Source organism: Struthio camelus, chromosome 12 (assembly GCF_040807025.1).
Source record: "Struthio camelus isolate bStrCam1 chromosome 12, bStrCam1.hap1, whole genome shotgun sequence".
Classification (NCBI taxonomy): domain Eukaryota; kingdom Metazoa; phylum Chordata; class Aves; order Struthioniformes; family Struthionidae; genus Struthio; species Struthio camelus.
This window is the reverse complement of record NC_090953.1, coordinates 10,119,344-10,191,258: the sequence shown is the minus strand read 5'-3', so window position 1 is coordinate 10,191,258 and position 71,915 is coordinate 10,119,344. Positions and strand designations below refer to the sequence as shown.

Below are 71,915 nucleotides of genomic sequence, written 5' to 3'. Positions count from 1 at the left end.
TAGGTTGCACTGCATGTATCCCACATGGTCCCATAGCATCCCTTGAGCACAGATGAGAGATGTGGGTGCAGCCCATCAGCCTGCATGTTCTGCCGGACTGTGCTGGCTGAGAAGGTCTAAGAGGTCTTTGCCCCAAAGTAGGTTGAAAACAGCTGTGTGAACTTCTGAATGAATGACACTGACCTTTCCTGGCTAAGCCACTCTAAACAGAAGAAAAATGCTATACTCCTGCTCAAATGTATGGACCCCTTTTGTACATCCAGATTTTAGAAGCATGAATCACTTAAACAGATGCATTCAGGCAGATAAAGCACTGCGCTGTTTTGAAATACTACCTCTAAAAATGTGGTTCAAATGATGCAAATCCAAGGGATGTTATATGGTGTTGAGAAGTCATTAAAACCTTCATTTCGTGAAAAATTTCTTTAACAAATGTTGTTCTGTGCTGGAAATGGGCACACAGTCTGAGCCTGGAAAGAAAATTAGTTTGTTTCTTCCTTAGGAATGGAATAGCCAAGGTTCATTTCAGATACATTCTTCCACTTTTTGGTCTCTAAACTGTTATCCAAGAGTAAAAATGTGTCTTGTTCACCATGTCCAAAGGTTTGAGAGGAGTTTAGCTTTCCTGCTTAAGCTATGACTCGCTGAGCATTGCAGCAGCTAGTGGAATGCTCTCCTAGGCAAAGAAGACGCCTCCCCATCTGCTTTGCACTTCATAGCATTGTTTTTTGAAAAACAAACTTATACGTTTTGCAGCAGTGGAGCTGGAAACCTTATTTTTAGTGAGGTGGCATGCTAAGCAGCCTATGGTAATCCAGGTAAGTGCCTCAGCATCACAACAGCCTCAAAACCTAAGCACAGCACAAATGCACTGAACAACCAGCTCGGTGGAAATTCTCCATAACCTTCCTCAACCCTTACATGCGAGAGTGGAGACAAGCAACTCCTGCCTCATAAAATGTCTAATTTGGCCTTGCACACAGGCCAAAGAGCAGCAGAGTTTTGTATTGCCCAAATGTCACTACCCTGTTCTCACTCCTCCCTGAATGCTGCTATTTCTTACCGATTGACTTGTCCACAGCTCTGTGAGTTGCCTGTGACTCTGCCCCATTGCATCCAGAAGGGAAATTGTGGGTGCACGCTGGTCACTTCTACCACTCTGTGCTGATCATAGTGTACCTGAGTTATATTTCTATTCAGGGAGCAAAAGCCTCACAGCTGAGCATGGCTCCAGCGTTGAGAACATCCTTCAAAGGCTCCTGTGTGGGAGAGGCTGCAGAGTAGCCACCTGTTGTCTAACTATGTTAGTTTTGCAATATCCTTGAAACTTTCCCAAAAGGGCACTGGAAACTAATTTATCCATTTATTTGTTCTCTGATTCTTCTGGAATACAGCATTTTTGACTGTGCCTTTGCATTGGGTAGTTCTGCACGCCTCCCATCAGTCAGCTCTGAACATAAGCTTCTTTTAAGAGTTCTGCCTTTTTAATGCGCATCTTAGAAATGCAAATTTTTGCAAATAGGAAATATTCTCTAATGTTACAGACACAGTTGTGTGTTTGTGTAAATCAGAGAATCTGGCAGCATTACACAGTGATGACATTATTCCAACTCTGAAAACTTGAAAAATCATTGAAATGCTGTCAATCCTGTATATAGTTTATTTTTTTTGTGGACTACTTTTCCTGTCAGCTGCCTGTTACTACCAATTGGTGAGAGAAAGGCCATAGATCAGAAACATGTTCCCAATGTCTAGCTTTTGCATGCCCATTTCAAAGGGAAGCAAGAGACTTCTTTCTTTTTCCCCATTATGCAATGCCAGCTAGGCCTTCAGTTGCTTTAGGATGAGTTTGCTCTGCTAATACTGGGCAAATGTTAGAAATTATACAGCTATCAAGTATCTGATCAATATGACATACTTTGCTACTTCATATTGTTCATATTGTTGCCCAAAGCTATGCTTGATGGGACATATAACTCAGTATTAAAAGGAGAGTGATGTTGCCTGGGTCTTTTATTCATTTAAAAAAAAAAAAACAAACCCTATTTTCTATTGTTACTGTCTATAAAAAAAAATCCTAAACTGCACCTGGTGCTAAACTGCAGCATCACAATGAAAAACTTGATGAGACTGAGACAAGACATTTCTGAGAGTTAGTCCGCTGTGTCCTAGAAGACCTGGGAGCAGAACCTGTGGGTATGGGCAGAACGATGGCAATTCACACCTGTGTCATGAGAGCACAGCAACAGAAAGGCCAAGTTCTTGGCAATGTAAGTTAAATCCAAAATGACCAGCTTCTCTTCTCTGGCCTAACTCCCAGCTTCAAGCCTTGTGAATGCAATAAGGCTGCCTCTTTCTAGCAACGCTGAGAAAAACATGTATCCATCTTTCAAGGAATATTTTTGATGCTGAGGTAAATTTGGGCTGCCTTTTCCAAGAAGACAGTTGAAATGTTCTTATTTTAGTATGTAAAATATGTCTTTAGTAGTAATTATGGGGGTTGCATTTCTTCCAATGTAAACCTTTTTTTCCTCTTATTTAATCCAAATAATCCTTACAGGAATTATTTAAAATATTGCACATAAATGATGTGCGATGCAGAAATGATGTGGGCCAAGTTTTGAGGCATTTGCTTCTGAAGTGAAGCAATTTACTCTGCAAGCCATCCCTCAGAAGCTCTTTGACTGCTGACTGTCCAGTTTGATCAACTGCAACAGATGGTGGCCAGAAGAATGCAGAATTGCCAAAGAATAAAGAGCTAGAGAAAGATGATAACTACCTTGTGAGCTGAGAATTACTTTTCCAATACCAGAGGTGGCAGAGAGGTTAAACTGATAAAAGTACATGGAGAATGCAACGTTTCCTAACGTTATTTCTAAGAGCACGTCCTTCTGCTGTTACATGGCATAGTGCCCTACAACACGAGCTGTATTATTGATTCTTTAGGCTATTCAGTCCTGGTACTAGTACCTAGTCCCTAGTATCTGTAGGGGAAAAGCACATTTTTGGCCTCAATAGTCACTGCTGAGGAGAAGCTATGCAGTCCATCCTGGCAGGAACCTATCATGCCCTCACACACGGTCTAGATCAAATGCAAACTCCACCCTGTAGGCACTCAAATCCACCCTCAAGATCTTTGTGTGAGCTCTGGCACAGACAAGCACTGGAAGAAGTTGGAAAGAAAGCCTGCATCCACACAACTTTTCAGAGCAGGGTAAGCATGCCCCTTTTTCAGCCTGGCCTTGTCTGGTTGGTTCCTGCTTGCCTCATGTCCCATGATGACTTGCAGTGAATGATTGCATCACTCCCGTGATGAAGATTGGCCAAATAAGTCATTCTGGGGGTCCTTTCTCAGAGGATGCCACATTGCCTACTGCAACGTAGTGACATACTAGAGCCAGCAATGTGCAGGCAGGCAGTGCAGGACACCGAGCAAGCTGTGCTATTGCCCGCTCTGGGACCTGTGCCCTAATGTTAACCATCTAAAGTGAGCCCGCTGCTCAGGTACTGCCTTATATAGTTTGTTAAAGAAAACATGCAACTCCAAGAGGGGAATTCATTGATCATGCTTGTGGTGTGATGAACAGCTCTCAGGCAGTGCCTACATCTAGAAAAGGAGCTTTAGAAGATTAATTTACAGCGCATACCTAACACAAACATGAGTCAAGATGAATCTCGCTCTAAAAAAGGCAACCATGTGTGCAAAAATGGCACCACACTTAGCCTCTTCTGGGACTAGATCATGATGGCTCTGGTTCTGCTCTGTAACTAGTACTCTAAGCCTTGCTGCAGTAATTCTTCAGAACCAGTTTGATTCTTCTGAAGTTTCTACCACTTTTTCTGTGCTGCTGTGCCTCTGAAACAGATTGCCAGCTCAAACACTGCTTAGCTCTGCCAAACCCTCACAGTCCAACTGCCCACATCCAATTAATGTGCTATTCTGCAGTAGAGTTTTAAGTGGAGATTATTGACCAAATGCTTTTTACTCTGATCAGTTCCCAGATTGATACATGAGGGAAACCAATATCGATAAGTACTAAAGATCAGCACTGTGCTTTTCTCCATGGGATGTTACTGGCTAAATCTAAGTTGTTGTTATCACGGTCTCTTGAGCTAAGCCTTGCTTCACAGTTTAGCTTGTGAAGAGGGGAAGATGAGAGGAATGTATGATGGAAAAGAAAGACCATGGGTCTTAAACACTTAGGTGAAATGGGCAAAGCAGCTCCAGAAACTCGGTCACTGACCCTCAGTTAAGCCTTGTTGCTCAGGGTAGCAATGACTCATATCCCCTGTGGACAGATGCACAAGCAGCTTAAAAACATCTTCTGCTCATTGCAGCTCTCTGCAGTTCCTCATAGGTCAGGCTTCCGCTGAGATCCCAGATGCGATGGCAGCCTCGTGGCTGAGAGATTGAACCGGCAGTCACCAGAGCTGAAAACATTGACTGCTCCCCTTGGAGCAAGGAGCAATAACTCACCGTGTGGGGGTTGTAAACACCCCCCAGGGAGTGTACCTCGAACACTCACAGATCAGTGGAGAATGCTTGGGGGGAAGGAATGAGGTGTGAGGCCTTGTGGAACATCTTCCCCTCCTCCCTTTTAAACACACTGAGTCCCTTGCTTCAGTCAACTTTATTAATGTCATAATTAATTGCAAGGCATTTTTTTTTCTGGTGTAATGTACTGGTATCCAACACCATCATCACTCCAGATCTGAACTGTTTCCACAGCTAAGAAAAGACTAGGGTCTTATGGCAGTCATGGAAGAGCAGTTCTGAAGGGAATTAATCCACTGCTCTTTCCACAGCCCGTATTGTACAGCTATTCTAAATTTTAAATGAAGGTCTCCTTGGGCTTAGCTCTTAAGACACTGCTATTTTTTGTCTGCAATGAATTGTGAATGAATAATACAACGGTCTGTGGGAAACAGTCATCTGGAGTGGGGTGGACAAGCAGGGCCCCCTGTAAGATTTCAGACAGTCGTGAAATTAAGGAGTATCCTTTATTTATGTTAGCAAGCTTTGCTCAGGCCTGGGCTCCAAGTTTGGTCGTGGTACCATGCTGCTGTGTGACCTTGCATAAGTGATGGTGGGGATCATACAGATGTCTTTCATTAAGTCCCACATATATATCAAGTGTTATTATGTTACCTTCTGAAATCACCCTCCTCCTTGGATTTTGACTTGGCTGTGACTGGTCCTACACTGGCTCCCACCAGCAGAGGATGTGGCTCACACGTGTACTCTGCAGATAGTCACCTGCTGTCTCTACCCAGCAGGTTTCTCTGATCCCACCCTCTGGTCTCGCAAATGGAGTAATGCTGAGCAGAACTAAGAAGTAGGTGGGTGGTATTACCTTTGTGCTGCAGTCATGGGTGTTTTGTGTATTGATTTCTTCCTCTTAATAATTGCAGAATATTATGAAACAAAGTAAGATTTCTAATCTAATGTCTGTATTTCACAAAAGTGTGTTTAGACAGGCAGTTGATAGAAGAGAAATGAGTCCTCCTACCCTGCAAGTTGGAATTTAACAGCATAACTTAAACAATGAAACTTATTCCTCAGTGAAGCATCTGAAAACTGAGCCGTGGAGCTCTGATGTAACATTTAGTTGGGCACAGCATGAGTTACACTTCAAATCAGCAGAATCAGCACATTTTCTTTTGTTTCTCTTGCAAACTCTCATGTCAACAGTCTCAGCAGTGGTTCTTTGGAGGGCATTTATACTGCTGCACAACGCAATACATGGCTATTTATTCTTTTCTGGCTTTGTGAGAGGAAAGCAGAACAGCAGACAAAGGGAGTGGAGTTAACACATCCAAGAGAGCAATAAAAGGAGTGAATATTAAAGCAAGAGAGCTGTGTGACACATCATAACCCTCAAGCCATAGGCTTTTTCCATTGAAATAATGCTGTTGCCTGTGTAGATTCAACCACTGGTAATAACCTGATGCTGATAGCACCCTAATACAACAAATGATCAGGCAAAACCAGTGGTCACTCTGGCTGTCTGTGGTGTAAAATGAAGAACAGATTCCAGACTGGCCTTATGAGCATCGATCTCCTATCATGTTGACGCAGACCTGCCATACACACCCACCGTGAAGCCTCCGAGTTTGAATTCCCATCACATATCCTATCAGGTAGGAGACCCACCCATGCAGTTCATAAATTAGTTTTGTTTGCATAGGTTTGGTTTCCAGCTCTAACTTCCACGAGAACACAGCAGAACTGGGAGCTTCCCCTCCTTGAGATTTGTGTTCTGGGTTTTTCCATGTCCACAAAATACAAACCAGCGTATTGCGTCAGTTGCTGGCCAGTATTCCCAGCTGGACGGTCCTGTCACAGTAGCAGCAGGGATGGTAGGTAGCTAGACTTCAGAGCAGGCTCAGGCCACACTTTGCCATCGGTGTGGGCATTTTCTTTCTTATGCCTGATGAAGATTCAGTGACTGCTGACAAACGGGCAGCGTTGCTACTTCTCCCCATAAGAGCAAGAGAAACAGCTTGCTGGGTCAGACCAGCAGTGCGTCCGGAACAGGAGTGTCTCTGACAGCAGCAATAGGAGATGCAATTTTGGGCACAGGCTATCTCCTCACGTGCCACCCCTATCTGCAATTGTGCTGGGGTACTTCCTTTCTTGTCCCCATTTAGGGACCTGCCATCCCTCACCTTGCCTAATCCTTTTTGAGCCTACTGGTACTGTCTGCCTCCACAGCCTCCTTTGGTAGCAAGTTGCAGAGGGTCGCTACCTGCCACATAAAGAAATACTTTTATCTTTTTCACTGATGTCTTGTACCGGTTTCCTCAAGTGCTTCCTAGATCTCATCGTGTGGGATTTGGTTCTGTTTACTTTACCCACTGGCTCTCTAATTTTGTAAGACTCAGTCATATCCCCCTCCCACCCCACCAGCCCACTCCTCTCCAAATAGAGATGTCCCAGCCTCTCCTCATAATGCAGCTGTTTCATTCCCCTCAGCCGTTTTAGTTACATATTTTTCCCCTGCTAATGGACTCCTTGGACATAGGTGCACAATCATCTAAAAAAAGTTAAGCCCAGTGGCCAGAACACTGCAGTTATTTCAGCCCCAAATCAATATCACTGGCAGGTTATTACCTACCCAGCCACGCAGTGATGTACTAACAACCTACAGCAATGACAAAACTGGCCTGAATGGTTTGTCAATTTAAAGGGAGGTATGCGAAATACTACAGGTTTCCAGTGCTCTACTGACCCCAGAGTGCACATCTCTTCTCCTCAGACCTGTGAGAAGTTCAGATTTACCTGGAATGTGCCATCCTCTGGGTGAAATAAGATCTGGATGAAAGGCAGCTGGCTCAAGATCAACTGAAACAAAACAGACAGCCATTGGTGAGCAGCTGGGACCATACAAAAGTAATGGAAAAAAACCAGTTACCTCACTGTGTGCTCACAGCAGCTCCTCTGTTCAAGAAGATGAAGAGTCTTGGGGTCATGTGAGCCTCATCTGCTAAGGTAACAGCCATAGCCAAAAACAAGTGCTGATTGCTAAGTGAATTTCCACAGGTTGTTCATGCTCCTTTTGTGCTGACTCCCTGCAAATAAGCCACCTTATTTGGTTATTGTAAGGTATTGAATTTGCACTGTCTGTACTGTGGGGTGCATAGCTGTCCTGTCCCCCCTGCCCCTAAAAAGGCACCAGGTTGAGGGGGGAAATAGCCATCTCGCCTCTCTCTACTCCCCTCTACTCATGGAATTGCTCTCCCTCCGACAAGCCACAGTTCAACTCCTTCCCTCATACATAGCAGATGGTCCAGCTGCAGCAGAGAGCTGGAAGACGCGCACGGGTGCCAGGTGTGTGTTGGTGCAGGTTCTGCCCTCCCAGAGCAGGCAGACCGAGACGTCAAGCTGCAGAGTGCTTCTCTAGTTGCTCCTGCGGCAGCCCAGCATGCTCCCCTTTCTTGCTGTCAAGCCAGCAGCCGTTTCTGAGTAAGTAATGACAGACAGGTCTATCTGAGTTAATTCCATCATGAGTCTTAGACTCCTTGGGCAGTCAAAGCACAGAAATGTGGCATGCAACTTCTGTATTTCAGTTTTGCCAAACACAGAAACTGCCCATGCAGAATACAAAATGCAGCGGTTGCAGCAAGCCAGTTGCAAGCAAACCAAGGGTTTGCATATAAGACTTCTCACAGAATTCTCATTAGAAGAGAATTCCATATAACCAAAGCAAGAATTGGTAGATGTAAAAGCTAAATTCAGCAAGACAGCAAATCACCATCAACAGTATATCCTAAGGATATCTTTACCCATCCCGGAAAGCTAAGGGAACATCCAATGAAGACATACACGGATACAAAGATCTGAATGTTTGCTCCCTTGGAGCATCCTATTGTTGGGTTTGGGACTGAAAATAAAGACACTTAGAAGTTGCAGCTGATCCACGTGTAGCACCACAGCTGCTAACACATACATAAGCATATGTCCATCCACAGCATATGGAAAGCATATTTTGTCCAGTTACCTGTGTTCTTTTCAGCTTCTGTTTCCTAACTCAGGTAATTTATATCCTGACGCCTGTTTCTGTGCCCTAGAGCAGCAGCTCTGAGGAGCAGAAGACTTCTTTTCTGTTAAGAAAGAAAATTCTCTTGCCTGTTTCATGGAATCATAGGGCTGGAAAGACTCTCAGTAATCTATCTACCTTGTCTCCTCCCCTTCTCCTATGAAAACTCAACCATGGCTGTCACCCTTCATAAATATTTATTCTGCTTATACTTAAAGACCTCCAGCTGTGGAATCCCTTTGGCCTTCCCAGGAAGCCTTGTTTCTTACCATTAGAAAGTTTTCCCTCCCATTTAGCCTGAATCTTCCTTGCTGTAGTTTAAATCGTTACTTTATCCCGGAGAGAAGAGAAGATTATTCTCTTCCTCTTGGCAGCAACCTTGTAAGTCCTCCATGCTAGGTAGGGGGCTAGTGGACACAACAAGAACCCAGGAATGACAAGGCCCTGAAGTTGTTTCTGCCCATTTTGGCACTCTTCCTCATTGAGGGTAATTAAGTGTAAAGAGGTACTTTTCCCCAGTGCAACAGGCATGTTGTCAACATGTAAAGTAGGCTTTGTGCCATCTGAACAGAAGCATATGCATGTAGGCAGGCAAAGGCCATCTTTGAGCATCAGGCGTGAAACAAGAGTTGAAATCCAGTCAGACACAAACAGTCAGGATATTTCTAATATAATGGTATTACCAGAGATGAGCAGAAATTAAATGTGGGTACAACATCTTATCAAGCTAAGATAATGCCTTTTCTGCCTTCTGAATTATTCATCACTTTCTAATCAGACTTCAGTAAGTTATCAGCAAACAGAAACCAGAGCCAGAGATATGGCATGGGGAGTGGTACCAATATTCCCAGAGCAAGTGTGAAATGCTCATTTCTGGGCCCATCAAAAGGACTGATCCCACCTGACAATGATAAAACCCCCAAACCCTGAGTCACCAGCAGGCAGGAGCTTCTTCCAGACTACCAAAGCGCATGTGCCTAAAGCTATTTACTCAACTTGCTATAGGCTAACAAACGACAGCAAGCCTATAATCCACATTGGTTCAACTTTATTTGAGCTCATCTATAGAAGTGCATCAATGCCAGTATGTCATTGGCTGCCATTCTCAGGAAAAAGATGATATTCTTCCACTATAACCAGGTCCCTCTGTCCTTTCTTGCTCCCAGAAGCAACTGTCAAGAGTAATGCCAAAAGCTGCGTAGAGCTAACAAGAATCAGAGAGGCAGCAGGTGGTTCCAGCTGAGTTCATCACATCTTTTCCCAAAATAATCTGCTGGCCAGCTGTGAGCAGGAGAAACTCAGCTGCTGGAGAATCAGCGTAAGCAGGGGAGATCAGATGTGGAGTCAGACAGAGAGGTTGTCATGGATTATTTATGGTTCTTTGTGGATGGACAACTTGCTTAAGTTAATAACCTTATAATCGGTATTTTCTTGGTGCTTCAAGAGCAACAAAGCACATATGGCCTTACTTATCAGGCTGGCAGGTACTGGATTGCTAGGAAGACAGTGTCCTTGATGCTAAGAAGACTTTCTATCTTATTTTGCAATCTTTGCCAGCATAATCAAGAGGCAGCGCTGGGGATAGAGAGTCCCATCGAGTTTGTCTCTGCCAAAGATTGCTGTGTTACAGAGCCTTGAGGATGTGCCTCTTCACAGGACTTTGTGAGAAGCAAATTGCTAAACTCTTTCCTGTGCTAAGACAGCCGCAGGTTTGTGTCAGACCAGGGCTTTAGAATGTGGAGAGAGATTCTAATGGAGACGTTTTTACATCGTGTCACACGCACAGCGCTTCTTTGTGTCATCCCAGCCTTGTGAGGTGGTCATCCGCTGTGGCATTTTCTATGGCACTCTCTTCACAGTTGGAAGAACCAGGATTCACAGGAGGGACCTTTAGTGTGAATCACTCCTGAAAATAATCCCTATTCTTAAACCGCAGGAGGAGACAAAGGAGATTGCAAGTTTAAAAATCATTCCCAAGGGTCCCAGCCAAAGTATGAAGGCTTCCCAGATTACAGTTTTTAGGTTGGGTGGAGCACCCAGCAATTATCTACGGTGCTGAATATGCTGTTCATATCACATTGCTTCCATACATTAAGTTGGTCTATTCCAACGTAGGTGGGATACTGAGGAGAAGGTACTAGGGCTCCTGATATATTACACAGGCAAAGATAATTGAAAATGATGTTCTCTTCTACAAAACACTGCGGGCCACCTCATCATCCTTCTCTTTCTGCTCCTCCATTATGGGTAAATTGAAAGAGAGTGCGCTGCTTGCCTCCTGCTGCTCTTCCCACTGTTTCTCTTTCATGCTACTGGCAGCAATGCTGAATGTTGATGGATAATCAAAGGGAAGGTGCACATTATGTTTCACGCTATCAGGCAATATCACAGTGGCTGGGAGGCAGGCACTCATCAACACTGCAAAGCTACTCTCAGATAAAACCCAGATAAAGGTCACTAGGAATCACATCCTTTTCCTAAAGGCAATATTTGGACCCGGCTTCCCTTACTTCTGGCTTCTGAATGCTTCAGGGTTTGCATTTAGATCAAGCAGTTCTCATTGCAGACAGCCACTTGAGAAAGCAATCCCCAAAATCACAGGCCAGTAGCCAGGGAGGCAGGATGAGAACATGAGGTTCCACTTGTGACCTTGACAAAAGTTTCACCATCTGGTATTTTCTCCAGATTAACCTGTTTCTCCTCCCAGTCTTGGACAGGAGTTGCAGCATATTGACCACGCATCAGCACCTGAGAGGAACATGCTGCTGAAGTGCCTAACACACTTACTGACTTGCCTTTTATACTGAAAACAGGTCATTTGGGACTGGAAGGACATAAAACCCCTCCTAACATTGCTCACCACTTTATTCTCTCCCAGGAGCAGATAACAGATAGGTGAGGAATGAGCAGTTTATGGATCTACTTCAGTGTTTCTCATACTCCCCGCAAGTGCAGCCTCCTATGGGACTTGCCTGTATCTGCACGAGACCTTCAGACTGTGACAGCCCTCCTCTCTGATCCTCTCTGCTCTTTCCTCCAGAGAAATGAGAAGCCACGGGAACCTGGCTGTTCCCAGCTAAGCAGAAACACTTCATGATCCTTAAGAGCCCTCTGGGACCCCTCCATAGGGGTGATGGGGTGGTTACCTTTTGCTGTTGAATTATTCCAGTCCACTGGCCCATCCACCCTCGCCTAGCTGTTCCAGGCCTCTTCTCAGTGACTGGAGTTACTATGTTAAAACAGAAGGAAAGAAAAGTAGAATTAACTACTAGTTTAAGCCAGCATTAAGCTACTCCCACCCAGACATAAGGCATAACTGGGATAGAAGTTGTGTTGTGTGCCAAGGGGATTTTCCAGGGCTGCTGTGAAACTGGTGCCGTTTACATGCAATAATCTGCAGCATCAGTCCAGACTTGGCTCTCCACAGCCCCATATTGATCAGCGGTCTGGGCTCAGGGGAACTGCAGCTTTCTTCCAAGACTGTTCTGTGCTGCATTTTTTGACGGGAAGGTATGATTAAGTCTGAATGTCAAAATGTACTGAGGGGTTGAGAAATAAACTCTAAGGAGATGAATGTAGTGAGATATACTGTTATATAAAAATATCCTGGTTGATTTATGCACCTTCTGTAGCCCTTATGCACCCTTTCACTAATGACTCTGCATTTATGGACTTCAGTTTCCACTGACAGCAAGATGTTTCTGCTTTGAGAAGGAGATAAAGATTCCAGACGCTGAACAGAGGCTCGTAGCCCACTGTAAGCTCAGCATTGTATGTTTCTGACCATTTTCTGCAGAGCAAGAACCAGAAATAGCCAATGAAATGATGAGGCCACAGATTGAAAACAAACAGAAGGAAATACACTGGATTAAGTTGAAGAACTTTCTGCCTTAGGATTATGGAGAGTGAAAAGTTAAATAAGTTCATGGATGGATTAAACAAATTTATGGAAGAGAGCGTCAAGTGGTGGCTATTAAATTGGATGATCTAGATGCAATCTCTGCTTGGGAAGTCACCAAATTCTGATTGACAGAAAATACGGGGAGAAAGAGAAGAAGAGCTGTATGCCTGAGGAAGGATCGATCTGCATATTCCTCACGTTCAAACTCATCTTTAAGCATCCACTTTTGCCTTTATCAGAGGCAGGACTTGGAGAGAGAGGGTCTACTGCCCTGATTCAGAATAGCTGTGTTTAAATTCCTTCCAGTCCAGTCATCTTCTCTCCAGTTACCTCCATCAAGATACAATCTTGACTTTCTGACTCAGCCAAAATTTGTAGCTTGAACTGCAGTGAAGTCACCTAGCATTAACATGAGGGTGTGCATCATGATCAGCAAGAGGTTGTTCAGCAGCAATGAGCATTAACTTTACAAGGAAAAATAATTATAGAACTCGGTTTTTTGATTATAAAACCAGTTCATTCTCCAGATATAAACATTGTAAAATAAAACGTAAAATCAATCATTGAAAGTGGGAAAACAGCAGGAGAAGAAAGGAAGTAAGGAGAAAGGAAAGGAGAGGTAATGAATCTGGAAGGACAGATAAGCAGCTGGAAGATGAAAGAAGAAAATAAAATTAGAAAACAGATCTACAGTGGAAGAAGAATGTCACAAAAATACACCTCTGAGGTGCAAGTTCATTTGGTAGGCACCAAAAAAGGGTGAATTTAGCTTTATCTGCAGAATTTCAACTTATACTTTCAAGGAAGTAAACTTTGGAATGATTACACCATCATCAGAGCTTCCAGAAATATCATTTGAGTGGCCAATGTTTATATACATACACACACGTATACATGCATACATGTATATATGCCTATATATAAAATATGTATTATATATAAGTATTATACACACGTGTGCGTGCGCGCGCACACACAGACACACAGACACACACACGCAACACGCTTTGTCAGGGCTCAAGGAGAAAAAAGCTTGTTGTAAATGTATAAATGTTTGCTGTTGTTCAAAAAGGGAAAGCTATAGATTTCGTCTGCTGATATTTCCTAGCTCTGCCAGAGGTATGTCACCAAAAAAGATGTCACCCGACAAAGCTTGAGAATATGACAACTTTAAATGAAAGGTTTGTGAAAACGGAGCTTGAAGGATTTGTAAATTAATCTGAAATGAGATGTTTATGTCAAAAAAAAATCCAACAACAGTACAACAGATTTTAAAATTCAACACTATGTCACAAGTGATGGGAATCACTTGAAATGTGCAGTTACATGCAGCGTATGCCATAGCCTCAGCTTCCACTGGGAGCATGCCTGGTTTGGTGCTTGGGATAGAGAAAGGAAATTCTTCTTGTGTGTACAGTGGAATAGAAGTCATAAGCCATTAATTTTATAGCAGCAAGTCTTTTTCTGGACTTCAGATATTGTATGTCAAAATATGACATTTCATTATGTAGCTTTAAAAAGCTGGAGTAAATGATTTTCACTGTTAAAAAAAAGAAAAGAAAAGAAAAGAAAAGAAAAAGAAAACTAACCAAACCCTATTCCTTGAGTCAAGATGCATTTGAGCTCTCTCTCTGTTTCAGCCCCTTCTCTGTGTAGTAATACGGCTCAGTGAATAAAAACATGCCCCTCCTTCTTAATTCACTCCAAAATGGGAATGATTAACACTAACCATTTATCATGGTGCCCTCTGCGCTGGGCCAGCCATTCTGAGCAGCAAGGAGAGGGCACAATATCACTTAGCAAAGACATTCCAGCAAGGACATGGCACGCTTCCTTAGGATCAAATCCAATTAAAACAATTCCATTTTCATCTCCAACCAACTAAAGTAAAGCAGAGCATATCTAGCTCTAGAACACTTCAAAGCACTGTTTAATTGTATGAATATTTTAAATGTGACACAAGAGAGACAGAAACTCTGCGGCTTTCGGTTAGCTCCACAAAGTCAGAACGATGCACACCAATGAGGAATCTAGCCCCAAATGAGGCTTAAAAAACAATAGCATGATATTTAAGTTCAGCTTTTGTAGAACCTTTAAATATTTCTACTGTTGCTCCTCCAGAGGTTGCACTATATCTAATTTATGAAAAAGAGCTTATGATTTTTAGCTCCCACCCCATTTCAGCAGAGCTAAACTTGCTTATAGTAAGTGAGGATGCAGCCAAAACACCTGAGTCCTGCAGCACTGAGAGCTCCTCTTGCTAAGTACCGTGCTTCCTGCTTTAGTCATTAACATACAGGTGTCTGGATCCCAAATGGCATAGGATTAACCGGTTCCGAAAGTCTTAACTCTCCGGACTTCAGTGGAACAGATCATTTAAATCCTATGCTAAATGTGTTAGTGGGTTCTTAATATTGGATGGCCACCTCATGTCCTGTAGGAACTATACCGTGGGGTGTCATCCCCAGTACTCTGCGCTTTGGCACCAGTGCAGTGAATCTCAAGAGCTATCTAATTTAAAAAAAATGAAGTGAAACATACACACACTGCAAAGAGCTTCCTGCTCATTAATCCAACAGGACTAGCTCCTGTTGGATTAGTCTGGACTAGCTCCCCATGTTGGTCATTGCATTTCTCTGTGAGGGCGTGTGACCAGCAAGGAGCAGGAGTAGGATCCCTGTTGCCATGGGAAGACACGTCTATTAAACCACTCTGTGATTCCTCTCTGAACTCTATGACATATTAGCATTAAAAAACGGAGTCTGGAGCCATGACGAGGGCAAAAGAGATTATGAAACAAATGCTTGTCTTTCCTTATATGTGGAACACCCCAGAGTTCCAGGATCTTCATACAAAAAGATGCACTTTATAGGAAAACATTCAGTGCAGAAGTTTGCCAGAGCTACATTATCACAAGAGAACTACTTTGGCTGGTTAAAACTCCCATGGAAAGAGTCTGATTTTCTGGATTTTTCCAATAATTTCCATGGAACCCTATTAAATTTTTATAGATTCCTGGAAATTCCCTCTCTAGCAGATCCTCTGAGATTTTATCATTAAAGCAATTCCTGGAAGAGTGCTCTGATGCTGAAGGAAGGAGGAGATAAAGTGAGTATTTTATCCCTGAAGAGCCAAGACACGCACTGAGCATATTCACAGGGGCTACAAACAAGCAACCTGAAACTGTAAAACGCTGATGGCACCATCTTACTAAGTTTCTCTTCAGAGAACTTTGTAAAGTCTTTTGCTTCTATCAGTGACAATGAAAGTGATTAGCACAGTATGATTAAATTCCCTGTAGGACTTTTTTTTTTAATAAAAGCTTGGAAGTTGGAGTTATCCTCTTTTGCAGTGACTTTTGGATTATACTGTCTGAACTGCATAGTTTTAGCTTGCTAGAAAAATATTAACCCACGAGAGAAGCTGCAGAAGTTGGTGGTGTTATCAGCTCTTCAGAAACCAATTTAATGTCTTCCTTTTACTGCCTTTTTTCCCCCTTATAGATCTTTAAAGTGCTGAATAAATCTTAGTTTCACTTATTTCCTAATTTCAAGATATTCAAAGCCCTGTCAAGTGCAACTTGCCTCACCTCAGCAAGCTCCAGCTCCCTCAGCCCCAGGAAAGGTTGGTGAATTAATTTGAGCCTGGAAGGAATAGAAGCTTATATTTCAAAAAGAACATGTTAAATAACAGCTTTCTGAAGGTGAGAATGAAAATCTTCACCCTGGGTCTGGCCATTTCACTGCATACCCTCCCCCCCAGCAAAGACAGCATCACCTGGTGCAATGGAGCCTCATGGTCTAACATGCTTCAGCTGACCTGAACCTTACCTATGCTGTTATTTGCCAACGTAACACTGGGTATGACCCACAGTTCCCCCCACCAAAGCGCTGGGGCACAGAGAAAGAGCAAGCTGGGTGGTGTGGGTACCCAGTATTTCCTAGGGTGGCAGCATCCCCATGCGTGGCTCCCCCTCAGTCCCTCCCGTTGGGCTCAGACCAGCGTCGTGGCCCTGACCCTGCCTCAAACTGCCTGAACTGGGCAGCAGTGCTTGCAGGAACAAAAGGCAGATTTCAGGTGCAGCTGAAATCAAGTTTGACTGCCTGGGTAGAGACATGGTAGTTTCAGCTCGATAGGACACTCACTGTGCAATTGCGGAGACACAAAGTCTAAGAGGTCTTGTGAATTAAAAGCTTTGAAGAAAGTCTCTTCTTTGAGGTTCACATTCACAATTGATAAATTATTTTCTTCAGTCTGTAGGTGTAAGTTTGCCTTTGGGGAGACACATTTCTGCATGCCTCCCATGAAAAAGATCAACTCTTTTTTTCCCCCCTGTGTCTTTTTACATTGCTGTCTAGTGGGATAAGAGAGTAAATTTTGTCTGGAGATGCAACAGGGTAGGAGTAACATAGATAACAGTCACATTGATTCCTATAAACAAATAAGGGTGGGTCCATATTTGAACAGATATTGGAACTCAGTGACCAGACATGAACCTGTAACAACTGTAAGTCAAGGGAAGCAGATCAGCCAGAAAACACTGTGAAAATCACATGGTTAGTGCTGGGAATAACAGCAAAAAAAAAAATGTATCATCGGTATGATCTGGTTGTCTACACAATAAAACAGTGTGGCTGTGCATTGGGTCTAAGTGCTGTGGGAGTAGTTCTGGCCTCCTTCCAGCAACAAAGGTGTTTTGACTGAAATGTGAGGCTATAACACTGACCGAGCAGCAACTGGGAAAGGTTTCTGGAAGCGATCTTTCCCCATCATCAGGCCAGCGGGCTTGGAAGAGCTGCAGAGCTTCGTGCATCTCATAGGGTACTTTGCTTCCACCGTGTAAGAGGGTTTCCACCCACAGAGCCTTGCTACTATCTGAAAGAGGTACTCGATAGCCATAGATACTTTCTGTATAGCTGCTGTAGGGCTTTAATGCATTTATCTTCCTAATAGTTTCACATGTCACTGACAGAGTACCCTATTTACCTCCAAGGCCTTTGAAGAATTAGTGTGCACCAGACCCGCCACGTTAACTGGACTCAGTGAAAGTTAATGGGTGCAAAACTGCATATATTAAGCACTGGAAGAAATGGTCTGGCGTCAGGCGTAGGAAATTATTGCACAGCCATAGGGAATTATGCTGGACAAACAGCTAAAGGGAAGGACCTCAGGTGTGTCCCATTTCAGATGTGGGCTGGATCTGGTCGATCCCATTAAAAGCGTAGTTCACCTCACAACAGAGTCCCAAGGACTCCTGCTGCTGTGAGGCCTAAAGTAAAGCCCACAGTGGCACCTTCCACTCTCCGTTCCTATTTTGTCCTCTGTAAAGTGAAGGACTATACATTCAGTCCTCAGCTCTCCCAAACTGGCAGCCTTACCATCCAGTGTCACCTGGGACTTCAGCTGGAGACCTAGGTGGCACCAAGGGAGTCACTCACAGTCAGGTCTGCCCCAGGCCAAGACCCAGTGCGGACATGATTTCCACCTCTTCCTCCCTTCAGAGTGTTATCTTGGCATTCTAAAATTGTGGAGGTTTTTTTCCAGACAAGGAAAACAAATAAATAGATATATAGCACATAGCTGTGGTCTTCAGATGTGAGCCTGAAGTCAGGATTGCCTTCAGATGCACTACTGACATTTTACAAAAATTCCCCATGGGCTGAAGTTGCAGGTGTTTTCGAACAGCCAGATGCAACTTCCTTGCCCACCTCCTGCTGGCCTTAACCTCACTGCCTTCCACATGACCTGCATGTCAAATCCTTGCGTTTGTCTCCAAAAATAAAGAGGTGGGGAAACAAGATCTGTTGTTATTCATGGTCCCTCTTAGTGGGTGCTAGTACAGCACGGAAAATAACAATAATCCAATTCTCCACGATGGTTGTCCTATCTGCCTCAAAAAGTGACTTTCCTGTGAAAAGTGGTAACATAAGAAATGCCCTTTCTTTTCTTACTCGGTGTCTGTCTTGCATGCACTCGGTCACGCTCACCTCACCCCCCCCCTTTCCTTTTTCCCCTGGGGCTGATGTCAAAGCTACGCGGGAGAGGGGCTGGGACCCTTGAGCAAAGCTCCCCAGGCTGATGTGGGGCACGGCCGCCGGGGCCGGAGCCGAAGGGCGGCCGCCTGCCCGGGGGCAGCGGGAAGCCAGGCGGCGCGGGCGACGGCGGCGAGAAACGCCCTCGAGGCTCGCAGCGCCGCAGCCCAGCTCGCGCTGCTGCCGCGGCTCAGCACGTGGAGGGGACCAGCCGCGTGCTGCAACATCCCTGCGGGAATTTAGAAAGACAAACTGATGAAAAATCAGAATAGAGCGTGGTGCTCGGGGCTGAAAGTACTTGACTTTAATGGCTTTATGACTCACCAGATTTGGCTGTGCTGGGACAGACTGTGCCTCCTCCAGTACCCTGTAAGAGCATTGCTAAATCCTTGCCGCCTCAGCACTGCTCGGTGCACCAGAATGACACTGTAGCAAAGCAGAATATAACTGCATCCCAGTGAGGCACATATAACAAGACTATTTTAATTCCTATCCCAGACACATTTCCCATGTAATAACCTTCAAGAATGTACAGATTTAAGTTTTTTGTTATCATGATCACTGTGTTTTTTAATGTTGAATTGAATTTCTGCCAAATTGCAGGACCAAGCTGGCTTTTGAAAGCAAAACTGCATTCAGTGTCCAGCTCCTCTCCCCTATCTTTAAGATTAAGGTCAGATCTGATCTACTTACCTGTGCATTAAACTCTAAGGCACAAACAGTTTCGTGGCAGGGTACAATATTTGCTAGTTGAGGAGGGAAAGGATCTGTACATACTGGTTTTGGAGGAATGCTGTTTTTGTGTTTGAAAAGAAGTCATTTACTCCCTAAATATTTGTGTAAAGTTTTGCCAGTATGAGAATATGCTTTGGATCCCACTTTCATAATACTCTTTCTAAGATGTCTGCCTCTTTTTATTGTTATTCATCAGGACTGCCACTTTCTATTCTCTTCCTTTCTCCTGCACAAATATGTCTTTTAGGAGGCAATTATATATGCTTTTTTAATACTCTTAACTGTTATTGGATGCCTCTGCGAAATAGTTGTCAGATCTCTTACAAAAACCTAAAGGATTGCTGTTTTGCTTAGAGTGTTTTTTGCTTATAATAAATCAGATTAACAAGACTAACTAAGTGCAGTTTAACTCTTCCCACTGTGACTTGAGACGTTCCCAAACTACGTGTGCTGCACTTTTCAAGCTGTGCCAGCTCTTTTTACCCATTAAGTGAAAATGAATTAGGAGACAACTTCTCTACAACACACTTTCTTTCTCAAATCAGTATGAAGGCTAAGCACTGCTTCTGGCAGTAATGTCTTACCATGCATCTTTTCCCTCGTTATACTGAAGCTTACTTAGATCAACAAAAGTGGTTGGGAGCCCAAAGCGAGGGAGTTTTTGGGTGCTCAAGTTCAGTGCAGCTTTCCTCAAAACTCCGCTCAATAAGTGCAATTTAACTGGCAAAGTCCTTAGGTACCTGTGTTTTGCTCCTGCATTAGCTGAAGGCTGCTGCCACCCTGGCAGGGCAGTTCAATACCTTTCTGGCTGAGGTGCTCGGCTTGGACAGCCTCTCTTGTGTCCCCTTAGCTGCTGCACACGGAAGTGTGCACCGAGCAACCCAGCACGTTCACCAGGGTACACCACGCCTGTTAAAAAGTGCAGCCCGAGGCCTCAGTGTCACCCCAAAAGGGACAGACACAAGTTATTCGGGAGCTGGGAGAGGCGGGTTTGAATCCCCTCAGCCACACAGGGAATTGTCCCCAGTCTTTGCCGTCCTGGGCTGCAGCTCAGACCATGGCAGCAATTGCATCTGAGAGCAGCACCTCCACCTCTGGCTCCAGCCGTGCTGCAGCAGCACAAGGATGCATCGCTCTAGGCCTGGGATGAGAAGAAGCACCCAAATATAGCAATGTAAGCACCCAAAATTAGGGACTTGAGGCTCAAGAAAACAAGGAGTCTGCAGAAATATCCCTCTCTGGCATTTCCTATGGGCAGGTCTCTGTTTGGCAGGCTGGAGATCCTTCTTGAGGGAATCCTACCTCACCAGAGTCCAGCCCATTGCAGGACTCTGCGGTGCAGAGCAGCAAGGACCCCAAGGATCCCGGGGCCCTGGCTGTGCACAGCAAGCTTACTAATTACAGCTAAATTTGGCCAGCCCTTTGCTTAGAAGAGTACTCATAACTTGCACACAGTGCCTAGGGTATTTAACATTCCTTGATCACTGAACAGCACAATTAACTTGTAACACTGATTTCCTGAGTTTATAAAAATGATAAATAAATCAATATATAGCTACCTGTTCTCATCTGTGAAAATGAAGAGCGACATCACTGCACTTAATGGCCTGAGATGAAAAAGAGCAGAGAATCAGAGCTTAGAGAAGGCACATCATTAAACACATTACTATCACTCTGGTCTGGAGAGAGGCCAGTAGAAATAAAATAGAAATAGTTAATAGCAGGACTCCAATTGACTTGAATGGGGCCAAGATTTCATCCTGCCTCTTTCGAAATACAGAGCTCAGACAGAGGAACAAAATACCTGCAAGATTACCTCTCCAGAGAAACATTGCCTTTATATATATATATGTACATAGAAATGTGCATCCATAAGAAGACGGCTATACAAAGCTTAGAACTGGCATTTTCAAACAAGTCAGTCTCACTGAAATTCCTGATGGATTTGTGTTCCCAGGTATTCTCCCAAAACACATGCTGCTGTCAGCAGGGTAGCGAAAGGGAGGAGAAAGCACAATCTATATCTTAAGTCAGATGGATGTCAGAAAATGAGCTGGCCAAGGAACAGCAGAAGAGAAATGGGGAATATGATGGAAAACTATAAATCTGTCCTCTGGCAACCTTGGATGTCATGATTGTCAGACATCCTCTAAGAGAGCTGAACCTCTAGTTTCCACTTTTTTTCATTGGAATTGAGAATTCAAATTCATGAAGTGGACTGAAAACCTCAGCCAAACTCGTACCACCCCACCTAGGCTCAAGTATTCACAGGGCTCTCGCACTATGAATCACAGCGCTAAATGGGGTGTCCATGGACAGTGCTGTCATCTCTGTCCATTGTGGCTCTGTAGCTCAGCTCATGGAGATGCTCTGGGGAATCAGAAATCAAAAAGTTGCTATGCAGGAAATTTTGATAAGTTATATTAATCCCTTTGCCTTTGATTGCAGTCTGACCAATGACATGTGAAATTGCTGAGCCTATAATTTAACATAGAGCAGTTCAAATGGTGGACACAGTTATACTAGATCCAGGCTGCAAGCAGATCCTGCCTCGACCTTGCCCAGGTCATGGCCCTGTGATACCTCCTGTGCTCGCATGGGCGATGCTGCCCATCTCCTGGAAGCTGAGCCCAAGGAAGTAAGAACAGTTGGGCAAAGGGGAGAAGGTGGGAGTAAAGCAACATGCTCCCCGTTGGCTTGCCTCTTATTCTCAGGCCTCTGAGGTCAGTTGCAGGACATCTTCAAAGGCGGTACCAGATTTCTGTTACAGCGGGAACCCATCATTTGTTTCCTAAACTGCATAGCCACAAGCGTGAAAAACAAGGATGAGAATAAAGTGATATTGACTTTCTAGTGCACTTTTCCAAAATAAAAATTGGTGACTCATTACTGTCATCTAAAACTTTCGGATAAACTTAACAGCAGCTGCAAAATCTTTTCCTTTGGGCATAGAAATCTAGTGAAAAGGTAAACTCAGAAAAATACCACTTTACTAAATAATCTTTCAAGGGCTTTCCTATGCCTCTCGTCTCTCACCGAGACTATTTCCTATCACTTGGGCAATAATGGTTCAACCACCAGTAACGAAACTGGTAAATGCTGTGCCATGCTTCCAAAAATGCTCAGAGCTAAGCCTGGCCATGAAGAAGCTCAATGAAAATAGGAGAGTTAGACTAGCAGGTCATTTGACCTATATATATATTTTTTCAATATACAATTGCAAATCTTATCTTTTCTACACATATGGCTCCTGTACAGAAAATGTTCTTTGCACTGAGGGAACCTCCAGGGGCATAGCATTAGCTGTAAGCAAGTAATGCAAATACTGAAATGCTTTATCACTATAACAGAGTCCAAATGCGAAAGCAATATTTGATCCAGAGATATTTTTCAGCTTTTTTTAAAAAGTTGACGAAAGGCTTCTGTAGGAACATCCAAATAACAAACAGTACAATTTAAATAACAACAATTTACTGACAAAATACAGCCAACGATGAGGTCTGGTCCTCCAAAACTCAATTACAAGTCTTGGTAATATTTACCATATTTTCACACTTTCCCTTTGAAAGTACTGCCCCTTGACCATGAGTCTTCAAATAACCCATAAGTAAGCAAGATAAAAAATCAAAGCTGGGGAGAACGGAGGCAGATCTACCTGAGAGAGAAAGGATGCTACAGAAAATTGGAGGCAAGAGGCTATTCTGGGATAAACTTACTATTGTGTTAGTTGCACACATTGCTGCAGAACCACGTGTATTCGAAGAAAGGTAAGTTGCATCCATGAACATAAGATCAGGTTACTCATGTAGCCTTTCCTCAGGAAAGTGAATTGTTGACTTGTTTGGGAAAAAAAATGCTAATGCCCTGAGTAACCTTGTCTGGTCTGTCTTGAGCAGGAAGTTGGGCTAGAGACCTCCTGAGGTCCCTTCCAGCCTGAATTGTCCTATGATCCTATGAAAAGTCATCAATGATGTATTTTGTCCTGAAAGATGAGACATTACCTGCCCAAGTCTGAGTGTATGGTAGGATGAGAGTCAGGGCCTTAAAATCAGGACCTGTATATCATAAATTAGTATTTACTTAGTGCCCATCAGAGTGCTTCTATATAACCCATCTTCCAGAGCATTTCAGTGCAAGCTAAGGAACTTTAAAGAGCAACTTGGAGCAAGAAGTAAATATTGCAGAGACATGAACTGCAGAAAGTCAGAGGTAGCTAATGCTAGACAAAGGGACAGGGGATGCAATATCTGGATCATGTCAAAAGTACCAAAAGATATTTAACAGCTTCCTCCGGACAGCAGTACAAGGTGCCAATTCACTACTGCTCCTGAGAATGTATTATTGGTTTGGGGGCTGCAATGTGAATTCCCAGTAGATGTTTCACGCTGAGTTCATACATATGATGATTTGATTGAACCTGGAAACTCAGCCAAAACTGCTGATTTTCATCCAATTACGAGGTAAACCAATGTAAAATCCAAACAGTGTCTGGGAACCTGAGTCAAAGGTCTGAATTTATAAGACAGAACAAACCCAAGGGAGTTTCCTGCAGTTTCAGGTTTCCCAATATTTCTGACACTGCAGAGAGAACTTTAGATCTATTTTTATAAATCTATATCTTCTTATTATTTTTAAATATCCTTAACATCCCTGTGTGCTTTGGCACCTCTTAGGCAGTTTCTATTACCCATCTTAGGAGGTTTCTATTACCCATCTAGTGCTGCAAAAAACTCTGCTGAGTCCAAATGAGTTTATTTGAAACTCACCTGGTATACCTTGAAGTCTGCCAGCTCAATGATAATTATGAGGGCTGCTGTCTTGTCATTCTTGGCTGCTTTTGACCTAGTCAGAATATAAGACTCACACTGTGCATGGTTACTGAAAATTAAACATATATTGATCATGCCAATTAGACACCCAGGACTAATCAAAGTGCAGTGAGCTATCCATTCACAGATTAGCAAGCATATGGTAAACCTATACCTTTACTGAGTTAAACATTTTTCTTCTGGTGCATGTGGCCATTATTTTTCCCTCTCAAATTTTGGTCTACATCTGAAAATTGCTGCTTATAACATCACTCTGTGGTCTTGCCAAGTCTCACTTTCTGGAACTAAGCTTGCTTATTGGACCAACTTTCCCAGGCGCTTGGCTTATGACTGTTCACTTTCAAGGTATTTTCCTTTTGCTGAACCATCATTCTGTGCACAGATGAAGTCAATACACCTCAGAAAGGGCTGTCTTATTCTGAGAGCTTTCCTTGGCTTAGGATGCTGCCTAAGCTCTTCAGCGCATCTGTATTTACTTCTGAACCACTGAGGGGACTCAAAGTGTGAAACCCTTATAAGTGATTTTCTAAGACAAACGAGTTGTCAGCTTTGCTGTTAACATCAGTTTTGACAATCTGAGGTGCAGGCTGAGCTCTTACCTTGCTTTTAGATTATTTCTGAAACCCATGGGCAGTGTGTCAGGATGTCCTACCTGGATAGGCAGCGAGCCTGGGTCGTCCCACTAGCAGGTCTCCACATTTAGCCCCTTGGAATGCACCATCACTATTTATCACATGAGAAATGACACTGCCTTGTTATTACTGCAACTGGCTGACTTGGTAGGCTCAGAAGAATGGCTACAAGCTACTCATCCCTTTAAGTATGGTGGGGAGTGACAGAAGGAGTCACCCTATTCTTAGCTTTTGTCCGATCTCGGGAAACAATGACGAGACATTCACTGAGATGGGCATATTAGAAATCCGAAACTGCTCCAAGCCTAAATGCATTCAGAAAATTCTTAAGTAAGTAGTGTGTTTCTGCTCTCTGAAAACTAACATGGTTAAAGTATTATCTCTTTGGAAGAGGATTAATCTCTTATTTGAGATCAGCTAAAAAAATCAGGGTATAGAGCTGTGCTGTTTGTCTATAAGCTGTCAGGCCTCCTATCAAAAACTATTGACCCTGCAGGCCAATTTCAGCCAAATGTGATAGAGAAAAGCCAAATAGGTAGAAAACACAGGGGGAACCAGGGAGGGGGCCATGCTGGGAACCCAGAGCACATTATTCCTTATGCAGCTCGAAAAGACAGGTTGCTACAAGAATATGGCAGTTTAAGTCAGTTATTTGTTTGATTTTTTAATGGGCATTTGTGTATGTTCATAGGCACCCAGGTGACGATTTTGCATACCATGAAGCTGAATGTTGAGCAAAGCAGCTGCAAATATGGAAACTATTCATCTTCATTTTTGCTTAAAACACTCCCAAAGAGCTTGCTGTCCCTTCTACTCGCTTTCATTCTTAACTCTCCAGCCACAAGACAGATCCATAAACGACACACAAGAGAAACACTTCTGAAAGTGTTTAAGTGACTTGGGGGTGCTGTAGTACTTCTGAAAACATAGCTTATCAGCATCTGCATCGAACTCCTTGAAAAAAAAATTTTCTTTACTTACTCTTTATAACCCACTATTTATTGAAGCTGTTGGCATTAACTATAAAATTTAGCAGATACAGACAATTATTGTTCTGTTCTTTAAAAGCACTCTAGACTAGACTGCCTCTTGTAGCTACCAGAAGACAGCAAAGTCCTCATGCTCTACAATGAGCCCTTGGAAGCAGCCCGGAGTTTATGTTAGGGGAAAAACAAGAGCTGCATGGCAGCCATTGAGAATCATCATTACTTCACCAATTTCACCGATTTACACAATCATCTGAGGCATTAGCATGAAAATCCACATAGTGGATGAAGAAGAAGGTCATTACAGGAGAGAATAAGGCATGGGGGGAGTCAGGAGGAAGGGCTTGGGAATAGATGCTGTTCTGTAAGAAAGCAAAGTGTTGGAGTCCAGTACAGTCCTTACTACACTTCAAAAAATAGCTGTGGAAAGAGTCAGGAAGAATCAGATAGAGGCGTTTGTGGTGACGGCAGACAGACACAGGGGTGGATTTAAGAGGCAATATAGCTAAGAGACAAGACATTTAATTTAGCCAGAAGGAAAATCTACAGTGCTTCCACCCTGCTGTTATAGCTCAGGGAAAACTCTTCAGCTATATTTCAGCCTCTTCTCTTGACCCTTTCTGTCCAGAAGGATACTAAAAGCAAGAACCTCGGAAGAAAGGTCACATCCTTCCTTTGACAAAAACCTGAAGATCAAAAACCCAGATCCTTCTGCTTCTGACCTAAGCCTTTGACTTTTTGGGTGTGCTGGGCACCAGCTAAAGTTTGTGCTGCAATAAGCATTCCTGTGAATTTATTCAAAACTTGCTTTTCCCTCCTGCACTTTAAAAAAAAAAAAAAACTTAACTGCACTTCCATGATACTGTGAGAAAGGTGAAAACAAACAAGCAAAGAACCTCGTTTCCACTAAGTTTGGTCCTCATGGGAAAACTCAGCTTGCTGACCAGATAGCTGTGTCATTCCTGAGGACGAGGATGCAAGAGAGCAGAAACACCCAGCTATGTCAACATGAGTGAGGATGAGGGGGTGTCTTCTCACATCTTTCTATTTCTGGGCAACGAGAGAAGAAAGAAAACGTTGCTGAGAGCAGGGCCTTACCTCGTAGCGGCAGCAGCACCACGTCACTTTGGGCTGTGGTCACCCGGCCCTGGGAGGGCAGCTGTTTCCCACATCCTGCTGCACAGGTGGGCTCCACCAGCTCACGCCTGCAGGAAGCGGAGGTGGCCTCGCTCTTTGGGCCACTTTCCGGGCAGGTCAGCCTGAGCACATTTCCCGTAACCAAACAGCATCTTGACTGGGGTGCCCTGGCCAAACCAGCGCTCTCCTGCAGCCTGCAGCAACTCCCAAAGCCCTGGTTGAGCCTCGGCCCCTCTCAAGTCAAACCCCATCCAACTCCAACCTCCCCTTCTCCTCCCCTGTGGCTTTGCACATCCCCTCCCCCTTTGGACCATCCCCTCTTAATCCAGGTGATCACACTTTAACGTCCCCCTATTCCCTCTTATCTCTTCCTACCTCTGGGCAAATCTATAGAAAAGGGCATCTGACCACGTTAAGGTAACAGAAAACATTTTGGAGTTCATATCTTAAATAAAACTTTTATTCAGTGAACCATTTCTTAATTAAAACCCTCACAGGAGCAGGTGATTGTTGATGCTGCCTCACGCATAAAAGAAAAATCCTAGCCCATGTATGTGTGTCTGCTTAGAAATGTCTGCATTGGGGAGAAAAATGTCAACCAAATAAATAATGATACTAATGATACTAATGATACTTTTTATTAGCATTTAAAAAATCAGAAAAGCTATGTATAGTCTCAGGGAATATTTAAAGCAAGGCCTTACAGTATGGTACATCTGGAGTCCAGCTGCAATGTACCATAATGGTGCAAGGTGATAAAATAACAGCTCTGAGCTAGGAGACTAGGGTGTAACACCGACTCTGCAGAGCCTTGCTGGTGGCAGGGAACAGATCTAAGCGAGGCTCAGCAGTCTGGCTGGTGCTCCTATTTTGCAGCCTGGCTGTAATTCCCCTGGTGCCCACCGCTCCCAGTGCCTGTCGGGGCCCTCCACGGCCACTCCGTGTTTCCACTCCCTCGAGAAAGACATGGCTATCCATTGCTGGAGGTCTCACCCAAAGGTTACAAAAGGCAGTATCTGCTTGTCGGAGGTCTACTGGGAAGTCTCAGGGAGGGACTAAAAATGAAGCTAAATCCACATGGTTGATGCCAGTATTGAATCGAAGGTGATGAGCAAAAGACAAGGCCAGCAGGACCCCATCTTGCACAGTGTGAGATGGTGGGGGGTGAAGTTACTGCTGAAGTTATTGGCAAAAAGGCCCTCCCTGTTGACTCCAGGATTTTGGTTTCCAGGCTTTGCTGAGCTTCACGCTAAGGGGCCAGGCCGTTGCTGCTGGGCTGCTTCACTCACTGACGTCCGGCTGAGGACAAAGTCAGGACCCTGAACCAGAGCTGCTCTGCAGCGCTGCCGGCAAGGGGGACACGCAGGCTGATGGGGCACCGGCGGCCTTCCGGTTTTGTGCCAGGCTTCAGGAAATGAGAGGCCTCTTAGGAAAGCAAAAGGTAATATACTGGAGGAAAATGTTCGCAAACACGTGCATATTGGCAAGCAGTAGCTCTTAAAGTGCCTACATGATAACTAAGGACAGCAAATTAGGTAGAGAAATGCCAGTGTGAGAAGCAAAGGCATTTTTAGCTGTGCAAACAGCCCTGTCCCACCTGAAGAGCGCAGCAGCGGCAGATCCTCTCCTGCAGAAAGGCAGCAAGAGGAATCAGCAGTTCCCCAGGCTGAGGGAAAGAATTATTTTAAAGTAAGAAAAAAGTAGTTTAAAAAAAAAAAGGTTGACTACCCACACAAATGGCAGAAGACCGAGGAAAAGCATACACAGAAGAAAATACTGACTTCTCCACAACTCTGTTTGTTTGTAGCATTGGCTGAAAACTGCATCCCTAGGCTTTGGGCAACGTGGTTTGGGGTCTTTTTGTCTTAGAACTTTGATGAGGACTTTAATAGTTTCCAGAGAAAACCGTTGACTTTGGTGAAAACTGGCGTTTTATTGAAAATCTGGAAGGACTGCTGTGGATTTCAGTAGGCTTTTACTCACAAATGGCAGCACATGACAGGATTCTCGTGTGCTTCCTAGGTGGGAGGAGAGGACCCTGAGAAAGTTGTGTCAGGGGGACCACCTATCACATTTCCATCACACAGGGAGGTTGCCCTGCTCTGGGGCAGATAAGCCTGTTATGCATGGCCACATGGAAAAAAAATACTGGGTGGGGGAGCAGAGAGGAGACTCTGGGCAAACACAGTCAAGAGGACCACAGACTTCCCAAATATTTTGTCCTGCAGCCAGCGAGGCAATGCTGCAGCTCACAGTGTGGTCACAGGGCAGTCCTGATGGGCATCTGCACCCGGTGACAGTGTCCACTGTCCATAATCACCACATCCTCCTCATCTATAATGCCCTTCTAGATGCATTGGACTCACCTGCTGCAGAGAGCAAGGAAGTTGTTAAATCCAGTTTCCTCCTTTAGCAAGGCAGTGGCCAAACGCAACGAGTATTTGATAGAGTCCTGCAAACAGAAGTGATCCGTGCAGCACTCTTTGATGAAGGCAGCTCTAAGCAGCAAGCAAAACAAAGATAAAAATTATCAATGGAGGGAATTCGTGGAAGTTTTTCCATCTCCTGACATGACAAAAGGAAGCACCTTCTGTGTTTAAAAAAAGACATTTCCTGATTGCAATCATATGAGTCAGAAGTTCATAAGCTTTTATTAACAGCTCAGACAAGAAAACTGAAGTATGTGATTAGTGAACGTTACAAAGGCAAATATGAAATATCATATCTTTCCAACAACACATAAGCACATAAAGCTAAAAAAACCATTTTGTGATTCTGGAAGTACAGTAAATTGAAACGTATTTCAAAGGAATTAGCATGGCCAGCCTAACGCATCTTAATGTGTTATGTCAATGAATTGTACGGACAGAGAAAAAGGAGCGAGGGTTTAGCTCAAAGGAAACCAATGCCTCAGTTTTTCCTGCTGTGCGCCACAAATCCTCTTATTTAAATGCAGGGGTAGTTAGACTAGCATTTGCATTTTCTGTTCCTAACTATTTGGGCTGGGGCATGTTTCCCATCAGAGTGCGGTATGTGAATCATACCGCATATTAAAACAAGGCTGTAAAAACAGAAATTTTGCAATTCAGTCCAAACTGAAGAAAAATGTTAGCTCTCTTCTGTCTCCTCTCTTTCGGCCTCCAGATGTAGGCAGAAGGAAGATTAACTTGAAAACTGCAGAAGGTCTCTGTGTTGTGAACTGTTTGAAATGAATCTTACATGCCTTTGCATATGCTTACAATTTAAAAATAGATCTATATTTACACTCAATGAAAAATTTGCCCAAATGACTATCAACATTTTTCATTTGCATAAGTTAATGAATAATATTACTGTTGTGTAACGGATTAGTGCATTCTTGTATCAAAAAAATGCTTTGGCAATACTAATTTTTCACATTGTAAAAAATGGTTATTTTTGGCAGGACAATTAGCATTAGAAAAAAGATTCAGTGGGGTTCTGACAGTTTCTCATTATCAATAAATACTAGAGTCTCAGATTTTAAGACCTTTGCCAATTATTGATAAATTCTACCGATGAAGTCCGCATCTTTAAAGCTTTAGACCCACCTTCAGATGCAGTGTGAAAATTAAATCTCTGAGAAAAACTTGTCGGTGAACAACAGAGACACAAGAGGAAAGGCGAACAGGGAGGGGAAAGACAAACACACATTGAGAAACTGGGATATTCTCCACAATGTAATTTGCTGCACTTCTCTTGAACCCTGCAGCTGAGGGTTCATTTGCACTGGTGTGTTTATAGCCACAAAATAAAATGTTGGATTCCTGTCTCTACAAATTGCATTTCTTCTCCAGTGGCTACTCCTTCTGTTTTGGTGCTACAGCATTCGAGTTTACTGACATACTGCCAGGGAGGATGTTCTGCTCCACGCTTGGAGGAACAATTGTCTTCCAGCTGGTCCATGGTCCACCGACTGTGGTATCCTCCAACGATACAAACCCACTGGGAGGCAGTTTTGCTAGGCCCTTTCTAAAAGGATGGTTCAAACTCTCAAATTCATGTTTGGGCAAGAGCTTTTGGCCTCAGATCTTCTGTTTCTGCACTTATTTGAATGTGTGGCTCCCACGGAGATCTTAGAAATTTACACTGGCCAAGTGTTGGGCTTTGCTGTAGGAATTTATGGTGGTAACAACACCATAAATGCTTTTTTTTAAGCACTGTTTATTACACATTCTTATCAGTCTCCTCACCTTAGCCTTTTGAAAGGAAAAGGCTTTGTACAGAAGCATGACAATGTTAGGCATGCTGGAATAATCTTTCTAATTGATCTTAGAAGTGGTGGGCAGTGATTTCCCAACTGATTTTCATTAACTGAGCTCTTTGTTATTGCCTGGGTGTGAATTATGAATATAACAGTTTCACATGAGTGTACCTTCAGTTCAAACACAGTTCAAACACAATTTAATTTGCTTCAGTAAAGAGATGGAAGAACATAGTTTTCAGTAGCATTTTTTACCAAGTACTGGCAAACCCTTGCGCGTGTTAATGTTTGATAAAAATATGTATGGAGCAGATGCAAAACACTGTCATAAGGGCAAGGCATTTGACAGGTGATGCAGAACATAACCAGTACTGTGTGACAACCACCATTCCTGCAAACTCAGTTCACAGGCATGGGGAAGGGAGAGGGGGGACCTGTGCTGTTGGACAGGTTAAATTTTGACTATCCATTCTATAAGAATGGCTATTTTGCCCCAGGAAGGCGGTCCAAAAAACCCTGCAGAATAACCGGATTACACAAGTACAAGCGGATTACATCTTGTACTGTGGCTGAAGTTATTACCGTGGGAGTGTATCAATAATGGGTAATTTACTTCATTTTACAAATTCAGCCAAGAGAATGGAAAATTAGATGCTCTTATAGCTTATATATGCTAAAACCTGCAGTTGTGAGATAGCAGTTAAAAATTCTTGCTGCTAGATACACTGGCTTTCTTTATTCCTTTTGTTTATATATGTAACCGACAGGCAAACAAGATTAGAAGCCACTCCATTAAGCTACCAAATAACCATAGGTGTGTTCTTCTCCAGAGACAGCAGAAAACATCAGCAATCTCCTCTCTCACACTGTAGTTCTGTGGTTGCTTTAAAAATGGCACCACCAGAACAACAGTTCCCATCGTGCCCCTGCTCCATCTGGTCCCACCACTTTGTTTCAGCATAACCATCCCTACAGCTGCATGGCTTAGCAAAGCAAGGGATCTGGTCTGGATTAAATCTATCCTGACAAAACCCAGCAACAATGGTTTATGGTGATGGCAGCCCCAAGGCATCAAGAAATGGGTTATTCCACCTTGAAACAAAAACTTTGAGGATTGTCCCAAATTTATTGCAGCGCCGCATTTGCCATGCGTATAAGAATTAGAGTTTTCCATTTAAGCAAGAAATATTATTCCTTCTGTGAAAAAACCTCTAACTGTCATTGTTCCTAATTGTCGTTGCTACGGATTCCATATCAGGGCACTCATTTCCAAGTGCTGTGGCAAATCTGATTTGGTGTGAATGAGCACACGTCTTCTGGGCTTGCAGTGCTGGTGTTGATTTTGTTGGAGATGTGCCTTCGCACAGCATGTGTCACACGAACATGAGACTGGGGAGAGGTTGTGCCCATCACCCACTGCATTCACTTGCTACTGCAGCTACCGTGTTATAAAATCCAGACAGCTTCATCCATGGATTTTATTGGGTTACACGAAGGAATGCCTTCCAACCATGGAATCGGATGGCAATACAAGTAGTCTGAACTGAAAGAGCAAACAGAGTAGGTGAACAGGTCAGAGACGCTTTTTCAGACAGTTGTTTTTGCTACATTACCGCAATGCCATTTTTCTTCTCCATTGGACTGTGCTGTTATAACCTTCTCACACGGGGTCGTTTTAGGTCTACAAGAATAGTGATTAAAAACTGAGGGGAAATACTTTTATATCTCATGTAGGAGGACATGCGTAAGCAGAGATGTTTAAGGAAAGGTTAGAGAATGGTACAAGAAGAAAACATGAAAATAAAAAGGTGTCCCCATACATCTCCTTTCCCTGTACTTACCACCAATACAGGGAGCGGCAAATCCAGATTATTCAGCTTCAAAGAGCTGAGAGCTAGGATGGAGGGGGCACACGTGACTGAGCGTATCTCCACCAAGCGTGACCCACTCTGCCTGACCCGGCTGGTTTCAGCTGTGACGGATGGTGATGCAGCTGCTGCCAAGACTCTCACGAGGAAGATGCCAAACAAGGACCTTCCAGAGGTGGTGGAGCACAGCGTTACTCATCCTTTTGTACTAACGTGAAGTCAAAAATTGCCCCATGACCTGGGCCTGCAGAAGAAAGAGCCGTCTCATGAGATTCTGGCTCAGGCAGTCGCTGGAGCACAAAACATAACCTGCCCCCACGTCCTCACTCGTAACTAGCAATAATAGTTACACAGGTTGGGAAACTATTCTGCCTTAAATTTGTTCCTTTGTGAACACACCTAAGCTCTCCCATTTGTACTCCCTTGGTGGTAGATGCGCTCAGGTCATTCCTCCCCACATCTATTTTCTCCCCCGTTTGCTCTTTCTGTGCCCTCATGACTGGCTACTGCCCGTGGCTTTGCCAGCTGCTCTGTGGAGACCTGCCACGCGCAACACCACATGCATGGGTCAAATAACCAAGGTTAACAAGAACTCTCCAGGTTTTTTGTTTGTTTATTTTAGTCCTAATAGGTTTTAATTTGCACAAATGTAGTTTTGAAGGCAGCTACAGAAGCCAGTCAGCATTGCCTAGGAAGTGGAGGTGTCTGGTAGGGCAGGACAGACTTAAACCAGCTCTCCAGCTGAGGTGATAGCAACACGGACCTGTGCCCTGATTCAATCCAAATTCTCTTCCCCGCATAATGAGTCCATAGAAAAATTACTGCCAGTTCAGCATGTATTGTAACACTACTACAAATAACATGCTCTACCCACAATATGGTAGTGTCTGGAGAGCACAGTGTTTCTTTGGGAGCAGTGAACAATCCTGCTCCTGTGTCAAGGTTTCACTATGCTGCTTAATCAGTGGCTGCTTTATGATTGCTGCAACCAGGTAATGTGGGAACAGGGGTTGTGCCAGTGCTTTTGCTGCATTCCCGCTGCAGGGATATTGTACTGTTTATACGCAAAATTCCCTTCCCCACAATGATAGCAAGAAACAAGGATTTTAATGGTTGACTGTATTTTCAAAATGCCACTAAGAAAATGTGCAAAAGAAAAAGCAGCTCACTTCAATCTGTGTGATTTAAGAAATACTTGAAGCCCTGCTATAGGGCTGAGCAACGTAATTAGGCATAAGGTCAAATGAGCTCCCTGCACAATAAATAACTTGATTTTGAAAACATCTTTTCCTGTTCGTTAGAAAAAGCACGCGTTAAGCAAGTAATCTGTCTCTTCAGTGCAATTTCAACACAATATATGTCATGACATGTCTTATGAAATGAATTACAGGGCTTTCTGATAAGGGTTCATTTTAATAATAGTAAAGTGGCTTCATACACCCAGTAGGGCTTTGTTAAGATGGAAGCATATTGTAGCACTAATGAAGCATGAGTTCAGCCTAATTAACAGGATGGCAGCAGCAATCATATAGCCTTTTCATTCACTTTTATACATTCTGTCAGAGTAACAAAGTTGTGTTCGACACTGCTGGAACCCTCTAACTCTGCTCCCTCTTTGTACGCCTGCTAATCCTGCGTCTTTGTTCAAATGGGCCCTGATCCAGCCAAATGCTAAGCCCATATAATCATAGATAATAAGGCAGGGCCCTGGAGCAACCGCTGAGCTCATCCACCCACCTGCCATCTCCCACTCCTCATATTTAACTTAAGCAGGAGAGCTGATCCCTTCAAATCAGCAGGGCCACTCATAAATTTCCAGTTAAGCACATACTAAAGTGGTTTACTGGATTAGGGCCATTGTTTCTATTGTAAGAGGAAGAGTCATAGGCCCAGGTAGAAAGAAGGTTTGTTTGACTAACCTATTTGCCTGTGTTGGGAAACAAGAACATTTTCAGTAGCCACTTCATAACTTACCTGAATGAATAGGAAAGGCTCCTTGCCTCCAGCCGCTCTTTCTTTTGGGTTCCTACATAGGGCCTTTGAAGGGCAGTACTGTATAAGCTGTGTTGTTGAGTTATTCGTGTCTGATGTAGGTATGATGGAGGAGACGTCTGGATAAAAACTAAGTGTGTTTCATTAATTTTGGTATGTTCCGAGCAATCTCTCATTTGAAGTGCTGGAAATAAGTGTGCAGATGGGGAGCCACAGATCCACTCGCTTGGCTCTGTTCCAGCTTGGGTAATTACATGCTGCCTAGCTGAATCCCCTTATATGGCTTCAAATGGAAAAGTCATTCTCCACTTTCCTTCCTCAAATACTGCACTGTAGCACTGCAGTCGCAGAATGGCAACTCAGTAATATCAGCAATTCAGCCATGGTCGGAACTGTCTGTTTAGGATCAAATCTCTAGAAAGGCTGAACTCCTTCAGTAACCACCACAGCTTCTCTGGAGAAGTCTGTCCCACTTGAGGATCTGGCTCCTGGTCCGTAAGATTTTCCACATGCCTCAAAATGTAAGGTGCAGTACAGGAATTTATACTTAGGTGTGCACATAGGGCTGGTGGCATGATTAGTGCAGAAACACTCAGGATACCGTACAATTTTGGGGAAAGTTCATCTCCAAGTCTGACATAATGAAACCTGACTATGGAAGGTCATCCTTCCACTTCTTTATATTCTATTACTAGAGCAATGACCTTTTCTGGTGTAGCCCTGCTGTCAGTTACTTGGCACATCCTTTTCACAGCAGCTTCTCCGAAATTCTTCAAAATCTACACATAGCTCAAACCCAGAGACTGGCCACTTCCTGCCTTCGGTATGAATTTGTCTTCTCTTGCTAAAGGAAATCATGTACTATGTTTTTACATACAGTAAGCTTGTAAGCAACGTGAAAAGAGATGAAGGAAGCTGTGATCAAAGTCTCTGGGTGAGACTACAGTCACTGAGAACAGGTAACAAGTTGCCAGATTTTGCTCTTGTTCCAAAATGCTCTTCAGAAGCCGCATTATCTTTTGATCACATATTTAAGTAAAATGGATCATTGTGGCAGAATCTGTCCTTGAAGAGTTGTATTCACTTCTACCCATTACTACCTGTGGCAAACTGATAGGAGAAGAAAAAATAACCCAGCATTATTGGGGAAACTTGAACAAAACAAAATTCAAACAGGAAAGCCAGGTAGCCTGATAGACTAATAATGCATGGGTAAATTTCTCCTTTGAGGATTATTTGTCAAGTCCCATCGCAACTAACATTCTTGAATTCTTGGAGGCTGAGTAAGGCAAGACTAGGAGGTGGGACACTTTGGCCATGAAGCAATGTCTACTCAATCCTTCCCTTCTCTGGGCTTGCTCTTGCTTCCATGTTGCCATGGTCCACAACACACAAAGAGGCATGATCCCTCTTTGCAATGTTTCTGAACGCATAAATTCTATCTATCTGCACCACTACCAGTATTTTCTGAGGTGCGAAAAGGTGGCTCCTGCAGCCTTAGCACTTCATACGCTTGAAGACAGTTGGCAATATCACCTCAACTTCTCGCAGATTAACTCATCTCTTCACACTGGTCTCAGCAGGCAAGTCAAATACTGAATAAAGCTGGGCACTGGACTAGCTGTCCTGTTCCTAAAGGTTTGTGGACAATTTCTTCCAAATTAGAAGGACAGGATGATAAAATAGTACAAGCAATGCTACCTGTTACTTACACTAAGCCTAGGTCTTCTGTTCCCAGGATGTTCTTTCACTTCCATGATTACAGTTCTACTGAAGAAGATAGCTCACTTTTACACAGGGGAAAGTAATTCTTGCGTACTTGTTTGTTCATAGAATAGGGTTAGAGTCTAGTTTTTTGGTTACCTTTTCATTACTTCTATGGTACAGCAGAAATGCCTGCATTAAAAGTAATATGAACACCTCTGAAAATGTTAGTCACTTAAAGAGTCAAAAATGTGTGAAGAACAATTGCTTTCTGCGTCTTTCAGTTCATATGAATTTTCCAGGAAAGGAACATGACAAGTACTTGCCAGGTATGGCATGAAAGCAGAGCTCAGGAACACTCTGGATATTTTCTGTAGCCTGCCCACCTATGACATTTGCAGGTATTTTTTCCCATGAATAGCTGAGGAGGAAGTAGTAGGAGACATTCAGAAAAACTGAAAAAATTGATGCAGGAACGGAATGTACTAAAATACTTTAAAATGAAGACGATTACAAAAGGATGTCAAACCATTTTTGCTGATCTGAGAAAGACATTCAGGATAGAAAGTCTCACCTAGAAATGAAAAATTTTGAGACAAAATGTGTACAAATTCAAGAAAAATACTCATAGATTAAATGGCTTTGCTATCTCAGGGAACATAGCATCACCAACAACAAATACGCTTTTTGTCTGCATTTATATTCCATATAGTGCAAGTTGTTTCCTGTAAATCATTGTTCCTGGATTTGCCTGGGTTTCCTTCATCTTCTAACGCAAGTTATATACGTTAACACATCATAGCATGGAACATATTCCCATGCCTAGGCAAAAGTCTTCCTTTCAAATCCATCAGAATACCCCACTCCCTAGGCATTTTGACCTTCTCACAATTTCATTATTAGCTCAAACAAGGAATAACTGTTTCTCTCCATGAATGCTGGCTCCACAGATGGAGTTAGCAGGTCTGTGGCTGAGAGAGAACAAGGAAAATATGATCAATCCTGTGTGACGTGAATGTATGCAATGTTAGGAGAGAGGGATGAAGCTGTAAGGAAATAGTATAATGACCTGCTGGAGCTTTTAAATAATACAGCCAATTATCAACCAATTTTGATATTAGCTTTAACTGAAATTAAATTTAAGATTTGACTTCAAATATTTCATCTAAAGAATGAAAAATCCCTGCAGAATCTATTCTGCTCCATCACTCAGTAGGAAGACCAAATAACTTCACCAATTACATTAATTCAACAGTGAGAATGAGAGTGAGATCTGGCTGGGAAGACCCAGCTCAAACCCACTGCAGCCCTTGATGGTTTCACACTGGGAGCCCTGGGCAGGTTTCCAAGGGAATAATTTGATCAGAAAAGTCCCCGAGAGCAAGTGTGTGGGGCTTGGTCCAACTGCTGCTGAAGTTGAGGGGTCTTGCTATCGCTTCAGAGCAAGCTGGATTTGAGGACAGTCTCTCCAGGCTGAACACTAGTCCCCATGACACTGGGTGCACGTGCCCCACAGGGCGTTTTGGGTGAAATACTGCCTCTTTAGAAGTTTCAGAAAGTTTGACTTCAATGACACCAGAATTTCAGCCTTGGCTAGGAAAGTCAAAAAGGCATTGATTTACCTCTTTTACCTATTCTTTCCTGAAAATAAAGCAGCGGTGCTCTCCATCTGTTTACATATATGTATGTATTTGAAAAAAGATGGGAAGAAAATGAATAAATAAGACTAAAAAGACTTTTAGAAAAATATTGCTAATATAAGTGGGTAAGGAAAATTAATTAGTGTTTTAAAAAGAGGAGCCCCTGCTCTGAACATGTATCTACAGCTGTGGAACACTTGGCACATGTTAAGCAATTCACTGATCTCTCTCTTGTCCAAAGCAACAGCCCAGGCAGGACAGAGTAATCTCAGGGACCACAGGCTTCAGCGCTGTGAGCTGAGGTATCTCCATCCCACTACCTAAGTGAGCAGGCTCCTCTCCATCGCTGGACTACTTCATCGCCTGGCTTACATGCGCCTGACTCCACCAGCTGCGTCAGGCTGACCGCTGAGGGCTGCCTATGGACAGCCTGCTTCAAAATGGCTTTTGTTATCATCTGCTTTGAAAGCAGATTTCAGGAGGAGAGGAGAGGGAGATGGACTAGGCAGAAACAGAGGATGGTTGCTGCAAGGACAAAACTCTGCTGCAGCACCAGTGGGTCAGGGTGGGATGGGGTGATCTGATCAACCCATCTCAGCAGCAACTGAACGCGAGATCCTGCAAGGGAAAACCATGGGCAAAAAGGTATTTCAAGCTCTTTTTTCAAAAGATATTCTTTTTTTTTCCCTGAGTTTTGCAGCCCTCTCTCTTTGCTTTTTGCTCGCCCTCTATTTCAGGTGGTTCTTCAAGCTGGACATGAGAAACCCAACAGGAAAACGCTTGCTGCTCGCAAACGGCTTGAAGACTTCCTTGGCTGGGGACCAGTCAGGGCAGGGCGATTACAGCAAACAGTGTCGACAGATTTGAGTATTCACAAGGTTGTAACTGAGCAGTAAGCAGGACTGCCACTATGCAAATCCCTGTGCTCTGATTGGCCGAGGCTAGGGCTCTGCATACAGCATCGTTACCCAAAAATACCCTGCAGACGATTAGGCAGAGAAGGGGTGAGCACAATCAGGGAGCAGGGAATCGCCAAGCGGGAGGAAAAGGCACCATAATTCATCAGTAACTAACTGCGCACAGCTCTGAACTCCGACAGCTGGGACAGCTCCAGCCCGCCTCAATATTAGATATATTCAAGCTTGCACTACTCTTCTGGGGCCATGGTGAGTTAGATGGCCAAATTATTGCCTGCAGCTGAAGAAAGGCTGTAGAAGTATATCAGTAAAATAACATCCTTCCATGTGTTATCAGTGAGCTAAGCAGCCATTATAATTGCTCCTTTGTTATTTCTTTTCTTAACCCTTTTCAACCTCCTGATCGGCTGAACTGAATTCTAAGAGGGGTATTTTGCCTGGCAGACAAGTCTTCATCAGCTATGCCTGTGAATGCATGCTTCAAGGTCAACGAAGGTTGCAGATAAATGAGGGGTTCCATCAGTATATTTAAAAGCAATCAGTAACTACAGAAATATTTTTCACTTAAAATACCTGAAATGCAGTCATGGTTTCAGAGGAACTCTGTTAAAACCTGTCATATCTTATTTTCCACAATGTATGGCTAACGCTGTACCAGCTACTCCGTTCACCTTGATTCATGAATAACTGTCGCTCACTTCCTACTGTAAATACAATTCTAAACATATGGAAGAGAATTTATAGTGAATTAGGGTTGTACATTATTGCCATCATTAGCTTCATTTGTTACCCAGCAGATGTCTGGGTAATAAAAATCCCCCTTGAGTACAGTATCCTGGAGTCTCCTGATTCCTTGATAAGTGGTCCAAGAATTTCTCATTCCTGCTGTGCTCTGATCCTGGTGGCCCAGAGCAGCTGCTCACTGTCTGTCTGTCTACTGGAACACTAATCCCACGCTCCCCGTGCTGGGATCCAAGCCGGTACAAAACCGAGCATTGCACTTCCTCTGCTTTTCTTCTCTCCTATCAACCTCCCCAGAAAGATTTCCTTGTTGCATGCATTATTCTTACAATATCGAAACACTTTGGCAAGCAGAGCCCATTGCATCCCAGATGTTGTATCACTGATAGCACCAGAGTTATAAATTTGATGACCGATTTGCCCATAACTATTTATTATAATGCTAATGCCATTATAAGCATTAAGATAATGCTTAAGAGATACCTCAGCCCATGTCTGGCCCTGTATCCTGGGCACTCCACAAACACCCAGCCAGGCACAATCTCCGTTCCCAGAACTGCCTAAAGACACACAATGAATAACTGGCATGAAGCTAAAGCACGCAGATCGGGTGACTTGTCCCAAAACACATAAGAGACATATGGTACTGCCTTGAGAGTCTTCAGAGGGATTACCTTTTCCCTCGCTGTTTTTTCTATGCCATAGTTGACTTTCGTCAACTCACGCCTTGCAGTGGAGATAACAAAAATGTCCCTGTCCCCATAAAGTCCTTGCTCCTAGAGGCTCAGATAGCACAGATGCACCAGTATATAAATGGATTTTTTTTTTTTTGTCTGCCACTGGATCTTTGCAGGTCGCTGTCCCAGGAGATCAGAGTTTTATCTATAAGAGCAATGATCCTGCAAGGGCTGTATCCTGTACGTCCAGCTGGACACTGGCACATGACCCCAAGCACCAAGTTTCTCCCCGTTCTCAGCCAAAGCCTCTCAGAAGAAATGAAGCACCTTCGGACACCTGAATTCCTGTTTCAGTGCCCTGAAAAACATTCCCCCAGTTTCCTGTCTTTAAACAGCTGACAAGCTAGCCCCTCTCATTCATTATATGTTTTAAGCCCATTTATCTATTCTCAACTTGGAATACCAGACCAGCAGGTCTTTTGTAATTGGTAAAAAAGGCTACAAATACCAATTCACTCTCCTAGCAGAGGATGACTTTTTTTTTTTTTTTTGCTTAGTACAACAGAAAATAAAGGATTTGAAAGGCCACAGGTCGTTAATTTGAATTAACTCGATCATTTACTGAACTGTTATTTTTCACTTGCTTCCAAACATCGTGTTGTATAGCTTGCAGGTAACATTAGCATCCAGTTCAGCCTCCTACAGACCAGAGTCCCTGTTAAAAGGCCCGTTTTTAACCTATTGTATTTGGAGGAGACATCCGCTTTTGAATATTTAAATTAAATGCCATGCAAAGAAACTGAAACCCAATTGCACCACCTCACAAGGCCAAGATTTCAAAGCTTTACTAATTGTATAAAGAAGAAAAAAACCATATAAAAATATATATCCACGTTTTGCATATATTCTTTTTTGACAGTTACCTGGCAAACTCTGCAAGAAAGGGCTACTTCAAGGAATTAAGTCGCATAAGGTGAGCAAACTGTGAGCCCTGCTTTATTGCACAGCCATTAGCCATACAAGAAACCGCACCATAACGTTAATTTTGGAGCTCCAAGACGCTGGCCCTGAACAGAATTAATGCGTGCGCACACATTTGCTGCACAGTCATAAATTTCAGTAATGCAATTTTACGAGCCTCTTCAAAAGTAACCACCACCAAGAAAAAAAATTAGTAACCAGGAAAGGCAGGTAAAGTTCAGCAGCAATATTTCATTACCAGGACAAGGAAAGAAGACAGACGACTTTGCCTTCTTGGTTCTCCCCTCTCCCCCCACACCATTACTTGGGGGAAAACACTCAGCACAACAAAGATTTGTTTTATTGCAGCAAGCACGTCCGCGCGGCAGAGCGGCCGATAAGAAGGTCTTCAACACAAGCAGAGATCTGTCTGTCACTAAAGCAGAGTTTACAGCAAAGCTTTTCTACAGCCCCCAGCCTCCCTCACCGTTTCCAGGGCCAGGCAGAATAAATTGGCGTTTCTCTAGTCCCTCTCCCAGGTAGAGCTGTTTCACCACGGACAATTCCCTTTTATCCCTCCCTCCACTCACCCAAAGCTGAGGGGGGACGTGAGCGAGCGGCCGCTGTCGCGGAGCGGGGACGGGGCCCCGCCGCGCGCTGGGGGACAACCCGCGGACACCGCACAACGTATGGCTCCGAGAAAGCACCAAGAACAAAGCAATTTTGCTGGGAATAGCAGCACTTGGCATTGTCCTTGAAACGCCAACAGTCAGAATTGTATGTTCCTACTCGAGAATCTCACCCATTTATTTCTATCTTTAATAATTTAAGTCAGTTTTCAGCCCTCTGGTTGCAGAGACCAGCCTGGAAATGCAGCTTCTGCACGGTCCAATGCACGAAAGCAAATAGGAATCACCTATGTAATCCTGCGATTTCCAAGGCAGTCTCACGATGGTTTTGCAGGGAGAGGAAAGGCCAGACCCATGATTCCTGAACTGCTTTAGGCTGCCAACCCCACCACTGTGACAAGGAGGGCTCAGACCTGGGGTGATTTTTCAGTTGAGGCCAAAGTAGCAACATCTGGCAGAAAATTCCCCCCTCCTGTATATTCCCTGAGGAAATCTGGGTTAATTTTGAGGAAAGGTAGGATCCATATGTCCAGAGCTCAGCACCCCAGAGGAAACCTCAAAATCCACCGACCCTGGGTGCAGAGGGCAGGGAGGAAGAGGACGAGGGACAGGCTAAGTTGGGGGAAGCTGGGGCAAAGCTCTTTGTTTCTAAAAGACCTCCAGCTGCCTCCTCAGCAGCAACCACGTCTCCAGAGACCCTTTTCTCACTGTTTCCTCAACCCAACACTGTAGTAATTATCCTGGACAACTTCCCTGGTCCAACAGGGAACTATGCACATCTCCTAACCCATCCACTGCTTTTCCTTTCCTGCACACCAGGACCTACGACGGCTCACCAAGTGAAACTGTGTACAGGCCAAGCATGGTTGCTCTCTTGTGCTGAGCTCATCCAGGACCATTAATTAGGCTGCCTTAAAATCTCAATCTATTGGTCGTGGGAAGGACAGGACCTACTATTGCTTCTGGAAGAGCCTTGTAGCTCTCATACACATGGTTTGTCCTGCAATGCAGGAAATAAATCCAACCAAATGGGACTTACCTACAGGAGAAGCTGGAGTGCTGACTGCTCGCTTCTTCCTTTCTTGAAGGTTTTGGCCCTGTTTCTAATTGGGCTGTGAAGGTTTACGTAGCGGCCTGTGAGAGGCCGTGTGGTCCGTTGTTCTCTGAAGTCACTCGAAGTGACCAAGCTTGCTGGAGTTATTAATAGCAGAGCAGCACTTTACAAGGTTTAATGCTCTTTCCTGAAGAGATAACAAAGAAAAAATTAGATGAAAGCAAACATTCCCTCTTTATAAATACTCTCACAGACGCTTATCTTTTCCTGAAGCGCGCACCAATAAAACTGACCTTTCCTTTAAACAGGACCACGCTGCAGGCAATTGGGTAGGCTGCAGGCTACTTTCGCATCCTCGATGTGTGGATTCAATGGGACAGAGGCACAGGAGCCCCAGGGGGGCAGAGTACGGCCCAGAGATCCCATATTTTGTGTGTGTCAGGCAGAGAGGTTCAGCAAAGCTGCATCTGAAATAAAGAATTCATTCAACGAGTACAGTTGATTACTGGGAACAACGCCTTCAAAGACGCACAGAAAGCACGGGGCTGTGCCTTGCTCATGCCTATGTCACTGCTGCCAGTGGCTTTCTCCCACCTTGAGACTTAGTGGCTCTGGCCAGCAATGGCCCCATCTCCTGCACAGCGGCAGCCTGAGTGAGGTCCATGTATCCCATATATCCAGCCATGGGGCAAAGCCACGCGGTGCCAGAGCCCTTCAGATGTTTTTGCATCAAGCTGGTCTTAGCCGTCCGAGTGGGAAACACCTTTACCTGCGCTAGGTGTTTTGCCTCCGTGGTAAGCCAGGTGCCTAGCTTGAAGCAGCCCCCATCCTGAACAGGCTCAACAAAGCAAAGTGTTTTTCCCTTTAATTTTAGGCGTTTTTTGGCTCTTACCAAGCTCTCATTTAACGGTAAGACTTCAAAAGGTGTTTATGCAGTAGAGATAAGGAGATCAAGATCTTATGTTACTACATTTTAATTTCATTGCTCATCATCTGTTGTTGTCTTTCCTGCAGCTTCTCTTTGCCATCTCGGGTGCTGGATGTTTTCAGTGGTTGGCTCAGCTCTGCCTCGGTCTCAACACCTGGAAATTTCAGATGACCTGGTTCCTTAATTAACAGCTCGGAAGCAGTGAATTAAACCCGTACAGAGATCCTAAGCACACTGATTGCCTGCTGATAGGTAAGTGACTATTAATAGTTATCTGTAGCATAAATACATAAGGGAAATAGATACCAAAATATTAATCATGGCCCTGTTAAAAGAGGTGATGTGGCATTACTCAGTCATGAAATAACCTGCAAGATGAAATATTACGATTAGTGTCAAGAGCTTTAATACGATGAAAATAAAATTAAAAAAAGCCTAACTCATTTTTCATTATCTTATACCATCTTATTATTTCACAAGTGAGAAATCCATTAGCAAGCCTGCCAAAAACTAGATAGGATGCTTAGTTATCTAACACTGAGGCACTCACATCCCGTGACTATCTTGATGTCCCTGGAAAAAAGAAGAAAAGCAGTGGAGTAATAAATTATTATAGCTGTTTCATTAAAACTTAGGACGCTGTAATTTTCAAGTTTATTTGGTATTATATTTAAATGAACCAAAAGGCAACATTGTACAGTAACTTTATAAAATAAAATTGTTACATAGTACATTAACCAAAGCCCCCTTTAAAAAAAAAAAAAAAATCCTAAAAAGTCATTTGGGGACAGATCCTGCTCTTCTATGCACATGATTTATTGCGCTGATTTCAGCAGCACTCTTTTGTTTTAGGAAGAGCAAATGGGATTTGCCCTGAAATGCAATTTTTTTTTTTAAATAATTCTTGCAGTTTCATTTTATCATGTGTAATATATCAAGTTTATAAGGCATAAATAAGAAAAACTGTTCAATATGCTCAGCATTATTTTAATTGAGTAATACAGTCTAGGACACTTTTTCAATCACACCAAGGATTACAATGTACCTATAGCTTTAATTTGTTTTTTTTTTTTTTTATACAAAAGTCTATCATATAGTATACAGTATATACTAGTTGATAACTGGTTCACACGGTTGAGCACGATATTCTTGCAGGTTAATAGTGTCAGAATTTCACCTAGCATCTGTATTCAGTGTAGGGCCGCTCCTGCCACAAACCACTGCCCTCCCCGAATCACCGATGGCAAGACCTTGCCATGGTGTTACCTTTGCTAGTTTAAGAGAAGAGCTTCTGGCTGGATCCGAATCCCGCTGGGACCTATTGCTGCTGCCACGCTTCCCGCGGGTGCCGGCTGGGACCCGGCCCACGGAGCGCGGGAGCCGGCCGCTGCTTTTTCCCGGGTCTCCTGGCCCCACCGAGCGGGGCCTCTGGGCTAGACCGCGGGGAGACCCAAAGCCCCGATGGGGGCTGGCACTGACTGCGTGCGTGCGACAAGGGTGGGCACAAGCACCCTGCCGAAGTAGGGACGCCGTGGATGCTTCGGGACGCTGCGTGCTTGCTTTGGGCCAGCCCATCACCTGCAACTCCAGAGCCCCCCAAATTCTTCCCAGGACTACGGGCACCTCTAGGGCTAACACTCACCCGGTGCCGGCACTAAGCACGTTGCGGAGCTCCTGGCAATCCCTGCATAGATGGAAAAGGGGGCCCAGAAACCTCCTCAAATGCAGCAGTGCAAGAATAGCCTCAATCTGCCCCTGCAATCAGTAACGCTTCCTGCATCTTCCTCTTCTATCCAATTAGATATTCAGATATAATCTAAAAGCCAATGACTAAGCTGCAACGGAAGAAGCACTGCCGATTTTGGCAGGCGTGTTTGGGTATGGGGCTCTCTTGCTGGTGGACGCACCATGGGCAAGGGTCCAGGGGTGCAGCGCAGCACCCCATCCCAAACCCATCCCACCGTGGCATGTGAAGGACCGACACGGTGCCACTGCCAACACTGCTCTTTCTAACGTCCAAGGGGAGACAAAAAAGGGCCTTCTGACATTCTCTGGAACCAAGCAGAAATTCTTATGTATACCCTCAACCTAAACTGCGCGTGAGGTAAACCGCAGAGCAATACTTCTCTGGAGTGTGTTCACATGTCTAATATTAGACACCTTACGAGCTGCGCTGAAATGTCTCTGGAGCTCTCTCTACCTGTCTATATTTACTCCATACGGATCCTGAGCACCTGAACTCAGGTGCTCTGAATTATTCCATAACCGAAGGCCTAAAACAGACAGTGTGAATGACCCCCCGCTGCTGCGACTCCACCCTGCAGCATCTGGAAGGAAAGAGAAATCTTGGTACTAGGAAGGGGCCCAGGCCACAGAATTTGGGTCAGGATTCAGGCCAGGCAAGTGCAGGTTTGGGACTAGGGGGTTATCCCCGTTGTGTATTTGCTAACGTAACACCCAACCCTGTGCTTACAGTTCTTTTGCTGATAGATCAGTGGGACCAGGGATCACCTACTCCTAAATAAAACATAGCACATGAGCAGTGCATAAACGGCGCTCCGGCTGCAAGAAAGAAATGACACAAATCTAAAGTCACAACAAAGCCTTCGCCTCCCACATACCCCTTTTCACTTCTTTCTCTTTTCTTTCTTGTTTTTAAATCAGCCAGAAACAAAGAGCGAATGTGGCTCATCCCAGAAAGCCCCAGCAGCTGGAGAGCCAGGGAACGGGAATAGCTGCTGTGTGATCATGTAGGGGGGCTGCTTCTGAAGAAATCAAATTATCCTAGGTAAAGAGCATTGACTAGAAGAGTCTCCTTCTCCTTAGAGGACCAGCAAGATCACATTATTTTCTGAAAAGATTTTTTTTAACTTTTTTTTTTTTTAAATCTCTAATTTGCATAAGAGAAATATTGTCCGGGTATTTGCTTTCAGCAGCCATGGTAGGCAATTTCTGTCATAACTTGAGAATTCCTTTTAACCTGCTATTTGCATTTGGGATGAAGCATTAAGTGGATGTTTCTCAGGGGATACAGACTGCTTGCTGTCCAGTAGAGGCAACCATCATTCTTAAGTACATTAACAATAGGGAAGCAAAAGGACTCTCTGCACAATGCATTACATTAATAGCAAGTTTCCACTAAAGCTGAAAAACTGTGCCCTTAATATAAGTGCTCAGTAACCACCAGCCCCTGCTATTTGAGAAGCACTCTGAACCGTATAGAAGGCTTGCGGGAAAAGAACCTCCATTAGTACCCATTACGCTGTGATTTATGCTATGGGTTTAAAATAGCAAAATTAAACAGTTCTATTTAATCTATGGTCTAAAAAAAGGCACAAAGACTTTGTGACAAAATTATAACTGCTCAGATTACATTTACAAGAACTGTAACAGAGCGTTGCTCGAATTTGCCAGCTCTGCTCACTGACAGGAGTGAAACTGAGAGAATTTCGCTGTCTGCGGAGGTAAAGAATACCCTTTTAGCAAGGCGTGTTTGCCAGCTCTATGCAAATGTTATTCAACAAAAGCAACTGAAACCTTCTTTTGATTGCTTTAAAACATAATCTTTTTGGTCTGCAGCACATTGCACTTATCTAAGTACTCCGTGATGATAAAGTGGGTCTTAGGGCAAGACCAAATATAAAGAGCCCTTTTTAATCTGAACATAGCAGCTAACTCTGTTCATGGCTACACAGTCTGCTTGTAGTCAAATGATCATGAAAGACATAAATATTATAAAACAAATAAAATACATTCAGAGTTTTCTAAATTGTAGAGAGCTTTCAGACTTTCTTAGCTCCCTGATGTAATGCATATAGAACATTCCCCTCTATACAGTGCCACCTCCCCGTACTCACACCTCCGGTAAATGCAACATAGCTCAGACAACCTTCCTCTTTTGCCTGGATTCTCATCAGTTTCTGAATCTGTAAAACATTATATAGTTTCTTTAGGAAAAAAGTATTGCACTTTTAAAAATGCATAAAAATTGAACCACGTTCCCATAACTCTGCCGCATGGTTTGTTATTTAAAATAATACTTCTCAAAAAGTGTTTTTCTTGTTGTTTTTTTCTACGATTACGACATTCAGGATATCCTCAGGACATTCTTCCACAGCAAATTCGTTACAGTTGTGCCATCAGACGTTTGAAACACAGCACGAGCTATCTGAAATACACACAGGTGGGAGTCACAGGTCTGTCCGCAGAGTCAGGATTTCATAGTACAAATGGGAACTACAATGACCAGAATAACCGTACAAGCTGCCGCTGCTATCAGGGCAGCTATCTTGCAGACCTTTGCTCTTCTGAACTCGGCCTCCTTGCGTTTTAATAAGGAATCATAGCCAGGAGTATAAATGTCTTCCATCCAGTATTCTAAGTTGTTTGGGTTTAAAGATTCTTGAGTCTAAAAATTAAAAGGAAACAGTTGTTAATTGTCTGGGATCTGTCATTAAACAAATAAATAAATAAAGCAGATGTGCCTGAAAGGTCTCCCGACTGCATTTGGGCCTGCTGTTGGGATCAAGCAGGTTATTGTTGCTTCGCTTCTCACATTCCCGCAACTCCATTTCTCCTGGTCCCAGTTCCATAAGGCTGCTGAAAGCAGCAACAAAATACTGCAAAGTCTCTCATGTAGTTCCGGCCTCCTGGAAACTTTGTCATCTCGGGTGGCTTTTAAATAAAATCTCTTTAATCTGCAAGACAGCAGGGATGTCAGCTACTACCAGTCTGTTACCACTTTTTAAATTATGAAAGCCCAGCTGATGGGAATGGTTCTTAACATATACTCCTCGTGAATTATGTTTTACAAAGATAACCCTAATTTTGCTACCATAACTTGCTCGCAAAGGCAGGTCCCATCTTCCTTGTACAATTTTTTATTTTACTTTTGCCACACCTTCCCTCCTGTTGACAGCTGAACTCATTGCATGTAATTGTTTGCGTACTGTAGCATTTACTCTTGCACCTGACTTTGAAGTACATTGCCCTCATATTGTGCCACACGTAGATGTTAACATTCACATATTCTCTTGTCTTTTTTTATAGCCACGCTATATTTCTATACACAAAACACACAGGAAATAGCAACGAGAGGGCATTGCCAGAGAAAGTCCCAAGCCCTCAGCAGTCTCAGAGCAGGGACCGCTAATCCCAGGTAATTACCCAGCCCCATCCTGCACCCAGACCCTGTGGACGGGCAGGTCACGGACCCCCGGGTGGCAGAGAGCCAGCCCCGAGGGCGCTGCGGAGGTGCGGGGTGCGCACGCACCCACGGGCCCCCCGGGCAGCGTCACCCTCGGCTTCACCCTCTGCTTCCAGCTGCGCCCCCCCAACAGCACCCGCATGCACGACGCTTCAGGGGCAAGAGGTGACGGTGAACTGGGCACGTGGCACTGATTTGCTGCCACACATGACACCCTCCAGCCTGTCCCCGCGGGTGGCACCATTTAATCCTGGGCACAATCTGTGCTTCCACAGGTGGCATCTCCCTGCTGACTGCCAGCGTCCGGCTCCCTCTGGGTTAGGGGACTCCCTTAAGAGTAAGTTTAAGAAATGAAAGACTTTGCCCTCTCATTTCACAAGCTAACAAAAAAAAGGTGAAGAAAATCTGAACTGGTCACAGGATGAAAGGCTGTATGGGGAGTTCCCATCAGCATCTCCATCTGAGTGTTTTATTTTTTAATCTTTTTTTTTTCTTTTAGTTTTTTTCTTCTTTAGGATTTCTGAACTCTCCAAGCTTTGCATTTCCACCATGTTTGTTTTCTCCCTTCATCCTTTCTGCAAGGGAAAATAGGAAATAAAATGTGGAAAATCCAGACCCCAGGCATTACATTGCACTTATCAGCAGAAAGATATAAAACAGAAATGTGAACAGGGGAAGAAAAAGAACATTTTAAAAAATGACAGCTTTTTCTCAAAGCTGTCTCCTGTGTCTGAGGCTCCAAAAGGCCATTTCTTTCAAAAATGAAAAAGATTCCACATAAAAATGCTCCAGTGAGAATAGTCTAACACATACCTTTCCCGTGCTCCTCACGGGCCTGATCCAAAGCTCATTGGGCTCAGCACCAAGAAACTCCCACTGACTTGAGAGGGAGGGATTTCAATAAGCCTTTAATTGGCTAATTCAGATTTTGTGACCACAAGCTACTGATTGCCTGAAGCAGCATTTGCTTTATGTATGGAACTACTACAAGAAATGATTTTACAGCTACCCTACAAATAAACAATTAAAGTTAAGCAACAGTTTTACGATCATTTAATGGAGATCTGTCTGACAGTACCAGTACACTAAAACACAGACCATCAACCGAGTCTGAGACTGCACCATTCGGTCTGTGAATGACCTATTCCAGCCTTCCAAATAGTAAACTGTGAAAAACTAGCTTGCTTTTCTCTAAAGGCATCAGAAAATAGCCTGATTGTATGTCTCATCGTAGGGGCTCTTCATACGAAGACCAACGCAAGGAGATCTCTCATAGACCTGGGACAAACTCTGGCCTTACTATAGTTTTGCAGTTTCTTTTTCAAAGAAGGAAGACCAACAGACTTGCTGGACTCCAAGATAAGTTTTAAATAAACAGACAAAAAAAAAAAAAAAAGATAGCCATGTTTTACCTCAAGGAAATTATAATTTTGGCCTCTCTGCTTTGCTATTGACCTTTTAACTACTTCAGAAGGAAGATGCATTATTAAAAAGGTCCATTACTGTTAATCAGCTTCCTTTCCCACTTCATTGCCAGACGCAGGAATGTTCATTAAAGCATAATGTATTTACTTTCAGTTCTAATAAACTTAATCACTAGGAAAAAACCCACACATCAGTCTGTGTCTATTTTTTAAGTTTGTCAGTAAGCTCTATTACAAAGTCTAGACATGGGCTTTGCAGAAGAGATGCATTTCTGACAGTCCTTTTGGAGGAAGGAATCAGACTGGTAAAATTTTATCACCTTTATCCTAAAGATAAATGATGACAATAAAGCCGATTTCTCTGGTTTGCTCGCAGTTGCATAGAGCTGCTTACATGGAATAAAATGGCCCTACAAGGACCAGATGGAGCACACTTCTCCCAGGGGAACTTTGCTTCCAAATATCACTCCCCTTGTTGCCTCTGCACAGTAGGTAAGAGATGTTTTTCTGGCTGCCTGCTGCAGAGGAACTTCTTTCAGCCTATTCCTACTCTAGCGTACAGTCTGCAATGCCAGGGATAGGAATCCCTATAGGGATAGGATAGCTCTCACGCATCTAAGTCCCAAGGAGCAGTGGGCAGCCAAGGCAAGATGCAGCCTGCTCTTTGTACTACTCGCTTTTTTTCCCGAGTGCACTTTGGCCATAGCAAGAAACAGGGACTAGTCTGGCCAGGGAAACTAGCACGAGCTAAGCCGGGAGGTAAATTTGCTGTGCCCAAGTTCCTGCATGAACATCCATGGGAGTTGCACTGTAGCACTATGTGGGTCATCACTTTAATCCTAAACCAGCTAATGTGGGTTCCTGAAGCAGTAGCATGGCACTTCTGCTTGGGCTGACTCTTTCGTATAGTGCCCTAATGCTCCCCTGTGGCTTAGCCTGACGGGTCTGGAGCTGGGTTAGGTACCTCAACACGATGCTATTGAGAGGTGATGCCAAGCAACGAGTCTCTTGCTTGCCACCTGCCTTGGTAGACAAGCTTCGGGGATCTTCCCTTTGCATATATGGCTACACTGCACTCTGTCTAACACAGAGATGGGTTAGTGCTGTGCCAAAAAGCCCTTAAGCTGTAGGTCAGTGTGGTCCAGCTGCTGCAGCTCTCGCGTCTGCTTTGGAGCACGCAAGCACACGCAAGGTGCCCAAATGCCTGAGGGCGGCACCAATCCCTTCCACTGTGCTCTGCATGCAGGGATAGTTCCTATTTTTGTCTAAATATACATAAATGCTGCTGTATTAATGCATATAAGTGATGCACAATGCTCTGTGTGTCAGCATGGATTTCATTGTCACGCATTTTGTGTTTCACGACCAAATATTGCAACACATTTTGAACGGCATTCTTCATGTTTCCTTTTTAAACCTGTGCTCAGATAATCGTCCTTCCTAGAAGATTCCTCGCCTTTATTGGGCTAGGCAGGGTAACCCTTATTAGGGGATCCCAACACGGGTGGCTCAGTTCTGGATCTGGGCAGCCCATTATAGATGAGGAACCTGATTTCTAATGCACTGTAGTTTGGGAAAATTTAAATCCAAAATTTGGATTTGTCTTTCAGTAACTCACTCTGCTCTGCTTGTTGCAGAAAAGTACACTTTTTTTTTTTTTTTTTGGGGGGGGGGGCGGTGGCGGGGGGCTATGTCTACGTTAGCAAGTTGTGTGACCTGATAGGAATGGAGCTGTAGAAACAGCAGGGTCCCAGTATCTATCCCTTTGCTTTCACAGGGAGAGAGGTACCCTGGACTAGCTCTAGTCTGGTCTATTAGTTTTTGAAAGGGCATCACTTGCTCCGAGAATGCAACATGTGGTAGAGTTTCATCAAATACACTTGGTTTGCTCTCTCGGAGACCGCTCTGCAACGTGAACCAAAGCCAGGCAAGCAGGAACCATCAAGAGATTCATCTCAAAGGCACACCTCAAGCTGAACTGAAACACTAACAAAACACACCATTAACTGATCTGCTCTTCAGATGACCATGGCTTCCAACAGCCACTTTGAGGCTGCAACAGTGACGTGTTTCAATAAGAACAATAGTATTAAAAGTCTTCCACAAATATTTCACGATCACGTTGCTAGTTAAATGTAAAAAGCCCTAACACTTAAATTCACCATGAGCAGTTCTGACAGAAGTATAGAAGAAAAAGCAGCAATGCCAGATTTTGCGCCCCACAGCGTTACTGTGATCAGGGACTGGTTCATCTCCTCACCCCTCCATCCCCAGTCTCTTTTAGAGCTAGCAAACCAGCAATGGCTTGGCAGACATCTCTCCACTACAGAATGAATGGGGAGCACCAACCCTGTCAAGGATCACATTTCAGCAATCAAACATCCACTTGTTTTCCTTGTCCTTGGCCAGGATGGAGGAGGATCAGCAAGATTAGAGGCTCAAAACTGCACAGCTCCTTCCTGAGCTATCCAAATCCCCTCTTAAATGCATATTCTGGCAACATCTATTCACGATCAAGCCATTCAAATGAAACAAATGGGACTCACTTGTAGATCCAATGCTGCAATTTTGCCTTTATCCCCCGAGTTCCTTGTATATTCCTCTATGGTCCACGATGGCTGGGCACGTTTCACTTCAGCCAGCTCTGTCAACCTCATATCTGTGTAGAGCGGGTTGCTCTTCATGTGTGACTTGAGTGATGCAGGGTATGGATGAGGACTAAACACTTGTTCAATCAAGAAAGCATCTTTTGGCTGTTTAGAGAGTCTATGTGGCTGTGGGATTTCATATTGCCTGTCTGCCTGCAACAAGGTTCAAAAGAATTTGAGAGAAGAAACAGGACTATGAGGGGGTTAAACACAAAGGGCAGAGCTATTCCTTTCAAATTCACCATACAATAATGCTTAAGTTGTGGTAAGAAAAGTATCAGCTAGGACAAAGGTCTTGGACGGCCTTAATCCATTTACCCACCCTCTCCTCACAGCCAGATGAAGAAGGCATTGTACAGGCACAACTCCGTGTTTGCCATTACACGAATGCAAAGCTAATGCAGCAGTGGAAATTTAGGTTTTGTATTGTTTATAGGTTATAAAACTATTCTGAAGATGCTCTGACATTCAGAAAAGCCTAGCTGATCTGGAAAAGCTAAGAGCCCCAAGGAGGTTTCCAGATTTCTGCTTCCACAACATGAACAAATCCTGAGGGAAGCCACGAGGTAGCATCCCCTTGATTTCACAGCATGCCTGGTACTGATCCAGTGTCAGACACGATCCTCCACACGAGGGAGGAAGGGACTTTCAAACATTTCATCCTGGACAGATCAGCCTGCAGAAATGCCACGGTTTTGGCTTATTAAAGGTAACCTTCTTGCCCCTTCTACAACCTGCTAAAAACCCAAGATTTTTTGTTCCTGCAGTTGCACTTGTCTGCATCCAAACTCTACCTCTCCTTCCTCGGTTCCCTGCCCCTGTTCCCCCTCCTGACAAGGCATACCTTGTCACACAGTCCTGATTTACACAGGAACCAAAGGACACCCGCCCCAGACCTCTCCACTGGGCCCTGCTGTCCACAAAATAGAAATGACCTACTGCACCATCCACAGGTTAACTGAGCAGCAATCAGGGCACAGCACAAGGGCGGCCATGATGGCTATGCAGTTTCCTAAGATGGGAGTGGGCGTTTACGAGGAGGGATGGACACAGTTTTTCTGAACAACTGAAAGGAGACCACAAGTATGCTGTCTTCCCACAAAAGGAGATTTAAGACCCATATAAAGGACCATGACAGTCAAATAAAGAAAATATAATTACAGTTTGTGTCTCACACTGCACGCACAAGACTTCTTTTCTTGAGAAATTCATATCCATCTATTTAGTTTGTTGCCTTTTAAATACGCACATACTTCTCTGATAAAAGCCATCACAATGGAATTTCCAAATATTCATTCTAAAACAACCACTAGAGAATTTCAGACTGTAACAATTTTCCTTGCATTCTTCTCATCAAGTTAATTACTCGACCTCCTTTTATCACCACTGATGACGAAGAACATCATCCTCTCCCAGAGATTTTACTCAAATTAACCCCCTCCCTTTTCAAAAGAGTAAAGTGCTTTTAGGAACAACTTGACCATATTGCAGCTGCCAAGCCAGAATATATAGGTACAAAATCACTCAATTACGATAACGATAAAGACAGGCATAATATAGCAGAGCAAAGTATTGTCATACCCTGAGGCTTGTGATGAATATGGAAGACATTCATAACTAGATTATTTTTAAGTGCTTATTATGTGAGTTAAAGTTGAAATTACCTCTTTAGATTTCCTGTGCCAGTCCTTATTTTCTCCTCCATCTCTCTCTTTCATCTCTTCTTCTGTAATGCCAACTTGGTTGGTATAAGTAATAGCTCTCCAATCTCGGGGAGAGTTTGAAATACTTGCTATTTTGGATTCAGTTGCACTATTTTCTTCTGTTAATGATCTTGATGACCTCCTAGTAAATAAACTTTTTTTTAAGGCTTTTACTCGAAGACTCTCACTATTACTTCCACTGGCATCTGAACAGCACCATTCTGGGTTATTCTCCAGTTTACCTCCATGAGGAGTGTTGTGACACTGAAATATCTGGGGGGAGTTACTCTCATCTGATGCAGCCTCGCTTGTCAAAGAATTAAGATCTATTTGTACGCTGACCTTCTCTGGCTGCTGAATTTTTTGATCCAACTTGCTTAATTTTCCCAGGACTTGGGAGATTTCTTCTCGGACACCTGAGAGAGATTCCAGTTTCTTTTCTATTTCACCAATCCTCAAAACTAATTTGCAGACACTCGTTTTCAGTTCATCATCTGTATTACTGATATCTGCCCGGACCACTTTATCTAATTTGTTGCTGACATTCCCATTGGAGATTTTAGTCAAATTATGCTCAGGTGAGCTCTCACAGTCAGATTTATGTACCTGAGACAAGGAACCGGTGCTGTTGTAGCATGAAGACTGCATCACTCCTGTGGATCCGCAGATACTCATGTCATCCAAAAAACGGAAAATGTCACTGATATCATCACTCACAATTTCAGAGTCATCATCCGACTGCTTTAGAGAGTGTCGCTCTCCATACTTGGCTTGGCTCGGTGCACACAAATCCTTGCATTTTTTGTGGTCCAGAACTTGCTGCTCCGTTTGTGTCCCAACACTTGTGGTTCGGTCAATGCTTAAGATCTGAACAGAAGTACAATTAATGCTTTTATCCTTGAACTTTTTGACTGGCTCATGTTTCTCCACATCTAGAATAGAAGGAATCTCCTTGGGTTTATGTCCATTTTGTTTCACAGCATAGTTTGCCTGCATAATTGGTTGCTGATCCTTGGTGTTTAGATAGGACTGATGCCTGTCAGCTGGAGGAAAGTTTGGGGATGGGCAGTTTGAACTCTGGTATCGCGGCTTCTCTTCAGACTGCTTCCTATTAAAAAAGGATCGTTCAAAGTCAGGTACCTCCTCAGTATTTAAACTCCAGCTTTTAGCTGGCCAGGCAGTTTGTTTGCTTGGCTTTCCAGTCCACTTTTTGGTGTCCTGAGGCCCGAGAACAGTAGTAGGGCCAAAATATGTTGAAGCTTGAAGATCATCTAAACTTTCATGTTTCACTCGTCTTTTGTCTGGTATAGGAGAATAAACTGGATTCAAGTACTGACTGCTGTAGGGCATTTCAAAGCTGTGGTTGAAGAAAGTCTGCTTAGCGCTTTCTTTCCTGTTCTGAGGCTCTCTGTGTCCATCTTCTGGCTTTTTATTGGATGGTATTAAGCTGGGAGATATGGTAATCAGATTATGAAAATCTTCTTTGAATATATTTCTTTTCTGGACACACGACTGCATCACAAACGGCTCATCGTTTGAAATGAAGGTTTCTTTTATACCTGCACTTATAGGCAAGGAGTCCTGGTCTGAAATAGATTCATTTTCAATGTTCATTGGGAAATACGTGCTCTGCATCTCGCATGGCGGAGACGTGGCAATGGAGTAGGTCGCTAGAGCCTGCAGCCTGTCCAGAGAGGCAGCCCGGCCCTTCATCTCCTTATTAACGCCAAGTAAAAAGTTTGGTTCTGATGAGGGAACAAATTGTTGACAGTCTTTGCAATCCATCTTTCTACATTTTGAAGACCTTCTGGCTGAAAAGCCCCTGTTAAATTCCTGGTCGTTCAGCTCACAGTTAGGCACGCAGTCTGCCATATTGCAGATTTCCGTGTCAGATCTACAGGACTCAAATGATTCTTTCTTCTTCACTTTCTGCCTTGCAACTGGAAGTTTTTCCTTGGCCACTCCCCCGTTCATTTGTATAAGGTTGAATATTGTTACTATATCTGCTGCAACCATGATTTTCTTTGATTGCTGATTGTTTACAGTGCATCTCATTTTGTCTTTGAACAAAGTCGCTGGGAAATTAGGATCCAGGCAAGCGGTGTAAAACAGCACGCTTCTGAGCTTGGCCAACTGGGACAGATCAAACCTCGCACACAGTGATTTGCAGAGATCCTGATAAGAAACGGTATTCTGCTTAGTATCCAGCTCTTCCAAAATCTTCACCAGGAAGAGTGAGGATTCCTGGTTGGTCTCCATGGCTTATGCGTATTTTGTTGTTTAGCCTGGAAGCTACGTTCCACTTCTACAGTAATACACAACAACAAACAAAAAAGATTGTAAATCATCCATAGATAATATTCAGGACAGATTGTGTTCAGCCACAGATTTAACCCGACTACCTAGCCATGGGGTTGAGGGTTCAGTTGTATAACCCACCCTCATGTTTCCAAACTCCAAGGCTGCAATCCTAGCATCGATGAAGTCAATAATGCTTCAGCAGAACCAGGATTTCATCCAAGGAGGCTCATTTATGTCTGTGGGCCTGTCTACTAAAGCGAGCAAGTGAAAAAACAGCAGAAGCTTTGCAGCATCTGAACTAATGGCAAATATACAGTCATGGCCCACTTGCTACTGGGCTTTCACAAAATATCTTATCAGTGTACAGGAGGTTGAAAGTACAGATGTGTCGAACTGGCAACAATTCCATGCCCTGCTCTGGAACCAGGAGTGATCTACCACACCGCGATAACCCCAGCTGTTCTCATGTCTGACTGCAAACGACACTCACGAAGATTTTCCGCAATAAACTTTTGGTAGCTGTTGGGGAGTGTCTGAGCAGATAATTACCATCTTGCATATTTAAAAACATTATGTTCTCCTCTATTTTGAATTAGCTCTTCTAGATATCATGATGCTTTTTTCAGAAATACATTTTCCTCAGTTTATGATTCAGGAATGGGAGATCAGTCTTGTTCCATCTGAAAATGTGAGTGCGCCCCATTTCAGCAATGAAGTACAAAATTCAGAAAAGAGCAGAAAGAGTTAAAAAAAAAATCCCTCTGAATCTTGAAACCAATCCAGCAGATGCTAGAGGGCTGACTGCCAATCAGGGTGGATTTGAAGACTGAGAAACATCAAGGACAGAGAATATCCTCTTCAGTGATGCGCTCCCAGAGAAACCCAGGGAACGCAACTCCATTCACTGCCCTTAAACGGTGAGGCAGAGGTGGAGAGCAAAGGCTGCACATGTACGTGGATAATGAAAACAGCTCAAGCAAGCGCAGCTAACACTAGCAAACACATGTGGAAGGATATAAACCCCATGCTTTCTGGGTTGAAATCAATCTCTAGCTACTATGGATTAGGAAAAGATGTTGATGGGGGCAGATTATTTTACACTTGCCTATTGCAAATACTCTTGTCCACGTCTCTGCTGCTGGCTACTAGGAGAGACAGCTAACGGGACTAGACAGATCACAGGATGATGCAGCCCAGCAATTCCTATGTTCAGGCACTTTCTCTTTTTTATTCCTACTGATAGGAATGACAAAAACATTATCCCTTCCCCAAAGAGCTATGGCATCTTCCCTCCATTCACTTCCACCCTTCAGTGTCCCCAGAAACCAGTCTCTCTACCTTAATCTCAGGCAGAATATCTATCCAAATGGCAAAGTACAAAAGTCAACCTTACAAGGTTTCTTATTTCTCACTAGAAAAGTCATCTCCCCACCAGAAACACCAGGACTCCTCAGCACCAGGAATGGGGAATTCCTGTCCCCTCTCTCTTAGCCTTTCACCTGGACCCAACATTACACACGAGCAATCGCTGTCAATGTCAGAAGCCAAAGTACATCAGCTTTGGTAGCTAATGCCACAGTACCATCTTCTAGAGGGAAAAAAGCAAGCCACGAGGTTGCCTGTAAGAATACGAAGCAAATTTCCATGCAGATTTGGCTGTTTATTTAAGAAATATTTTTCTGCTGTCTATAATCAGAAGTTGAGGAGCAACAATGTGAACGCGTTTCTGTGACTGTAAACACAGCTCACAGAAACCAATGGCCATAGGGATTTTCCAATACCTCTGCTGTGTGCATGTCTGCTTTTAAAGCTCCTGTAATATGTAGAGCAGCTCAGCTCTTCTGCTAGCTGACAAGAGAGCAAAAATATATTCCTCAGTGCTTGGCTGTGGAAAGCAACGCTAAAAGCTGGAGGATGGCTGCATCCCTTCTCTCTTTATTATCAGTGAGTGCTTGGAGGCACAACCTCTTTATCAGCCGGCCTTTGTATTTCTCCAACACGTCACCGTTAGAAAACAAGGTTTCCACGCTAGGTCCAAACAGCTCTTCCTACCCGCCACCAAAGTGGCCAAGCACCCCTAGAGCAAACTTCAAACACGGGCCTTGCAGAAGCTGGGAATCTTCCCCAGCTGTCAGGGGACAAGGGGTGCAAGACAACTTTTAGCATGTTATTTACCAGATGTGGCAAGAATGGAAATCTGTCTTTGTTTTGCCACCTCCATGCTGAACACAAGCAAAAGCAAATACCTTCCCCTATTCATAACTTCACAGCTTCTCACAAAACCCTCATATGGATATGTGTTTTCACAGCCCAATACGCACTCTACTCTCTCTGCACTGGCCTGCCAAAGCCCTGCTTTCTCTCCATTCACACTCTTGCTAAAATGCAAGTAGCGAGTTCGAAATACTGTATTTCTTAAAACTGCCAACCCCTTTTCTCCCCTACTCTTTCCAAGCACACTAGCTGTACTCTCTCATCCCAGTGAGGATGTCCTAGGTAGTTTCCTGGTTTATTTCTACTTTGCACAAAGCTGTTCTTAGAGTACCCCTCCCATCAGAGGTTTTAACTTCAATTCCGATTTCTAAAATCCACCCCTATGAATCCAACAAAACTTAGGTGCAGCCTGATTTTCACAGGTGCTGAGTGTGGACAAGTTCAGTAAATTCAGAAGCCCTGAACACCCCTGCATCTTGCACTGCTTTTATTTAGCTAGACAAGTACCGACGAGGAGTCTTGGTTTGGGGACTCGAGTCAGCACCCGAATGGTAAGGCAAGGGCAGCGAAGAGTGGATCCCAAGCAGAGGTGCTCTACTAGACCTGGTTTAGCTCAGGATGGGACCTCTGGGGTGTCTCTGCCCTACAGTCCTGCCCCAAGCTTTGGAAGGTGGTGGTCAGCTGTAAAGCAGAAAAGGGATAAGGGGGTGACAGAGGCTTCGAGACAAGGGTGAAGGGGACAGCTGAACCCAGAGAGGTGACAATCCTGCCAATTTGCTCAGCAGAGGTTCAGGTAGGGGAAGGTGGGAATTGAAAAGGAAGGTTGCAAAAATCAGATACAGGTCCTCAGGAAAAGCAGACAGCCTAGGAGTTAGAGCAATTTCCTCTTCACCCCTCGGCTGTTAACAGCTTTCTGTTTACGCACTGAGGTACGAAAAGGTGCCTCTGGGCTTTAAGCTGAGTGCAGAAACGGGTGCTCCCTTGTGTTAGAAGTTCACAAACGTTGCTTGTGGTTCATGCAACAGATTCAGGCTGGGAAAAAACACAGAATGGGATATGCTACCCTTATAAAGGCCTCAAAACTTTGTTTCCAGGGTCAGGGACATAAAAATCGGGCAAACCTAGTGCCCAGGTTTTTTGTGGCACGTTAAGCTCCCCTGTCTTTTGTCAAACCACATAACAGCCTGTGACTGAGACAGGTGCCTCTTGGCAAGTCACCCAGGGAGCTGTCACATCCCAGGTGCCAAGCACTTGGCCATGTGGCACTTTGCCATGCACTGTCTCAGCTGTTAGGTCCAGGTTCATTCATTATCTCTCGAAGCGGGACTGGAATAGCCCTGGTCATGGCACATAAATGCAAAGATCCAAAATAAGCACACTATTCTTTAGAGAGAGTACAGGGTCATGAAAGAGTCAAAAGTTGCAAAGTGAATAAAAGCACCCACAGCAAAAGCAACAGCACGGGGCCAGCTCAGATGGCCTCAATTCCATCAAATTCTGCTACCTGCAGTGGCCGCACATCCCTGTCCCCAACTGACATTGGTCTCCAGAGGCATTGAGCTGACCGAACACGGACAGGATTTAGCTTATTTGTTTTCAGCAAGACAGTCTCTGACCAAATGAGCCATTTAACATTTCATCTTGAAAGATTTTATTATATTAATATGGGGAGGGTCATTTTGACTTAGCTCTTCTAAGACTCAACGTTTGCAGCTCTAATAGCACAATTCTATCACAGTGCGGACTCGTACAACATCATATTGCACAGCCCGTCGATGGGGTCGGACTCTCACTGTTCACAGATGAGCTTCAGCTTACCACAAATCAATGCCTTCTTGCCCTGCACTCAGAGCAATGAACTGAGCTCGTCTTACCATTAACCTCTTGTTTCAGCCTCTGGAGGAGCAGACCAGAAGTATTAAGATTGCAACTTCCATCCCTAGCTATGCTTTCAGCTGCACAAGGGGAATACATTGTTCTGTTTTCTGGTTGCTTTAGGACATCAGTTCTCCATGAGACCTCTCCTCCACGGTCCTCCAGACCAGGGAAACCTGTACATTCTTCTACTCAGCTTTCTTCCCCTCAGGAGTACCAGAACGTGCTTCTGTTCCTCATCACCTCCCCGAATCAGCACTGGGGCAGGGGTCCCCCTCACCAGCTGATTATGCTGTAAATTCCCCATCCCCAATGGTTTATGAAATTAAAACTACTGCTACCCTGCTCCAGGGCCACGTTCCCAGGTGGCACCTTCAGCACAAACCCTGTGTCACCGCATCCACTAAGGGGAGCACACATTGGGGCAGAAAATCCTGGCACGTGATTCAAGAGAAAGTCCCACCACCAGACTTTCCCAAGCAGCTGTGGGGTGGAAAGGTGCCTCGCATGAGCCTGAATCATGGCCACTGGCAGACAGTCCCCGTTATCTTCCTCCCTTATCTCCTCCTTCATTTTCTTCCCTGTTCTTTGTGCTCCTGACATTTGCGCTCCCTGTTTCCTGATATCCACAGCAGGTGCAGCTAATACACAGATGCAGTTGCTGGAGTCATCATTTCCCTCTCCCTTTGATTTGCCAAGAGGGAAACAGCATCCTTGTTTTGCTTCCTCCCCCCACAGTGACTAACGGGCCACCCTATAAAACCATTACAGTAGCGACACATAGAGCAAGCAATCCTTGCATAAATTCACACAGAAAGAGCCAGCTACTTCAGTGCAGGAGAACATTAATATAGAGCCTGTAATATGCTGTTTTACTATTAACTTGAGCTCATAAATCTTTCGCCTGTCTCGCCAGCGCCAGATACAATAAAACAAGGCAGGCAAACGCACGCCTCGCGTGAAACATGTAATGCATTGCGATGGAATTTGGCTTCTGTTTTTTCCCACACACTCAAATCCATTTCTCTGTCAAAACATTAAGGAATTTCTGACAAACGAGCACCTCGAGCCCTGCGTGGCTTCCACCGCGCACACGTGTGGGAGCCGGTACTCTCAAAACAAAGCCGGTTTCCTCACACCTCTCATTTCTCCCCCTCCCCTGCTTCCTGCTACTCACTAAAAAGAACACTGAAAAGAGCGCTTTGGAGCCCCCACTGTGCTATGGCAATTGCTTCCCTGCTCCCCTCACTAAGGAGAGGGGTCCTCTCGGCTGCCCAACACACGCTGTCTCTTTGAGACTATCACCCTGGGCGTTTGGGAGCCGGGAGGATTCCTGCCCCTAGGGCAGGTACGAAATTTCTGCTGGCTCCGTACCTCACCGGTGTGATTTTTATTCGCTCCCCCAGCGCCAAAGAGGTGAACGCCTGCAGCCCGGGAGCTAATACGCTGGAGCTTGGAGGAGCTTGTCCACTAGCTCTAGCAAATAGCTTACTACTGTTCTGCATGGAAATAATGTATGTTCTGTACCCTCACAGACATCCTTACCGCTAATCTAATCTGCGGCTCACCTGCCTTTTTTGGTCTGGACTAGCACTGAAACAAGTTGCTATTTTCTGGTTCTCGTCTTGTGCAAATAAGCCTGATAAAACTATGCTTTGCAAACCCAGCTTATGCACAGAGGCAGGTTATACTGTAAAAGTACTCTTGCACAACATTTCAGCCCCCTACAAAATTCAGCAGTTTCTAAAGCCTCCCAGTGCATAAATTAAGTAAGAACTTGTGGGTAAAGCCAGCGTATCCTTATGGCTCTGTCAGAGCTCGAGTTGAACAAGGTTTTCTTTTATTACACGATAATGTTAGTCTTAGCATTTGTATTGTTCAATTATGTAACCCAGGTTAAGGCTACTTAAAGCAAACAACCATTCTAAAACTGTGCATTGAATTACTTGAATTATTACTGCATCATATGCTCATGGTTATTCTTTGCCAACTATTGGCCCATACAAACACACAAATACTGTTGTGTCAAAACATTATGAAAATACATGCAGGTTACATTTTTCCTGGAAATTTTTGCATAATGAGGCATCACCACAAACAGTGTCAGACGCAGAAAGGTCTAACTGAGTTAAACGTGAACAACTCGTTCCATCCGTGGTCAGCCTGGATTTTGCAAGGACTGTTTTGCGAGGCAAACCTAGAACATCACCACCACCACCACCACCACCACCTCGGATCTGACTTTGCCCAGGCTGGCTCCCTAGACCCGGCAATTGCAGCTCCTTCCCGCGCCTCGCTCCCATGCCCAGCGCTCCCCATCCATCTACGCTCCCCGTCCGTCTGGGTTCACCAGCCCCCGGGGAAAGGCAGGGTGTCCATGCTCCCTCCTCTCCCAGCTGCCAGATCCAGCGGTGCAGGACTGGAGCGGAGGTGCCGGAGTGGCAGAAGGAGTTTCCAAGATTTCTGAGCCCCCCCCCCCCCCCGGTTTCCCTGGGAGGCTGACAAAGAGATGCGACCCCGGGATGCCCGGCGGGGACCGCAGGGCCGGGGGGCTCCTCACCTGCAGCCGGTGCCCGGCGGGGCACAGCCGCCCCCAGCACCCCCCCCCCCCCCGCGCCGTCTCTCGGGGCTGGGGGAGCCGAGCCCCGTCCCTGCCCGCCCCTCTCCTCGCAGCCGCGGCGCCGGGGGCTCACCTGGGGGCTGCCACCTGCCTGTGCTCCGGCGGGGGAGCGCCTGCCTTCACGGCCGGCTCTTCCGCCGCAGCAGCGGCTTCGCGGCGAGGAGGAGGAGGAGGAGGAGGAAGAAGAGGAGCCCCAGCCCGAAGCCCCGGCAGGATGCCATAGCGCCGGGCTGCGCTGACAAAGGCGGCAGCAGGTTGGCACAGGAGGGACGGAGGGAGGGGGCTGCACAGGCCGAGCCTCCCCTACCCTCTTCCTCCTCCTCCTCCTCCTCCCCCCCCCCCCGCCGCCGCAGCGGCGGGGCCGCCCCGGCCCGCCCGCCCCGGCGCAGCGCTGCGCGGCCGCGGGGGGGCTGCGGCAGCGGGCGCGGGGCAGCTCCGCCGGCCCCGGCGGGGCGCGGGGGGAGCCTGGCGCCGCCTTTCAAGTCTCTCTATTTATTTCTTTAGTATCGCGATCGCGGCCAGTCCCGGCGGCTCTCGCAGCCTGCCCGCCCCGGGGTGGGGGGGGAGCTGCGGGCGCTCCCGAGCCCGGAGCCGCCGGGGGCAGCGGGCACCCAGCTCCGGCTCCGGCTGCCCTGCCCTCCTCTGCCCTCTCCTCCCCTCCGCTCCCCGTGGTTTCCCTCCCCCAAAGCCGGGCGGCGGTGGCGGCGGGGTCGCAGCCTGGCGCAAAGGGGGCTGCGGGGCGCCGGGGAGCCCGTCCGCCGTCGCGGCGGGGCAGGAGGACGCATCGCCCCCTCCCGCCGCCGTCCCCGCACGCCCCCGGCCCGCGGGGTGCAGGCGCCTTCGCAGCCCAGGCCCTGGGCACGGCGGAGGCCGGGTGGCGCGGGTGCCCGGGTGGCGTGGGTGCCCGCCGGCCAGGCGCTGCGCACCAGGTGCGCCGGGCACCGCCGCGAGTCCTCGCCGGTAGGAGCTTCGGCTGGCTGGCGGCGGCCAGCCTTACCGTACGGCCTGCAAAACGCTGCAGAGTTTTCCGTAGAGGGGCTGCTGGATGAGTAAAACACGACGATGTCAAAGACTATTTCCTTTTCAGCTCATTACTCCCATTTGGGAAGCAGAATATCAGGTTTTCTTTCCCAGGCAAACGGATTCGGTGGGTTGTAGGCACTAACACAGGCCACGAGCACCGGATCGCTACGGACAAGCTGGCATAAAACCATGTATTTTACTTACTCTGACCATCTCTGCTTTTCTGGAGGAAACGAGGGGTCAGGAGAGGGTTTCCATCTGAAACCCGCTGACGTGCCAGTCCTTCCACTGACTTTGAAGAACACTATATGCAATTCAGTGTATATATATCGTACCTGTAAAGACACTTACGCACATAGCAACTAACAGTACAAGACGAGAAAATAAACATGCTTCTCTGCAGGTGAAAGACAAAGGCGTTTGTTGGACATTCATTCTTACCACTACTTAACAGCGCTGAAAGAGGCAATGTCCTTGGGCCCTATTTTCCACACATTTTTCAGGCTGTGTTATGCTGTAAATAGCTATTTACCTGTAAATGGCAGGGTTGGATGATTTCAGCTCTATACCGCTTCCTAGAGGACGTGGCTTCAGTTAATCAGGATGGGACAAATTCACTAGAAAGCTCTGTCTTACCCTTCAGAACTGCAAACACCAAGGAAGGAGGAGGAAAGTGCTAGTCCAGGTCTAGTTGATCCTATTTGTTTTAGCCGCAGATCAGTATTTGACTGAAGCTCTAATGGGTACCACGGCTCTAGTTCACTGACGATACCAACAAACGCGGTGACAGGTTTCCCGTGTTTACTCCCATGCTGGCAGCTAAGTCCTGCAAGAAATTAAAGGAGCATAATAAAGATAATAATTAGGTCAATAATATATTCCCTGACTGATTTTGAAGAAGGATGTCTGATCAGCAGTTCCCTGAGCGACAGGAAGCCCCCAGATTTCCAAACCTGAACTCCTCATGGGAGGAGAAGAGGCCGTACAGCCGAGTCAGTCGCGTGCCATCAACACACACTTAGCGTGTGTGTTTACTGTTGCGAGTTCTAGTTGGGATATGAAACTGCCTACTGTAAACATCTCAGTGAGAACTGGCAGCAATTTAGAAGCTCAAGCTTCAATGGAGAGAGATGAGGAACCCACCTCTGGAATTTCACTTCTTGGATAAGGCAAATGCTCCTGGTTGTAGCCTCCGCCGGAGGAGCTGCACGCTGTGGCTGCAGATGCAGGCGCGCTGGCCTCTGCTGGGCAGTGCATCGTTCCTGCCTGAAGTGCTGCGGTTTGGGTGTCAGCTAGCGGGTTCACTGCATACCTGCTCTTCAACACGCATCCTCTGCTACTCTGTCGAGCAGAGCATCGATCCCCCAGCCACAGCCTGGATCCGTCAGGCCGTGCTTCGCAAGGAGACCACAACTGTGGAAAGTCATACTCCAGACAGAGGCTACAGCTTGAAAAAACTTCGATCATTTTTTCTTTCATTTCCCTCACTTCCCCCTCAGCACATAGAAGTAGCATTTCCTTGACAGAAAGGGTTTCATTAGCTTTTGTTTAAAAGTGGCATATAATTAGGAATCACCTGCAAAAAATTGGTTTGAAACAGTTAAACATGCTGCAGATTAATAAACACAAGACCGTGATTTCACAGCAAGACCCTGACCTGGGTGATGCATGCTCCAGTTCGGCCCTCCCAGGCGTGAGGGACGAGAGAGGGACAACACCGAGCCCGGTGGCAGCGGGGCAGGGAGCAGGGCCAGTTGCTGGCCCCGGCGCTGGCCAGGGACACCCTCCTGGAGAGCTGGGGATGCTGCCGGTCTGCAGCGACCAGACCTCTCCTCTCGCCTTCCCATCGCAATCCTGACTCTTGCTCTCCCCTAACCCGGGTTTGATAGCGGCTGCCGCGGGAATTTCAGAGGGGGGAGACCAGCTCTCCCTGTCCCCATTCACCACCTAATTTTAGCACCATTGTCTCCTGCTTCCTCTCCCCGTTCCCTTGACGTCCCTACTTTGTTCTCTGCTCTCCTTTTCCCTTTCATCTTTCCTTTCCTTCAGCTCTACACGTCTCTCATCTTGCTCCTCCGCAGCCTCCACCTTCCCCCAGGCCTCTGATCTAGGGCTGTCACCACTGTCTCCTCCTGGCAGAAGCTCGTCACAAATTTGGTAGGTGACGCACTTGATGTAGGAGAGGCCCGCGCTGAGGCTGGGCCGCGCATGCACTCCTTTCCCAATCTTAACCGACAGCGTGGCATGCTACAGCCTAATCCCGTCCCCAAGCGGCACGCCAGCAAGGGGCTGCCATCGCCCCTCTATGCCATTGGTGACTGGTGGGGAGACGTAGGGAAGAAAACCTGATTTTTGTCACCCCAGTGCTGACTAGCTATTTTTCCGAAATGTTCTGATTCCCCCTCCGTGTTGCTTATTTCCTCTTCCTCCCCACAGGGAGGCAATTTTTTCCACACTCCTGTCCTCACTCTTTTGCACAATTTTCCTTCTGTTGTAACACTCCTGGAGCAACGCTCATCCAAATGAACCGGTATAAACTACAAGACGACTGGGCTTAAGGCTCTTGCTTTGCTTTTTCTCATCAGGTATAGCCGTAGTACCAGGCAGCTGTTAAGAGCTTGACCCTACAAGGACTTATACACATGATTAACTTAAACCAAACTGCCTGTCCCATTGACAGCAAAGGGACGGGCCCAAACGCTCATTTTTAAGCACTGAGAAGTTACTATGGAGTAAACCTTTTATTTACCTTACTTATTGCAACTTCTAGGCAAGTTTGTGCCATTAAAAAAAAGAGATCAACATACCAAAAAACCCTTCAACCAACTTAGTGTTCTAGGAGCTCCCCCAAATCATCTCCTGAAGAATCTCTTTCACTTACAGGTGAAAAAAAGAAAATTAAAAATTTTTTAACTAGGACATGACCATACCTCGCACCTTCTTCAGCGCAGACATTTCCTTAACAGCTAACCCAGCAGTCAAATAGTATTGCTGCTTATAATAAAGGAGAGCTGTAGAGGACCATAAACCACAGCCGAGGCTGTGCAAACACAATATAGAAAAACAGTCCCTGACCGAAATAGCTTACTGTACACAGAATGGCAAACTGCATTTGCCATTGTGCCAATAACAAGTCCTTTGTCCTTCTGAGCTTGCTTTTAAGAGAAACAGAAAATATAAAGCCCGAAGCATAGCCCAGGACTGGCTGAGCCCCTTGTGCTCCCTGACGTGCTTCACCAGGAGTTTGGGACAGCAAAGCAAACCCCAGGGGAATGGTGGGGCAGCCCACCAATCTCTTCCCTTCTCTATCACAGGCTGGGTGAAAAATTCAATCATCTCAGAGATTAAGACAAATACTGAAACTTCCTGCATCATTAAATAGTACTTAGCAATATGTAGCCTGCAGTTTGCTATTTTTACCAGGCACTTCTTATTTGCACTTCCTCTGAAATCTCAGTGGGGTAGCAATACTGCTTAAGTTGGCTTCGGTGGCCAGCATGCATATGCAGGCTGTGCCTGGAAAGATGCATCTTCATTTTGGCCGTGGTTATCAGCGAGTGATTGATAATGGGCAAACTTCTTGTTCAGCTAAACGGTTTTTGGCACAGGATCACCTGAAAAATAACAAAAAAAAAAAAAAAAAGAAGATCTATCTATTGAATAGCATCCACCTATACCAGATGTACTAACTGGAAAATATGCCAAGTTCCTCAAAGCAGTGCACTTGACACCAGTCCTAGCCAGAAGTGATTTTTTTTCCTAATATATTTACAAACAAAGAGTAATATAACTCTAAAGTGGGATGGATGTATCAAATATTTTTGTGAATATTAGTCTAAATTTTTAAATGAATTTCCATCTGACATGTTGAGTTGCTTTCCAGGGGGTGTGTGAACAATTGGCTTTTGCTGGCACAAATGCCTATAAAAATAGGCTGCATGCATGCACCATGCTGCATGTTCCAGCACTTGTAAAATGAACTTTTAGGACCATGCACATGGACATTGATGACTAAAGTGACTGCAGGATAAACCACTTAAGAAGAGAAACTTTGTATTTAAGCTTGTTTGACCCAGAACAACTCAAGTATTTATATTCATAACCAATCTTTTTGTAAGTGAGCCTTCAGATGGACTTTTCATTTTGGGTGTATACGAGGGGCTGCTTTTCAGCTGCAGCCCCTGGGAGGGGATGAGCATATTGCAGAGGGCTAGAAGGCTGCACAGATGGAGCCAGCGGGTTTCTCGTTTGTCTGCATTCATCCATTGCTCTGCCTGTTAAGGCACCGGTCCCTCTTGATCTGACAGGTGAAGCCTGCAGCTAGCCTGACCAGTAACCACCTGGCTGCTTTGCAAAATTTCCTTGACCACAGCTAAGCAGGCTGCCTAAGGTCTGGGGTCAGGGCTGCAGACGTATTTGTTCCGTGTGAGCTCTGAGGAAGGTGCTACCTTCCATACCGAGTACCAGAGAAAGAAGGTATTTCCAAGCTGTGCAACGTATGTGTTGATTTCTTGCACATTCAGGTGAATTTTCTGTGCAATCTGTCTCCCCGTTGGTTACTGGCCCATCCCCAGATCTTACACATCAAGGTTTTCTAAAGGAAAATCCAAATAACCTTCCCATGAGAGTTAAAGTTTGAAGGAAGATATTTCACCTCCAGCGATGCTCCGAGGTGGGGGGTGGCACAGCCATGACTCCCTGCTTTGCCTTCAGCCCTCCCACCATTTTCCTGACTGTGGCCTGACCACATGCCCACTGAATCCAGAGACTTTCCAGTGACATCAACGGATGTCAGATTGTGCCCCCTGGCAATTAGGTAATAAGCTGAATAGTCTTCATAGTTCCTGTGGTCACCAAGGAATTCACAAGTGTCTTAGCTTTTATTGCCTTGTGTAATTATTTATTGGGATGGCCTTTTTATAGAATCCCCTCAAAATATCCATCCGGATTAAGACCAGCAGGGACTATTAGCTCATCAGCCTGCAGAATAACATAGCTCATAGCATTTCACTCAATAACCACTGTGTTTAGCTCAGCAGTTAGCATTTGATTAAAATGTGACTTCCAGAAAGGCCTGCCGTCTCCACTGAAGTCATCAAGAAATGAAGAAATTCTCATTCCCTTTGACAGTTTGTCTACTGCTTAATCCCCTCATAGATTTAAAAATGAAACACATTTACCAAAAATATTCCTGTACCTCTAAAACACCTCAGGACACTCAACTGGGGAGCACCAACATCTGAGGCCCTCATGCCCTCTCAGGTCTGTATATCCCACAAAAACAACATGGGGTGATTTGTATAGAAATGCCTGGCACTGTCCTACAGGATGGAGCTGTTCATCCCAATTTCAGCCTTGCAGTTTGGAAGACAAAGAAAAAGCCTTTGCAAGTCACTCATGAGCGAAAGGACAAGCAGTTCTCTTTGCTGCCAGGTGGCCCAAGGGCTCGGAGACAGCAAACACCTCTGCAGCTGGGAGGGTAAATTCTGATTCTTCTTCCAGCAGACCAAAACTTGCTCTTTGTTACATTTTACACTCTCGCTTGCTTTAGGCTCTGGTTTCCCATCTCCTCTGTCTTCTTTTCTGGTTCTGGGAACAGTCCCACTCTCAGCTCGTTCGTGCCCAATTTTGGGGAGGGGTGCGTCTCCCTTTAACCTTGGGCTTTATTGTCCTTGCTTTTATTTATATCCCTTTCCTGCATCTTCACCTTTTAGGCGAAATGGAAATATGGATCAGGTATCAACCAGATGTTCTAAAGCCTTCACGGATAAAGCAATATGTTTTGGCTAAGGCTATCCAAGGGAAGGAGTCAAAAAGCCTGTCACAGCCCTGGGCCACTGGCTTGTTCACAGGATGTATTACGTGACCTAAGAAGCACCATAGCAACATTCCTTCATTAGCCAGAAAATCACGTTTGTCTCATGCTGGGAAAAATGGCAGATGAGCAGCAAGTGACCCGTATGGATCACATTAACTTAAATTATATTATGGAGATAGTGAACTGATTGTGGCACATCCTGCATGATGCTCTTTAATGATAATAAATAGATTGAAATCTTGCTAGCATTTAGTCTTTTGTCCCTGTTGACTATGGGCAGGTAGTTGAGAGAGAGGATCTTTTTTCCATCTGTATCTCTATTGGATTTAATTAGGTTTGCAAGGTATGCTTTCTAGGTGAGTTATTCCAAGTCCTTACAACTTTCCCTGCAACACCTGGGGGATTACATGCACATTGAAGTCTAGCTCTTCCATGGTTATGTTATCAGTGGGGACCATGTAGAACCACCTTTTACATGGCCATTTTGACTCAATGTGTTTAGTATACGGGAAGCATACAATATTAAAAGGGCTCACTTTTGTTCTGCACCAGGGAAGAGCTGCAAGGCCCGCTATATCCAACCTGCTTGTGCACATCAAATCCGAGAGGATCCAGGAAGATCGTACCAAGAGACGCAGAGAGAAGTCCAGGGAGAGCAGCTCAGGGACAGCACGGTATAGCAGGCACATCTCCTGCAGAGGAGCTGCGTCTATTCACAGCCAGGCTGGAGCCAGGTGGGATTGCTCAGGAGCAAGACGACAACAAGAACCAGTCAAGCACAACTCCTGACACCTCCATCTGTGCAATGTGTTTCAGGGTGAGGACTGTTCTTGCTCCATGGAGCAAGAGACTGCACCTCACATGCAATACTCCTGTGCACCCTGTTTTCAGCTCCTAACTGAAGTTGACTGACCAGGAAAGACAGACATACAGCTACTGCCTGCTGCCTCTGCAAGTAG

At 44.8% G+C, this 71,915-nt stretch overlaps 1 protein-coding gene across 3 annotated transcripts; it reads right to left on the bottom strand.

Moving 5' to 3' along the window:
• Window positions 1-33,535: 33,535 nt before the first annotated feature.
• On the bottom strand, window positions 33,536-64,424 carry MINAR1 (membrane integral NOTCH2 associated receptor 1). 3 transcript variants are annotated; one of them, XM_068958345.1, is made up of 6 exons: window positions 64,189-64,422; window positions 55,067-57,410; window positions 53,301-53,555; window positions 43,490-48,532; window positions 43,182-43,383; window positions 33,536-35,984 (listed from the first exon to the last, which is right to left on the bottom strand). In XM_068958345.1, exons 2-4 carry the CDS (start codon window positions 57,362-57,364, stop codon window positions 48,335-48,337), a joined length of 2,751 nt encoding a protein of 916 aa, XP_068814446.1. In that variant the 5' UTR covers window positions 57,365-57,410; window positions 64,189-64,422; the 3' UTR covers window positions 33,536-35,984; window positions 43,182-43,383; window positions 43,490-48,334. The 3 variants fall into 3 exon arrangements, with proteins under 3 accessions (XP_068814446.1, XP_068814447.1, XP_068814448.1); XM_068958346.1 differs by lacking the exons at window positions 33,536-35,984; window positions 43,182-43,383 and having other exon boundaries at window positions 44,765-48,292; window positions 48,422-48,532; XM_068958347.1 differs by lacking the exons at window positions 33,536-35,984; window positions 43,182-43,383; window positions 43,490-48,532 and having other exon boundaries at window positions 53,391-53,595; window positions 64,189-64,424.
• Window positions 64,425-71,915: the final 7,491 nt, after the last annotated feature.

What these genes read in the sequence shown, in the direction of transcription:
- MINAR1 (XM_068958345.1), bottom strand. Translation starts at nt 57,364, where the DNA reads ATGGAGACCAACCAGGAATCCTCACTCTTCCTGGTGAAGATTTTGGAA. An exon ending in GGCACAGGAAATCTAAAGAG is followed by an intron (nt 53,556 to 55,066) that starts GTAATTTCAACT and finishes ACCTTGTTGCAG; the next exon opens with GCAGACAGGCAATATGAAAT. An exon ending in TTGCAGCATTGGATCTACAA is followed by an intron (nt 48,533 to 53,300) that starts GTGAGTCCCATT and finishes TTTAATTTTTAG; the next exon opens with ACTCAAGAATCTTTAAACCC.